The sequence below is a fragment of the Cibotium barometz genome, chromosome 35 (assembly GCF_041138505.1).
Source record: "Cibotium barometz isolate CiBa-2024 chromosome 35, ASM4113850v1, whole genome shotgun sequence".
Lineage (NCBI taxonomy): Eukaryota > Viridiplantae > Streptophyta > Polypodiopsida > Cyatheales > Cibotiaceae > Cibotium > Cibotium barometz.
This window is the reverse complement of record NC_141080.1, coordinates 20,596,560-20,668,648: the sequence shown is the minus strand read 5'-3', so window position 1 is coordinate 20,668,648 and position 72,089 is coordinate 20,596,560. Positions and strand designations below refer to the sequence as shown.

The 72,089-nt window shown below is 42.3% G+C and overlaps 1 protein-coding gene across 2 annotated transcripts; it reads right to left on the bottom strand.

The window, feature by feature from the left end:
• Positions 1 to 34,762: 34,762 nt before the first annotated feature.
• Positions 34,763 to 65,995, bottom strand: LOC147618212 (uncharacterized). Of its 2 annotated transcripts, none has more exons than XR_015262075.1 (7): positions 65,471 to 65,863; positions 38,012 to 38,067; positions 37,860 to 37,931; positions 37,605 to 37,730; positions 35,663 to 37,403; positions 35,385 to 35,468; positions 34,763 to 35,295 (listed from the first exon to the last, which is right to left on the bottom strand). XR_015262075.1 is itself a non-coding variant. In XM_086774653.1 (7 exons), exons 1-7 carry the CDS (start codon positions 65,757 to 65,759, stop codon positions 35,236 to 35,238), a joined length of 2,340 nt encoding a protein of 779 aa, XP_086630779.1. In that variant the 5' UTR covers positions 65,760 to 65,995; the 3' UTR covers positions 34,763 to 35,235. The 2 variants fall into 2 exon arrangements, 1 of the variants encoding a protein (XP_086630779.1); XM_086774653.1 differs by having other exon boundaries at positions 35,751 to 37,403; positions 65,471 to 65,995.
• Positions 65,996 to 72,089: the final 6,094 nt, after the last annotated feature.

The window sequence follows — 72,089 nt, the reverse complement described above, 5'->3', positions numbered from 1 at the left end:
CTTCTCTCAACCCATCTTCCGGCTTCCTCTCTTAGCACTGTGGCCTCATATTCAAACCACTCTCTGGTTGCATCCGCTAGCAATAAATTGACCATCTTCAGCTTGTAAGAATCCTCATCCTTGTTGTTCCTCAAAGCCACCAACCCAATTCCCCTCAAAAACTAAGTGACATTCTCACCTTTCTGACCTCGGAACACATCATATCCAATTCTAGCCATGGGTCCTGAGTTGATCACAGCAAGTGGACTTCAACCTGTTGACTAAAGACCTAAATAAGAACCTTATGATCCTCAATGGGGGCACCAAAGCATGTGTGGTGGTGGCTGGGTGATGGCCTTTATAACAACACCAATAGACACACAAGAAGAAGAAAAAAAGGGGATCAGAACAAGGGGACACTAAAATCCTAGCTCCAAGGGCACCAATATGCTATATTGTTGTCCTCATCCCTCCAATTGACTCCGTTGAACACCAAAACACCCTCCAATCTCTCTAATATGATCCAACTAACTCCTTTATCTATCCTCTCAGGTCAACACTAACCTCTACTACCTCTGATCATCCACTTATAAGCCTCAGCAACCTCAACTAACATCTAGCTGATCAAAATCCATCCCAACTAACATCTAGCTGATCAAAATCCATCCCAACTGACACTAAACTATTATGATTCTGTAAAACTACTTCCAATCCTGACGCATACTCCAGTCCGAAATGAGTCCTCCAGGATCCTCTACAATCCTCCAGCATTAGCTAGCCTTATAGCCACAACCTTAGGAATTTCTTAGACCCCTAATGTCTACTCTCTGACTAAAAATTGACTTAGCAATCTGACACGGAACCGAGTGATTCAGCTGACTCCACTGAACAAAATCTCTCCCACGTGTCCTCTAACTCTCTACAACCCTCAGGCTGCTCTAAACTCAACTAGATATCACCATAAAGGCTCTCTTCTAACACTACAGCTGACATACAACTGCCTCCAACCTGATTGTCCTCTCAAAGCTTGCACAACTAACTCAATTGATTCAGGCTTCCTCTCCTCTGTGTCAGCTGTGCTGACACTTCTAGATTCTCAAAGCACTCTATCCAAACTAGGATCCATCTCTAGGGACACACAACTGATAGCAGCTCTGACACTGAAACATTCATCAGATCACTAACTCACCCGACTATTGACAGCTGACCTCTAAAACTGACTTTTGATAATCATCTATGACTCACGATCACTTCCCTTCAACTCAGAAAAACCAAAGAAAGGACCCTATACCTTCAGCTGATTGTTCTGACACTCAGCTATCATTGAACTATCTTTGTACCTTCACACTGATGCTGATTGAGTTAGTTTTGACACAGTAACAACTCTCTACTGGTCAGGCTGACTCACATAGGAGCTCAATCTCCATAAAACTCAATTAAAAAAACACATACATCAACACAAAACATCAAGGCAACATACTCCAGCCTGTGAACTTCAATAAAAAACAACAAGTCAACATACTCCAGCCTGCGAACTTCAAATAAAAAACAATAGAACTATCCCGCACAGCAAGAGACACACTCCACTGCAGTCTCTCTCCCTTCTGGTGGTCTCTCTTGCCTCTCATCAAAGAACCACCCTTGATTAACCGTAATTCTCCTTCTTCTACCCTGTCCACTGCCTTGCTTCCTTCTAGAAGGTTTCACACCTGCTTCGTCTATTCTACCACGTTGTTTCTATTCTCATTTGTGCACTTGCATTTATCCACTTGTCTATGTGTCACCTTTCGCCACCTTGGATTCATTTCATACCTTCCCATATACATTGCATTTATCTACACATCATAGCTAGGATGGGCTTGAGATTCTCCTCAGAATGTCTAATGATACATGAGGGTGAAGATAATCAACCAATCCAACCTGGGACATCAAGGGCTGCTATTGAGAGATTAAGGAAGCTAGCTAGGACTGTCGTCAAGGTGAGTAGAGGTACTGGACCAAGAAAAATACAGATGTTGGTGGCACGACAACTTTTGATGGACACTCTCACTATCAATCATGTGGAAAATATAGGGGATATAGAGCTAAACAACTTTCTTGAAGAGTTGATACCTTTAGTACAAACTCAAAAGTTGTAGCTCTCCTCTCATTTTAATGCATTTCATTCATCAAGTCAAATATGCTCTATGAATATTGATAATTTTATCATATACAGGTTTAAGAACATTGTCGCATGTGAGAAAAAGAAGGCGTCTACAGTTATAGGGGATTGTTATGACAACATCCTATAGCTCAAAAAGAGGTGTATGTTCCCTTTTTTCATGGCAATCCATTTTTGGGCAAGGAAAAGCCTTGAACAAGTGCTTTCTCTTCAAAATGTCTACCAATGTGTGGGTTCTAGAGTGGATCTTGTGAATCACATGCATCAAACTGGCAGTGGTGACTTGCACGATTCTTGGGTGCATTTTGACCACAATCATAGAATAGATGGTTGGGCCACAATGTTATGTTCCGTCTATGACCCAAGCTTTGCAATTAGATGTTTCATCTTGTTTGTTTAGTGTCTACTCTAATTTTTAAGGATATGTTTGTTCTTGCAATTTGATGGGATTGATGGTAATATCCATATGTGAAACAAAGGAGGAAGATGTGGAATCACAAATTCTATTTTGGGAGAATCTAAATAATGTGATGATTGAACAAGGATTCCCAATAGGCAGCTAGCTTTGTAGGATTTATGGTAGACGAGGCTATGCTAATTGGATTACGATACAAACTGTATTCAATTGGAGGCCCCAATAAAAGGTAGGGAGCATTCTTTTCTATTTCATTGGGAGAAAAGTCTACAAAAACACACCAAAAATTTGGTGCCAACAGAACATAGAAGAACACATCTTCACATGTGCGAATCATAGAGGCTTTCTCAAATGCCTGAGGCTGTAGCTTTGCAAGCCTCCCTAATTGAGAATTGGCAGGTTGAGGGTAAGCAATTTTCATGGTGGTGCCAGAGAATTTCTCATTGGGGAAGTCTACATGAGGTTAGTGAAACCACACTTATGTCATTTTTTTTCTAAACTTAAAAAGTAGAAATATTTATTTACATGTGTAAGTTTCACTTTGGATGGCACAAGCTACCATGAGCCCATGGGAAAGAGCAAAAATCCCTAGCACAAATTTCTCAAAGAGTGTGCATGCTAGTTAGCTGGTTGGAGAAGGAGGCACTAGAACAATATCCCTATTCGATGCTTGTGTAACCGATGCGATAAATTCTTACATACAATGTGCAAAGTATCTTGGTTTTGAGATTGGATGATACATTGGGACAGGGACCCATATGGAGACATTTCTACATCATGTCAGTGAGGAGAACTCCAACATGCCTGATATGTTTACTCAAGTTATCCATTCAACAATTATAGGGACACCTATGTATGAAGAGCCTAGCCTGCATGGAGATAAAGAGGTGGTTCCCCGAAAGAAGAGGGGGAGTATTGTAGCTAGCTCGCATAAGCCATCAGGCTATGTGATGGAGTCAAGACACCTATGTATGAAGAGCCTAGCCTGCATGGAGCCTAGCCTGCATGGAGATAAAGAGGTGGTTCCCCGAAAGAAGAGGGGGAGTATTGTAGCTAGCTCGCATAAGCCAGCAGGCTATGTGATGGAGTCAAGACAACATAAACTCTAAGGAAGGCTAAGGAAAATCAGTTTTGAAGGCAAGCGAGCACACTTTGGAGAGGAGGATGTGCATGAAAGGGAAGAGACTGCACATAGTAAAGGACAATAAAGGACATGGCAAGTCTGTAAAAATTAACATGGCAATTGATATGGAGGAGAAAAGGGTAATTGAAGAGAATATACACATAACAATGTGGCCCATCAAAAGAATGCCAATCCATTACAAACATAAGTGTTTTGGAGTTGTGAGCAAGAAAAAGTGCCCTGCCTACGCATCACTCTCGTGCATTGAAAAAGCTCTATTTTTTGGTTTGTTTGTGGAAAAAGCTCTAAATGAGAAGCTCCTCAAATTATAATCCTCTATATATTATAGTAGGAGAGTACTTTCCCTTATAGTATGTACTCTCATCTCTTAGTTTATAAGAGAAGAAAATTTAACCATCCCTTATAGTATGTACTCTTATCTCTTAGTTTATGGTTTGAAGTTGATTCAAGATTGTAAGCGCATTGAAGATAAGAATGCCGTAAAGATCAGATCTTTGAACTATCTATGGAGGGAGAAAAGGTACAAGGACCTATATGGAAATAAGGTATAATTTGCACCTACATGGAAATAAGGTGGTACAAGGGGATTTGGGAAGCACAAGGCATCCTAAACTACAAACAAAGTTGATAAAGAAAGAAATTTCCACAAAGATATAATTTTTTTCTTAGAAACAAGGTACAAGGACCTATATGGAAACATGGTATAATTGTTCTTAGACCTACATGGAAACAAGGTGGTACAAGGGGATTGGGAAATACATGGCATCCTAAACTATAATTGGTAAAGGGATGGAAGATGTTGAAGAAGGGGCTTAGAAAAATGTAGGCAATCTATATGGTGAAGCTCAACCATGTGTATAAGGAGCCAAAGGTAGGCAAACTTGAATGGTTAAGTGAGTATGCCGATGTATTCCTTGAGGAAATTAGTGAGCTTCCGCCATAGTCAGAGAAGTTAACCATGAGATAGAACTCATTCTTGGAGTTGATCCAACAACCAAAGGATCCTACAAGATGTCACTACCAGAAGTCATTGACGGAGCAACTTAAGCAGCTTCTAAAGCAAAATTTCTTCCAACTAAGTGTATCTATATGGGGTACACTTGTACTTTTTCAAAAGAATAAGGGTGGGAACTTGAGACTTTATATTGAATATAGAGGTCTCAACTAGCTGATGATTAAGAATAAGTATCCTATTCCAAGGATTGGTAAACTATTAAACCACTTATATGGTGCCCACTTGTTTACAAAAATTGATCTTAAGTGTGGATATCATTAGATTTGGATAAAAGAGAAAGATATACTAAGATGGTGTTTAACTCAAGGTATGTGCACTGTGAGTTCACAATTATGCCTTTTGGGTTAACAAACAAACGCTCACTCCAGATGTTCAAAAAATAGTTAGTTGGATGGCTATGTTCTAGTCTTCTTTGATGATATATTGGTCTATTCAAAGAATACAACTGACCATGAAAAGAATATTCAAGAATTACTTGAGCTCTTAAGGAGGCAAAACCTCTTCGCCAAAAAGAGTAAATTCGCCTTCTTCACATGTTGAGAGAATGTAAGCTTCGGTGTTGTGTGTATGTGGGAGTGCACATCAAAGGTGCATGATATTTTGTGGTGTGTGAGTGTTGACCAAAAGAGTGGAAAAGGGAGTGCCACATGGATGATGATGTGTAAAGTGGGATAAGGCTAGAAGGCCTATATCATTGTATGGTTCATTAGATATATGCAATAGAATTGATTGTTGAGTGCTCTCTCTCTCTCTCTCTCTCTCTCTCTCTCTCTCTCTCTCTCACACACACACACACACACACACACACAATCAATCCCATATTAGGATTGTCAACTTGGTATCAGAGCTAGGATGGGCTCTTGATCATGGTGCATATTTATGTATAGTTTTCTTGTTTGTGAGAGTTCATTGATTAAGAATTTCATTATGTGTTTTGCATTTTAATTAAGGAAAAAATTATGCACACTCTTATCATTATAACATTTGCATTTGAGAGAGATTATGGAGCCGCCTCTCATGGAGATTAGAGTGATGATTTGCAACATTGGAGGTTGCAAGTTGCTGCCAAAGAAGTTTTGCATCAAGGGAGGATGCAATGGGGTCGCCATCATCATCAAGGAACTGCCTATTGAGGATGCAAGCAAAGGTCTTGTGTCATGAAGTGCCGTCAAGAAGGCAACCAACGAGAGAAGATTGGTTTTGTGTTATTGCCTCGATTTTGGTGTTGAGCATTAGAGAAATGATCAAGAAGTCTACGTTAGCTGCAACTCTCGCTTCCGCTTCCCTCTCTTTCTGGGCCAACTCTTTGTTCTTCTTTCGCCTCGTAGAACGATTAAGTTTTGGTTCATCCGTGAGTGACATCAATTTTGGTTATTGGACATCCCGACTTGTGCCATAGGTCTTTGGGCTCTTTCATGTTTAATGATCCTATGTATGCAATCGTAGATGCCCTGCAATCGCATTAGGTGAAATATGGACTCTCAATTTTTCCCCTTAAGGATTTCCACACCTCCTCTCTCTAAGGATTTCCACACCTCCTCTCTCTAGAAAAATGGACTCATGGTGAAATTTTTGTAAATCAAATCAAAAGTTGGCGGAGATTGCATATTTGGAATCTACTCATCGAGACCTTTCTAATGATATATAGCATGATGTGAAATTTTGATTATTCAAGAAGTCCCGAAATTTGTGATGACGTGTATGTTACAAAATTTGGGGGCTTCTTGAATAATCAAAATTTTCCATCATGCTATAAATCATTGGAAAGGTCTCGAAATGAGTAGATTCCAAATGTGCAATCTCTGCCACTTTTGATTTGATGTGCAAAAATTTCACCCATGAGCCCATTTTTCTAGAGAGAGAAGGTGTGAAAATCCTTAAGGGCAAAAATGAGAATCCATTTTTTGCCTAATGTTCCTCCTCTATTGTGGCCCCAGATATTGATTGGACAATGCCTTCCCAACTAACACCATAAGCTTGGGCTATAGCAAAATCCACAAGAGTCTTTGTTGATGTGTCATATTCCTGATCATTTGTGAGAAGACATTGATTCAAGTTTTGCAAGCGTAACTCTTTGCTTGAGGTAGACGTAATGTTATTGCCTGGGTGTCAAGATTGTCGGGCACTACTTGTGTAGTCCTATCTTAGGACTCGTTTTTTGGGCATATTGAGGTGTTTGGGCTACTAATCGTTGCTATACCAATTGCAAAGTTTTTTCTTCCTTTTCTCTAGCAGCCTGGATTAGTGTCTCTACTTCCTGCACTTCTTCTAATGTTCTACTGTCAGGCATAAGCACTTGTGTGTGGGGGGTGCTTTGATGGTCACAATTGCAGTAGCAGCAGGCAGGTGCAATTGGAGTTGTATAGATGGGGATATCAATGTGAACACTCCTTGCTTGTAACAATGAGACTACACCAAGTGCCTCTCTGGGGTTTACCTCAACTCCTTCCTCGTCTGGTTTGTATATGTAGTAAGGTTTGGTTTAGAGGTTGAGGTTGAGGCCAAACCTTTGAGGTAGCTAGCTGTATGGTCGAAAAGATTGGTAGTAAGGTTTACCTCAACTCCTTCCTCGTGTGGTTGGTATATGTAGTAAGGTTTGGTTTAGAGGTTGAGGCCAAACCTTTGAGGTAGCTAGCTGTATGGTCGAAAAGACTGGTAGTTGACTAGATTGGTGAGGCCTGGTTAGGGTTGTCACTTCTTGGGATTTTGGATCCTTCCATTGACTTGAAGTCAGATGAAGTATCACTGGCCCCTATTTGCAAGTCCTTGTACATGCTAAACTAGGTTTTAATCGTCGTAGATCTTGAGCCTAGTGTAGGTTGGTACACACCTTTGGTACACACCTAGCTCGAGACGAACTATCATTTAAATATGCCTCTAATACATATCCAAAATGTACTTGCATATGACTTAAGGATAGTCAAGGACAAAGGAACTGAATGGCCAAAATATTTTAAATTAATTATTTATTTATTTTTGGTGTTAGAGAAACTTATTCAAAGTGGGTTTCAGATAGTTCTAACACTTTGGAAAGGGTTGTGCATGTCCTTTTTTCGGGCTGACTAGAGGGTTTCCTATATTTGGATTACAGAGATGGCCCAAATTACAGGTGGATTAAGTTAGATTAATCTGCATAATTTGCACTAATTCAAAAACATAAAAAACTTGCAAAACACAAAAATAAATCTAGTATGCTAATCCTACTCCAAATCATTGTTTCTAACCCAATTTCTCCATAAAACACAAAAAAACTACAAACACAGAAATTAATTTGGTTTGCTAATTCTACCCAAATCGTTGTTTCTAATCCAATTTTTATGTATAAGGAGTCCAAATTGGGATCACTATGTCCCAAAACCAATTTCAAGGTCTATTTTCACCTAATTCCTTAAATGTCAAGCCCAATTTATTATTATTCTTGTGCAAAATTAAAAACTATAGAAAATAAAATTTATAAAAATTGAACAAGAAACTTGAATTGCTGAATTCAAAGAACACACAATTTCAAGACCACATGAAAAACTGAACACATAATGTAATAAAAACAAAAAGAATGTAGCAAAAGTGAATGTAGCAAAAGCGAAGTTGTTTGCAGATTTTCTATCTACTCTTCTCTTGCAAAAAGTTGATCAATTTTACCATTAACTAGCTCCTAAAATATATCGGTGCTATGTGGTAGGGCTATTCCTCGGCAGAGCGATGCTACTTATAGGAAGCCTTTGCGCCATAGAAAGAATGTAGGAAACACCCAATGTCATACGGCTTTGCCCAACCACACTCAGGAGCACGAATAGCTCAACTGAGAAACCAAATTACTATGAACTAGCACACAAATGCACAGTTGGGGCATGTCACTCACCTCGTGAAAGCTGGTTGCCTAGGACTCTCGTAGAGGAGACAATGTTTCCCGCAAAGCCACACCCGAAAGCTCCACTCTGCCCCGCCCTCCAAATGAAGCTCCACTCTGCCCCGCCCTCCAAATGAAGCTCGACCCTCCTTATAGCTTAATCTCTCACACTTATTCTCTCACATGCAAGCAAGCAAACAATAGCATATGATAATAGATAGTGAAGAAGAGCACTCTATTGAATTAACATCAAAGAATGAGTTGTGAGAGTAAAATTTTGTCTCTTATGTGTGGGTGCTAAGCTTTACACTCTTGGGCGGCCAAAGTTAAAATTAGGTCCTAGGGCTTATTCGGCCACTCTAGCTTGTGTAACACCTAATCCTCAAATAGTACTCTCTACCTAAAATCCCGTGGTGCACCATTAATAGACAAGTAGCGAGCACACACATAAAATATATAATACATGATTTTCAAGTGAATTCCACACATTCTGGTGCCTGTGGCCCAAAGGTAGTGAAGATGATACAATAGCTGGCACCGACGCCAAATGGCCCACCCCCGAGCTCTCCGTCTTGGTACATAACTCAAGAGACTCGTCTAGTCTCTTTGGACTAGAACTCCCTTTTCTTCTTAAAGAATTGCTCTGGATTAGACACTTCTCTATAACAAGGAAGGCATGGTTGCTGGCAAGTGCATGTGCCAAACCTCTGAATAAGATGGATCATGCTCACACCCAAATCACATAGTGAATCCAAGAACTTGTTCTTGAATATGGTGAAGCTTAGCTCATTCACACCATTGGCATGTGGCTTAGCACAGCCGCTCTACTACTGCGTTGAATTTACCTCTTTGATAATGAAGTTGAAGGTCAAACTCTTGTAGGATCTCCACCCACCTAGCTTTCCTACCTTTCAACTCATTTTGACTTGAAAGCTATTTCAAGCTTTCATGGTCTATGCGGACCTCAAAAGTAGCACCATATAAATAATGTCGCCACTTTTTAAGAGCATGAACCACTGCAAGTAACTCTTGCTCATAAGCCGAGTAGTTATGCTCAGGGCACGATAAAACTTCTTGCTTTCAAATATAAATGGGCATATCCCTTGCATTAAACCACCCTAATGGCTTCCCCACTAGCCTTTTTTTATGTGACAAACGGCTTGTTAGGGTTCAGTACACTTATGGTAGGAGCATGTGTGACTGCAACCTTGAGTTTCTCAAAACTACTTTGTTTGCGGATTCTCCCAATGTATAGTTTTTCCTTTAGTTCTCAGCTGATTTGTTAATAGGACTATGATCTTCACATAGTTCTTTACATACTATCGTCGGTAAAACCCGATAAACCTAGAAAAGGTTGTAGTTCTTCTATGTTTTTTGGCTCATGCCATTTGAGAATATCATCCACTTTCTTAGGAACCATCCACGTTCCCTTAATGGATATAATATGGCCTCGATAATGAATTTTCTTAGCAAAGAACTCGCATTTGCTTTCCTTCGCACAAATAACCTATTCTTTCTAAGTAATTTAAACACTAACTGTAAATGCTCAACATGTTCCTTTCTCGACTTATTGTAAACAAGAATGTTATCTAGGAAAACTACTACGAATTTTCCTAAGGATGTAAAACATTGTCCATTAGCGTCATAAATGTTGTTGGCACATTAGTCAAACCAAACGACATGAATATAAACTCATAATGCCCAAATCAAGTTCTATATGTGGTCTTGGGAACATCATATTCCCTTATCCTAACCTGGTGGTAGTCTGACCTAACGTTAATTTTAGAAAAATAACATGCACCATTGAGTTGGTCAAATAACTCAACGATGCTGCAGGGCATTGGATACTTGTTCTTAATCGTAATCTGATTAAAAGCACGATAATCTATGCATATACGCATAGAACCATCCTTCTCTTTTACCAAAAGAATGGGCAAAGTCCATAGCAAAGAACTAGGTTTTATGAAACCTTTTCTCGCATAATCGAAAAATTTCTGCTCCACCTCCCATGCTTCGGAGTGGCTAAGTCTATAAGTAGGCCTGCTTAGGCTTAGAACCTGGTAGGACATCAATGGAAGGCTCCTTTGCTTTGGAGTGGGTAAGTCTATAAAAAGTAGGCTTGCTTATAGGCTTGGAACCTGGTAGGACATCAATGGAATTCTCTACCGCCCTAGAAAATCTTTGAGAAAAACATCCTAATACTCTCACAAAATAAAGAATTTAAAGTATCTATATACCATTTTTTACCGTCTCGTTTTTAGCCTTAGATTTTTTTCAACTATTTCTCACATGTAGACAAAATAGGGTTAAAAAAATAGGGGTCTCATCCCAGGCTATTTAAATTTATTGTTTCATCTATGAAAACATTATTCACTTCTGTTTCATCTATGGAAACAAAATTATTTAAAAGGTTATAAATGAATACCTGGTCGATATCAAAGGTGTAGCTATCACATCATGCTCACCATGCAAAATAATGTGTGTACCCTGATGCATGTACTCTAGGCTATTATCGTGGTAACTATGACACATAGTAGGGCCCAGGTTATACAACCACTAAACATATACCCTAGCTAAATGCATGACCTGAAAGCATATCCTCATAGCCCTACATAGCAAGTGGCACTCCCAAAACCATCGTATCCCAAACGGTTTTGTCATAACCATTAGCCAACGAAATTGTGTACTTATGGTCACTCTTGGTCTCAGGTAGCTTCAACATTTTGCCTAAAGAGTAGTTAAGAAAGTCGTGTGTGGCTCCATCATCGATCATAATGGTGACGCTATGGCCACCAATCCTACCATGTAGATAAACCAAATCGTGTGACCGGAAAGATAGCCTGTGAAACATAATAAGCATGGGTGCTATCTGTATGGCATACTGTCATCTCTCTAAACTTTACGGATCAAAGAGGTAACACTTACAATGTATGAGCTTGCTGAGAGGATTTACCATCCTTCTTGGCATTGCTAGAAACTACCTCTAGCTCCAACACCTAGCTTGGGATAAGCCATCTTGCTATGCTCTACCTTAAAGTAGTGAAAGCACATATTTTTTTTCTTTGTTTTCTCCTACTGCTACTATTTTTGGAGTTTCGTATTGCCTCGTCGAAATCCTTAGGCTGTACATAACTCTCATAATCTAGGCCAAGACCTTGCATGAACACGTGAAGAGTTTGGAACGCCTTGATTCCCTCTTTAACTTCAGCACTATTTCTCAATAGTTTGAGATATTTCTAGGTGAGTGAAATGCCAGGTATAGGGCATTTATCGCACACGCACCAAGATCTCTGAAGCTCATAAACAATAAAAACTCTCTATGGAATGCAGTCTTAAATTCTACCCAAGTACAAGGGTGGCTGGTGCTATCGACCAAACTCATCCACCATTTATATGCTTTGGCCATCAAGGACAAGCTTGCCTCGATGGGCCTCACATCCTTTACCTAAGGTTTTGTAAGTCTCACCACTTTTGTAAGAAAATGTTGACTACGTCTTTGTTGCGTTCCTTTTCCTCTCCCCCAAAGCTCAACTCTTTGAGATCCTTAAAGATCCCAGTAGATGCTATGGGTTGCTTGGTAGACTCTATGGACTGTCACCCTGATGGAAGTCTCAATATCCTGTTGAGAAGAAGTAAACTGCACTTTTCTGTGCACAGGGCGGAAGTGACGCAACACTAACAATAGGAGTGGTTGGACATGAGTCTAAACATTGGTGCAAACTCCTAAGGATGGTCAAAATTCCATTCTGATTTTGTTCTAAGGATTGGGTCCTAGCAAAAAATGCAAAATGGACTCGCGTCTCGTGAGACCTTCAGCTCCAAGACGTCAACCTCGAATCGAGCATCGAGATCTGCATCACCAAACTCATCCTTGTTAAGGAGGTTGTCATCTGTGCTGCCCGAGTCCAACAATGTATCACCAGTCTCTACAGACTAGTCGACTAATAATGGGGTGTATTCAATCTCTGTGGAAAAAACTATGGGGTTGTTATGGATAAAGACGGGGTCAGGGACGTGCCTCCTACACCACTCGACTCTTGCACACTAAGTCGTGAGGTGGACGGAGGACAAACATCCTCCGTCGGCATGTAAGGATCACTTGCCACTTGTGAGCAAGCTCAGAATGTGTAAGGCCAGAAATGAGCAAAACACTCGAGAAATACCCCCAAACCCCCTAAGATAGGTACGCTACCCTCGCTCGAAGCTATTTTTTGTATAAATAAAAATTGTAAAAACTATACAAATTTTAAATTCAACACTAAATGCAAACTTTATGGAATGAACAAATGGAACCAACTACCTGATATATCCCAAAGCGTGTCGGTGATGGGAAGGTTGAAGCTAGTGGCACACTGCATCGCTATTGCCTAGCAAAATGTCATTGATGTCACTCCAAACTTCACCAGAATCATCACGAGCTCACTCGTTCCCCTTGGATGCCTATAGGCACACACAAGGGGTCGACTTTCTTGTAAGATCCCTCCTACTTTTGTCCAAAGAGAATGTTAAATGAAAGAAAAATTGACTCAAAAGCTATAAAATTCTTATAAAAACCTCTTCCCCTAAGCTAGAAATCCACAAATTTTTATGTGTACTTCTAGGTTTTCATAATCCCCATTTACTCTTTTTACAGCGTGTACTACCTATTCTACTTAGTCTAGGTACTTTTACCTTGAATTCTAGGCATTTATTACACTTGTGAAAGCTTGTGTGGACACAAAAAGTGAGGGAGTAAAATTCATGGCTTTTTGGGGAGTTGGAGACTTCCTACAACTCATACATGACATCAAAATCAGGTCAAAGCATATTGCTAGTAGGTGATTTATCCCTTAAGTCATTTTTTTTGGGATTTCTCAAGTACATGTGTACCCATGATGTAATTAAGCCTTTTTTATAAATGAGTAAAAGCCTTTAAGTTGACCATACTGTAGATTATTTTTTAGTCTTTATTAGATAGGTAACTTATTGATCTAGTGTCCCTTCTAATTAAGGAGGTGAGCTTAATGATAAAGGTAGAATTACATAGGAAAGATCTTGAATTTAGAAAAGTCTAGAATAAAGAAGAGACCCAAAATTCTACAAGATTCTAGAAAGAGGTAGTGAAACTTTAAAAATAGAAAGTGTGGAAATTAAGAATTAGAACAAAATCACGATCAAAAATAAAAAAGGATTTAAGGCCTTGATGGAAGGATAGGGACTAATACAAATGCCTAATGTTAAGGCCCTAGAGAGAAATCTAGAATAAATTTTTAAAGCTTGTTTATAAGTTAACCCGATGCTATCATCTTATAAATGAGGAGACTTTATCTAGATGGATACTCTTCTAGATTTGAGGAATAAATAATAAGAACCCCAGACTCCACTGAATGCAAATTCATACCTTTAGGAATTTATGCGATGGAATTCTTGGAATGGATTGGCTGACTCAGAATCAAGTAGATATGCACTACCATAAGGGAACTAATTCTTTTTTGGATCTTCATCAAAATAAGGTAAAAGGTATTGGAGTCATTGGATCTCCAAAGTTATAGTTGGTAAAAACATCCAAAATGATGAAGGGGCTTAGGAATAAAGAAGCAATTTATCTCATTAAGCTTAACTCCACCAAAAAAGACCCAAGTTTGTTTAAACCTGAATGGTTGAGTAAATATGTAGATGTATTTGGGAAGTAGCATGATAAACTGGCTATTGTAGAGGGCAGTTTGGACAGAAGTGGAACATTTTTAAGCTTCCCAAATCCGTGTCTGGGGTATCTTGGGCAAGTTAAAAGTACCAATCACACATTGCCAAGCTGATGGTCACATATCTCGCTCGAGATATGTGGTGGCCATGTAGGTCGATGAAGAATTGCCATGCAATATCTCGGGCGAGATACATGGCATCATGACCGAGAAATCTAGTCAGCCTCTCAATGTATCTCAGGCACGATTGGTGGACTTGGTGACTAGATTGCCATGTCATGGTGCCATGGCAACTCAGTATGTATATTTATATCTTGGGTGAGATATGGTAATTGAGAAAATGTTTCTCAAGCTAGATATGGTAATTAACAAAATGTTTCTCAGTTGAGATACATAAATTTATTTAATATATCTCGAGTGAGTTACCGAAAATGAAATTGAATTAATATATCCGTGAAATTGAATTACTATATCATGGACAAGATATGGTAAATAAGAAAATGTTTCTCGGGCAAGATACAGAAATCGATTTAATATATCTTAGGCAAGACACCAAAAATGAAATTGAATTAATATTTCTTGGAAAAAAATGAGTGTGAAATTGAATTAGTATATCTCAGGCGAGATACTTATATTAATGAGTTTATCTTGGGTGAGATAATTATATTGTTGAGTTTATCTTGGGCGAGATACTTATATTAATGAGTTTATGTTGGGAAAATTATTAATATAAGAATATCAGTGTTTGTGGCCATGTATCTCGTCTGAGATATCAATGCCCTAAAATTCCCAAATATTTCACATCTTTTGTTATATGTGTATCTCGCTCGAGTCTGAGTTTATTCCTTTTTCTCGTTCGAGTCGATTTGTTGTCGCCTTGGATTGAGCTGATGTTGCTTCGATCAAGTTGTTGTTGCCTTCGATCAAGCTATTTTAGTGACCTCGATTGAGTAGTTGTCACCTTCAATGATCTCGATTGAGCTGCTGTCGCGCGCGCCTGGAGCATTCCTAGTGCCTAGGTAATCCTCGCCTCTTTTTTGATCTTTTTCTATTTCCATGCTTTCAGGAATAAAAGGAAATCATTAAAAGGAGGTGTGAGCAACTGTACTCTCATGATGGTCACCTCATGAATTACATGTGCATATACACTCATCAATTCATGAATGTTGATGGTACATTAAAGACCCTTCATGAATCGAAGTGTCTGGCTTAGAATCTTGCCTTTTATTGTTGGCTGGAGGTTTCACACTTATTCTATTGGCTACATGTGCATATGTGCATGTCTGTAGATGCTCATCCTATAGACTACATGCATGTGTGTGCATCTATGCATCCTGCAGGCTACATGTGCATGTGTTCATGTGTGCATCTATGCATCTTGCAGGCTACATGTGCATGTGTTCATGTGTGCACGTCTGTGGATTCTCACAATCTATGTGTGCATGCAACTTCTTTACTCCAAGGATTTCCATGGGTTTATCATAGATGTTCCTACTAAACTGACCTTTGCTTGCTTGTGACTGCAAAATGGCTCGATGATGAATGCATCATCACAACTTGTGTGCAGCACCTACCCAATGTTCCGTGCATGCGAAAAAAAGTGGGGGTTCTCTATATGATGCATGTTTCCTCTTACCCAAAATGATGCATGTTTCCTCTTACCCAAAATGCACCCCCTCACATACATGTTTGATAGGGCCTCAAGGTTTGGTAACTCTGACACTATCTCTTGCCTTTTAAGGTGTAACAAACTGTCAAAATTCAAGTGACCAAAGTGGGCAAGTGACCAAAGTGGGCATGCCATAGATTTGCATCATTCATAACACATGTGGTAGTAATGGAGCAAGCATTATGTGCTAATCTCTTATACCTCAAATGGTAGAGAGTGTAGAGTGCGGAAATGTTACCAAGAATGTAGAAAAATCAATGATTTAGTTGACGATAATGTTGATGCGATGTCAAAGTTGATGACAACCCTATGTGCACACCAAATGTTGCTACAATGTAAGAAACCCAAAATTAATCAAAGACAATTCGAACACTCCCTTGGGATGTCTCTAAAAATTTTATACCATGCAAACAAGCCCTAAAATGCATTCAAAACACCCCGAAATGTACAAAACTTTGTTAACATAGTTAACTTCACACTATAGAGTACCCTCACCTAAGAGGATAGCTCAATCAGAGATAATCAAAGATGACAAGGGGATGAGAGCTGAGAGATCCTCCTCTATACCAATTGTTGGGGGAGTGGAGATTAAGGTAGCAACACACATAGTTGCATAGAAGCACACAACACATTCCTTTTTCATGCTCTCTTGTCTAAGAAAACCCAACCCACTCATCATAAGAACCAATCTTAGTTTAAGTTTTTCTTTTCCTCATCAATAAACTCTCTTTCCTTTTTCAAAATTGGGATCAACACACACATTTTTTTTCCAGATGGAGTGCTTCAAAGCTAAATCATATGTGAGGGAGAGCTTCCATGTTTGATGTTTTGTTGGAAATTTACCATGGTTTTTTTATGGTTGCATTGAGCTTCAATGAAGATGATGGTTTTCATGCTTTCTATGCCAAGATTGTGCACTTGTGGATATTTGGAGGGATGTTTTGTTCTTTTCAAGTCAAAGTGGAAAAATCTTTATGAGGTGTTGGTGATGATGAAGAGGAAGAAGTTGAAGATGAGGTGTGAAGTGTAGAAGTGTGTATTAGAGTTTTTGGATGGGTACCGATTGTTGGGATGGTCCAATGTGAAGAGAAGAGAAGTCATAAAGTGTTTGTGGTTTCTTTATCAATATGTTCAACGTTCTTATTCCAAGGAAAATATTCTTTTTCAAAATGTTTGTGAGGAAGCTTCACAATTAAGTGGAGGAGGAATGACAACCCCATTTTGTGCATTTTGTGGCACAAATTTATGGTCTACATCAACAAATTTTTAGCAATTTGGCTATAAGAACATCTTATTTTATGTGCTTTGCAATCTAAAATCAATAGCGAGTCCACATAACGTTTAAAAGCCATGGCCAAATAATATGTGTGTGTGAGTTTTCAACTTTTGGAAGGTTGTGGGATACTTTTTAGTTCTTTATATTGCAAAAAAAATGAAAGGTCTCATGAACCTTAGGCCAAAGATGTACTCAATGTTTAATAATATCAAGAAAAGTAGTGGGAGTTGAGGAAGTTATGCACGACTCCTTATGTGCATGCTTCTTCCACTTTTCTTTCTCTCTCAATTTGGCACAACTCTTGCTTTCTCTCTTCTTGTTCTTGCATTATGGAAGAAAAAGGAGATGGTGAGGAAGATGATATTTTCTGTGTGCCTTTGTTCTTGTGAGTGAGTGGTGGGCTATTTTTCTTGATAAGAGAGGGTAATTTACAGGCTTCATGGTGAGGGGCTAAGCCATAAGCATATACTTTTCTGCCTTGGTACCCTCGTTTTGTGTCATTTGTGAGTAGGGTGAGAGCTTGATCACTCCATCTTAGTTTAGATCGAATTTGGTCTAACCTTAAATTACCCTTGTCTTAACTAGAAAAATTTGACTAGTCACAATAATATTTTGTCTCACTAATTTATTAGGTATTTGCATTATGCTTAAATTTATATTATTTTCCATAAGAACACCTTATTGGTTATACCATGTTACCTTGCATACCTTACAAGGCCTCCAACATTTTCAACGCCAACATGCATCCAGCATATAGTCTCAATGTATCTTCATCAACATATTTCGAGGACAGAATCTACATCAAGAAGGGAGGTATATTAACCCTTGCTAAAGACTTCTATGGCATCGATGCCAGTCATTGTATCATCTTCACTATCTTTGGGCCATAGGCACCAAAATGTGCGAAATTCACTTGAAAACCATGCATTGTATATTTTATGTGTGTGCTCGTCTCGCTTGTCTATTAAAGGCGCACCACAGGATTTGAGGTAGAGAGTACTTTTTGTGGATTAGGTGTAACACAAGCTAGAGTGGCCTAATGAGCCCTAGGACCTAATTTTAACTTTGTCCATCCAAGAGTGTAAACCCTAGCAGCCACACATAAGAGGCAAAATGTAACTCTCGCAACTCATTCTTTGATGCTAATTCAATATAGTGATCTTCTTCTCTATCTATTATCTTATGCTATTGCTTGCTTTCTTACTTGCTTGCTTAAGCTCCTATGTGTGCTTTCTTGCTTGCGTGTGAGAGAGTGAATGTGAGAGATTAAGCTGTGGAGGGTCAAGCTTCCTTTGGAGGGTCGTGGCGGCGGTGGCGGCGGTAGAGTGGAGCTTTCAAGTGCGGATGTGCTGTAAGATCATCTCCTACAAGAATCCCAGGTAACAAGCTTTCAGGAGGTGAGTGACACACCCCGACTGTGCATTTGTGTGATACGCCATAGTAATTTGGTTTCTCGGTTGAGCTTTTTGTGCTCCCAAGTGTGGTTGGGCAAAACCCCATGACATTGGATATTCCCTGTGTTCTTTCTATGTTGCAAGGGCTTCCCATAAGTGGTGCCACTCTGTTGGGGAATAGCCCCACCACATAGCATCAATGCATTTTGAGAGCTAGTGAATGGTAAAATTGACCAATTTATGGTTTTTTTTTGCATTCTTTTTGTCATTGTTTCCCGCTGTTCACAACCTCTTGACGTTGTTTCAAATAGGGGTAATAAAGATCGTCGGGGAAAAAGGTTTAGGAACTTCTCTACAATGATGGGTACTTGCTTTACAAAGGTAGAGCTTGTGTACCAATTATTGGTGACTTTCAGTGCCAAAGTCTTATTAAAAGTCATGATATTCCAAGTGCTAAATATCTTGGGGCACAAAAGACCTATAAACTAATTAAAAGACATTTCTACTAGCCTAGTTTGTTCAAGCAGGTCCAAGACTTTGAGCTGAAATGTAAGAAGTGTCAGGTTAATAAGCATAAGCTTCTCAAATTAGCAGAGAGGCCTACTCCACCCATTGGATATTCCCAACGAGAAATGGGATAGTATTTCCATGGATTTTATCACGGGGTTACCTAAAATGAGTCGAGGATATGATTTGGTTTGGGTGGTGGTAGATAGGTGGTTGACTAAAATGAGTCAAGGATATGATTTGATAGGTGGTTGACTAAAATGGCCAAGTTTATTCCTACTAGAAAGGAGGTAAAAGCTCTTAAGCTAGTTAAATTGTTTATCGAACATCTCTACAAGCTATATGGCTTGCTCGCCATAGATATAGTTTGTGATAGAGATAGGAAGTTTGATAGCCACTTTTGGATGAAACCCTTCAAAAAGTTGGATACTACTCTGAGTATGGTCAGGAAAAAAGAGTCAACCAAGTGTTACAAGACATGCTTCGAGCATATGTCAAGTTGGGAGGAGTACCTTCCACTTTTAGAATTTTCTTATAATAGCTCAAATTGGCACGAACGACTAGATTTAGCCCATTCCAAGATCGCATGTAGCTGTAGGGCTAGAGAAGAGAAAATTCAGTCTGTCACATCAACGATTTCTTTGAGGACATGCAAGATATGCCAAAAGCAGCAAGAGATAGCATTCGTAGTGCACAAGGTCGTGTAAAAACATATGTTGATAAGAGCCGCAGAGAAGTGACCTTTGAAGAGGGTGACTATTTTCTTGAAATTCCCTGTAAAGTTGGAGACTCTTAAGACAGGACAGTGTTAAAAGCTTTCTCCTAGATATTGCGGTCCATTTAAAATCCTTAAGAAGATTGGTAGTGTAGCATACAAACTTGAGTTGCTAGAGAGCTCTCAAGTACATCTTGTTTTTCATGTCAGTAGAATATGAACAATAGTGGATCATCGGAATAACATAGTTACTCATGACGTTTTTGTGGAACTTATTGAACCGCCATCTCTTCCACATGAACTCAAGAGGATTCTTAGATTTAGGGATCAGAACACGAGGCATACTGTGTACCAAGAGGCACTTGTCAAGTGGAAGGACAGAGACGAGGAAGTGTCCACTTGGGAACGCTTGAGTACACTTACCAAAAACTATCCTGGGTTTGTTTTCATGGATGAAAACTCTTCTTAAGGGGGAGGTAATGTCACGTAGCTTGTAACTGGCTACGTAAGGCTCGATTGGACATAGAACCTGATACGTCTGAGTGTGATCGGTAAGGTGTCCGAGGTTCAGGGGTGAGGCACACACGTCAGAGGATCACGGGGGTGATCGGGCAAGTGTGGGTAGGCAAGCCACTACATAAGCCCGACAATGTGGATGCTTATTCACACTCCTCTAAATTTGGGTGGTGAAAAAGATCCCTCCTCACCCCCTCATCTTAGGGCTATGGTAGTGGCTTCCTATGGGCAATGTCACACCACATCTCAAGGATGATGTCCAAATTTGATGGAACTGGAGATCCCATTCAGTATCTAAAGAAGTTTGGTCAAATTTGGGAGGTCATGGGAAGGATTGATATCCCACCAAGATCTGTTCATTTGACTGCCTTGAAGCCAAAGCAATCTAGTGGTTTAGGTCTCTAAACCTACATATGAAAAGGCTAACTATGAGGTCTTAAGACACGCCTCCGTTGTGGGATTCTCACCTAGTGGAGCTAGATGGAGCCCCATCGTATAGATCTATAACCTCAAGTAATAGGAGAGTGAAATAATGGGAGATTATATTGCTAGAACCAAGCATCTCCACATGAGATGTACCCCTCCCCCCCCCCTCGAGAGACTAGATAACTTATTGCTCATTGATTGATTTATGATGTCTAAAGAGAAAGAAGAATGACCATCTCTACAAGTCTAAACACTACATCTTTAATGAGTGTTACCCAGGTGCCCAACCAACACTAGATAGATTCCTAGTCTATGAGATATGCATGGACAAAAAATGTGCTCTCAACAATTAAGGCCAACAATGCTATTAAGGCTAGCCCCAAGGGTAAGGCCATCCCCAGCAAATTCATCAAGCAAGACACCCACATTTATTTCCATGGAGAGATATGTTGAGGCCTAGATAGTAACAATTTTTTGCTCATTACCAGTGCCATGGGAACCATGATACAACTCATCGTTGGTACCATGGAAACTAGCACCACAACCTATGCTCATTATCGATGCCATAGGAACCATGATACAACTCATTATCGATGCCATAGGAACCATGATACAACTCATTGGTGGTACCATGGAAACCCGAAACCACAACCTATGCTCCCAATGCCAAAGTAACCACTAGCCCTACTATCCATATAAAATGCTTCTCAATCTCAGCACATAATCCAATGTCCATTTATTAAAACCCTATACCGAGAGGGGTATATATAGACTACCACTAATGTCATACCCACCTCTGGGATTACCACCCCAAAGGATTCTTCTTGGAATAGCACTAATGCAACAGTACTCGCTCACTTTGCAAACTCAAAACAAGAGAGCTATGAGTCATATGAGCATATGATTCATGTGGATATCCATATCAAACACCATCATTGACTATACCTCCTTGTTCAAACCTATGATGAAATAAAGGGCAAGAGACTTCAATCACACGTCACCACATAAGCCACCTCTTTAATGTTTCCATTGTAAGGACCTTCAGATTGAGATTTCTTCATAGATTCGTCGCACCAAAGTGCACCAACTCCATCCTCGAATCTAGTGCCAAATCAAAATGTCATTCCATATGAGGCACATGTAATAAGTATGGATTCAAACATACTTTCAAGGATTGTCTCCACAGAGTGAAAATCAACCTAGTTTTCCACGTGTCAAAAAATATATATATCCCCTTGAGCTAGGGTTTCCATAGAAAGACCACCCAGCTACATTCCATGCCTTAGCTAACACTGGTGCTAGGCACAATGTGTTGTCTTGGGAGATGTGGACCTCATTAGGCCACCCACCCCTCGCACCATTCACAGAGCAACCACTACCATGGTAAACAATTTCCAATCTATGATCGTTGGTTTATTTGAAGCTAAATTTTATATTGGAACTAAACATGCATCTTGCAAGTCTTGTATGACCCCTGTAGGTATAATTAAAGAGAGCGTCATCCTTTGGAGATCATCCTTAGGAGATAATGGATTGGAGGCCCACTGATTGTGTAGTCAGTTGGTGGAAAAGAACCATAACACTCGAGTTTTCCCATGGAATGATGGTTACTGTACCCTTAGTGGATGAGGGCACCCCACAACTACTATCAACATCCCAAGCCTCATCTCCACTTATGCGACTCCTCTTGTCTCACATGTCGACCACCCCCTCAAACCGTTATGAAGATCTAAAACCTCATCGGCAAAGATGAAGACCCTCCCCTAAACCTCAACCTCCTCAACAAGAAGGTCATGAAGAAGGAGTGGGTACCCATGAGTATCCTGGCTAACCAAGGAGAGTAAAGTCCCCAAGAGAAGACCTGATAGCCACCATTTAGCCAAAACCTAGTCTCATGAGCAAAGATTTTCCAAGCCGGAGCCCCATGTGAAAGAGTTTTACCCAACCGCCAAGCCCTATTGGATGCACGTTAAGATGTTAGATTACAGTAACCCTTCCATTTGTCCCAAAAGCTTTTATGGATCACACCCCAATATCCAAAGCTAAAGAGAGCCATCGTCTCGCCAGTCCCACCAAAGTTGGGCTGGTAGAAGTGTAAAGCTTTTAAGAAGGCAACTCCTACATTAAGATTCTGAAGAAGTTAAAAAAAATCCACACCACAAGACACTACAACCATGCCATCAATCCTCACGATTACCCAAGGGATGGGTATCCAAAGTCGGCCAGCTAAGGTACTATAGGTGTTATTATAGTGTGGATATCATTCATAAATAAATTCATTTTCTCCCGCAATGCATGCATTTGTTGGCGAAGAGGGACAAATTTCGATGATTGTGGGGCACAATGATCGGTTCCATTTTTAACCAACAATATGCAACAAGCACCAAACGACGAAAAATAAATGAGAAGGGATAAGTGAGGCCCTTGGTCGTATGGATGTCGAAGCCGATGAAAACGAAAGTAGTATAGAGCTATTGCTTCGTACATCGGGCCAAGTGCTTCAAGAAACAAACCACCGAGCAGAGTCTTTTGCCGAGGTGCACCACGGATGAACTGCCCCTTAGAACCTTAGAGTAGAGAATTTTAGGGTTTGATTTTTTCTCATTTTTTGATAAGAAATCGTGGGGTTTTTTTTTTCTCTATGCTGTTGACTACCGACGGCGATGGCGTGGGTGGCTTGCACTGTAGGGTCATGAGAAAGAGAGAGGCAAAGGCTTGTGTTAAGTAACACAAAGACCACCAGAAGAGGATTGTGGCTTAACCACACCCTAGCGCTGTGGTGACAGCCGGCAAATAGGCAGGTCAACGACGGACAGCAGCAGCAACAAAACGACTGTGGGGACGGAACGGCCGCGACGACAGAATTCCGACAGCAACGACGAACGGATTTTTAAAAAAACAGACTGTTGCAGTAAGAATCTCCACGCCTTTGCAAGCTCAAGGTTGTTGCAAACCTTCCCCCATACCAAATGTCAGGCCTTCATGCAAGGCAACCTAGATCTCTAGATCTCTGAATCAAGTCTAGTATCTGAAGAAGATGAACTCAAGAATAGCAAAAACAAACTTAGCTTGGCAAACCATGTTTAACTATCCAACCATTATATATACCAATGATCCCGGGCATCCACTGTGTACCTTTTTAACCACACACCATACTCACATGCCCCGTGTCCCCCGTTGGAACGCCCACGCTACACATCAGTGGGTCTTTAACCTACAACCATCACCCACAAACGTTACCTGTTCACACTTATTATTATAAGCAATGATGTGCAATACTATGCCGCCATTGGTTTTCTCACGCAACATCCACGTGTCCCACGCATTACTAGCATGTAAATCCCGCATATTAGTCTATACCCATCCCATGTGTTGCCACGTGTAAGGGTCATAAACAACTATGGGCAAAAAGTAGCTACCATGCATCAACAATCTAATGATTGACTCTCCAAGAAAGGATGTTGAGAAAATGTCAAAGAAAGTAAGAGAGTCAAAGAGAAAACTTGAGTTAGATAAATCTTTAAGCTAGAGGAGTACACATACAAGGGCACACCTTTCGCCCATTGCCCATGCACGTCACCTGCATATTTCACTATGGACATCATTTTTTTTTAAATCTCGCATCTCACGATATGCAGGCACACATGCACCTACAACTAACTTAGATGTGATGGAGCTTCATTGGAAGGGTCATTTTTAGAGGGATTCAAAAAATCAAGCAATGGAGACCTGGTGGCCATTGTACATGTGTACACGGCGGCACGAGACATACATCTTTGTGAACAAACTTGATTTCCATACAACTGTAAGTATCATAGGGAAGGAAGGAGGCATGTGATATTACGATAGCTACATCTTTCATGTTTAATGCTCTTATTTTTGGGTTGTAGATATTTTTCCTTCCAACTTGGTAGAGGAGCAACCATTACCAAGCCTTACCATAACATTTCAAGCACTCCATGTACACATTGGTGAGGCACTATTTTCTTGTAAAACCAGTGCTGCAGACCTTCTTAAGGAAAAGATCTTCTTTTACCGGTACTCCTATGTGGTGCCAATGCATGATGGTGGGTTTGGTAAGCTAGAGATCATCACATCTCCTCTCCTCTCTTCTGTTGAATGGTCAACTCCTAATGCTTGGACGGTTTACAGTCATGAAATCAAAGATGCTTTGTGATATACAAGGATCTTTGAAGTTTGCAAAGCCATCTCGATCTGTCGGTCTCAATTTATTTTCTCACAAACACTTGAATAATATTAATAGCTCTTGCACAAACACTCCACATCCAAAACTCGTGAGATCCAAGAGTCTGTCAAATTAAGAAAATTTCTCAAATTTAAGAACCAAGAACTATAGAAAATAAGTTAAAAAATTAAGTAAAGATTTACTGCAAAAATAGTGGGTTTTTAACTTAACCTACACTGCTATCAATCTCGATATATTTAGACAAAAGATATTTCCACACATTGGCAATAACATGCCATCCACATGAGGTAGAATCTTTTTGTAAAGCCACTGGCTGATTTAGAAACTTATACTCTGCCTCCTTTTTCAAATTTGGATATTCATCTTCAATAGGCGCAATAGCTCTCTTACATGCCCTATTAAAAATTAAATTTGAATATAAGGAAAAATAAAGTATGAAGCTTAGAAGGAAGATCAATATTCAAGTTATTAAGGAGAACTACTTACAATTTAATCTGCCTATGCATGCCAGTTAGGCTATTCATGAAAATAACACTCCTTGTTAGAAGATTAATAACACCAGCACTCTAGTGTCCACTGGAAAAAAGTAAAAGAAATATTTAAGAAAGCGAATATTATATGTCAAATATTTAAACACATAGGAATCATCAGTTAGAGACAAACCTCTCTACATATGGCAAAACAACAAAACAAATGTTCTTATTTTTCATTGGCTTGAAATAGGATGCCAACTCGAAAGTCTTCTTCTTCATATCAATCAATGCAGGCGACACTAAGGGATCACAAATGAATATTTTGTTGACTTGATTTGGAAGCAATTCCTTCATAAGTGCCTTGAAAGAGATTATAAAGGAAAAATAAACAAAATAGAAATATTCTTACATTATTAACATATGTGAAAAATATAGTCATACCTAAACACATGAGAATAACACTGTCATTGATCGCCCTATCCGTCTCTACAAGCATGTAAATGTCCCCAGGTGCAATATAGAGATAGTCTTCCTCCACTGTGCCAACATTGCAGATTAGTTGCCCTAGTACTTAGGCAAGCCTCTGAAAATTGGCCTTCTCCAACTACACAAGGGTCTCTAAGCTATCATGCACATGTGAGACATTTCCTTCACCTCCTCCTCCTTTTCCTTCACCTCCTCCTCCTCCCCAGAACTCTTATCATCTGGCTAAGATTTCCTAACCAACTTTCTTTTCTTCTTGGGAGGGGAAGTAACTTCTTCAACTTTTATATTATAAACCTTTGATTTCCTTTTCAATGCTGGGGAAATTGCAAGGATCTCAAAGGCTTTCTTATCCCTCATTGGTAAGGGATGAAGAAATTTGTCAAATCTGTACCTCACCCTGCTAACAAGTGTCATGTCTCTGTCCATCAAAGTGACTCTTCTTGCATGGGCAGCACAAATGAAGCTATCATTCATGAAGTCTATAAGAAATTCTTCACAAGTTTCTTAAAGACATGCCACTACACTACTCTGCCATCTATAATGTCCTTGCCCTTTGATATTGTCACTTACTGTTCTTACAATTCTCAGGAATGGTGCCATAGGGATGAGAAGATGTGTAGACTCTTGTTCTTGCCTTATCTTAGCAAACAATTTCTTTTCTCTGAAGGAAAGTTCTTGCCTTAGATATATTGGTTCTGCCCTTTATTGGTTTCTTCTCTAATGGTTGCTTATAAGTTGTTGTCTCTGGCTCTGGCTCTGAATCTTCTTGTTTAGGAAGGGAGGGATCTAGGAAAACCATCCTCACAGTTTGCTTTGTACGAGCCATACTTCCAAGAAGTGATGAAGCAAGAATCAGTCCAGGGAGCGATGAAGCAAATCCAACCCTTTGAGAAGAGCTAGATTCGTGCCGTGGAAGGAATCTGGCGACAAGGCAGGGGACGAGCCGGAGCGCTGTCCACAGAGAGCGATAAGGTAAATTTAAGCCTAACAGGAAGACTACACTCATGCTGTGGAAGAAATCGAGCGAGAAGGTGGGCGACGAGATAGCGCTGTCCACGGAGCAATAAAGCCGGATCCAAGCCTCACGGAAGTGTGCAGTCGCGCTGACGGAATCAGGCGGGGTGAAGAAAATGTTGTGTTCCGCCCCCACGAAGTGATAAGCCGAATCTGTTGTTGACAAAAATCAAAATTGCACATAGAGGGAGGGCCAATGCTACAAAAAAGTTTGAAAATAATGACGTAAAAAGTTCTCATGCCGTCAATGGTACCCGACAAAACAAAAAAAAACTCCTTTTTATAAAATACGATATCATCATTTGAGGATGATATAAGCCCTAAACGTGGCTCCCCGATGATGATGTAAGCCCTACACGTGGCTAGAGGGTGATGATGTTATCCCTACACGTGGCACAACGGCACACTTCGATGACATCAGCCCTTCACTTCCGTCGTACATGTATGACATCAGCCCTAATAATATGTATATATAGTCATGCCTTGTTTAAATTTTAATTTTTTTTAATTTCGGTCCCCCTTCCTCACATCATAGAGATTGGTTTCAGTCCTCCTTCACTTGCGCCTTCAGTTCACCATGCGATAAGCAAATTTGTTTCTGTGGTCAATTCTTCGTTCTCGCGCGCCGTGGCGGCTTGGCTTCCGTCCCACTTCACTCGCACCTTCAGTTCACCGTGCGATTGGCAATTTCAATCCTTGTTAGTCGTTCTTCCTCGCGTTGTGGCCAGCAATTCGAGCATGGAGCAGGTGTTTCACTGCTATGATCCTTTGGAAGATGTAGAGATACTTGAAGAGGTAACAGATGAGCCTAGTGCCAATGAAAACCTGTTCAATTTGTTAAGGACAGCTGGGCATGATGAACGTCTTCCAGATGTTGAGCCTATATTCAATGTGCCCTTTAATTTAGAACAAATTGTTAAGGACATGGCAAGCTCTATGTTAGGGGAAGAGTGGGAGGCATATAGTAATTTGGTTAGTACATAAATTATAAATGAGGGATCATCACAATATGTTCACATGTCTAGCTTTGCCCTATCCTCATCTGAAAAAAAGAGCATGTCAGGAAGGTGGGATGCTTATTCAGAAGATAAGAGGATAAAAATTTATCTTGACAACTGCCCTATGCACAAGAAAAAGTGCAAAGTTCTTGAGTACTACTTTGGATTTGTTGCTTATCTATTTCTTCACAGACAAAGAGGACTACACAAAGGCTGAACTAGAAGTTCAGAAGGGTCAAAAGGTTTCACAAGCTTCATTTGTCACAGAGATTGAATCTGATGATGGGGTTATGTACCTAGTTTCTGGTGATGAGGAGTGCCTCCTCCAAGCACAGGGTTTGATGTGGCAGAGTTTAAGGCATCCACTGTTATTGATGAGGGATCATCTGTGCATGGAGAACACTTGAAATCAAACTTCAACATCCTTGGACTGCCCTCCTTTCTTATAAATGGCAAGAATTTTATTCTACTCCAAAAGCTTTATAATTTAAGGGAGGATTATTGCCTCACAATTATAGCAGATCGTTGTGAAGCTGCCAGGGGTATACTCGATGTGGAAAATGAACATAAAGAGGAGTTTCTAAGGTTGGACACTGAGGTGATAGAGAACTTCATTGAAGCCCCTAGAGCCATGTCATTGTGCTTTGACAAAGCCAAGGAGACTGAATCTTCTCTTCCCACAAAACTAGAATTTCAAAGTCTTCAAGAGGAGTTAGGAATTCGTAAAATGGGAAGAGAGCCCTTGCCCGCCCTTGATCAAGGAAATGAAGAAGGCTCCATCAACCTTTGGGATGCATCCAAGTTAGAAGAGGATGAGAACCATAAGGTAATTTATCTATTCTTGAGTGAGTGAATTTATGTGAGTTATGGTATTGAGTGAATTTATGTGAAAGCCAAATTATTTGTTTAATGTAGATTAAGCTTGATGATGCCGATTGTTTCCTTGGACGTGGAGGTGCTGCCCGTGCAAGAGTTGGCCAAGATGCTGCTCTTGCACACTACATCCCATCTATTGACAAAGAATATTTATTGTCTGCCACAGCAAATATTCTAGTGATGCTGAAATTCCACTTCTCACACTCAAGGCACTATCTAGATATACGGGCTATTCTTTTATCCCTTACAATATGCATAAGGTCATGCTGATAGAGAAGTGTGTTGCTATTCGTATCTTTGGATACGGTATAGGATTTTGGCCTTCCAGAACCGGATACTTCCTCTGTTATGCTAGCTATGCTGCTCTAGGTGCCAAACTAGAAGATGTAAATGCACTCAAGGGTTATAGTCGCAAGAAGGTTTTGTGTTATAGAGGAAAAATGCCTAGTGAAGAGGAAGAGCAAGTAGAGAAGAGACTCGAGAGAGCAATTAATTATCTTGTCATTGTAAATATTTTGTTATATCTTTTATGTAATGAAATGATGCGATTAAGTTTTAATTACAAGTCTGTATTAAGCAAAAATGTTTACAACACTTCAAAATGTTATAAATTTCGCACACAAAATTTCGTTACACTAAATTCAAACTCTTCCTTCTCGTCTTCTTGAGATGATCTCCATGCCACATGTGTGTTGGTCTTGTGCCAGCTTTCCACTTCAGTGATCTCCTCATTTTGGCTTGATTTCGTGCTGCCTTTGCTAAATCACTCGTACAGGCCTTTTCCATTGATAGTTTTCACCCAAAAGTATATCTGTAGAACCATTTGAACATTTCTTTGAGGTAATTTGTACAAGTCGTTCCTCCTCCATATGTCGGGTGTTTTTGAAATATACTCCTCTAGCTCAGTAGTGAGATTTTTCCATTCCTTGGGTGCTCCACATATCAATAGAACCATATTCATTCATGAAGTATGCACCATGTGCATACAAAATGTGATGCAGAAGAAAACATGACAATTCAGAAGCTATACTTCATAATCATTTCAAATTGATGAGTAGAAAGAAACTCATGTTTACATGTAGTAATGCGTAATGTTGGTATCACCCCATGTATCGACCATGGCTTTTGTAAAATTTTGAAGCTCTTCTTGAAATTTTTGGCACTCCTCTATAATCATCCTGCTTTTGCTCATTAATTTAACCATCTTATTGAAGTCTGACCAAACCTTCTCACATAGAACTACAAGGCTTAGATTAGTGCAGTCAAACGTTGTACATTTACACAAATCCTTCCACAAGTCCCAAGACTTTGAGTTCTTTACTTTTTCTGGCCTCTCTAGATAATGTCTTGCCTTATATCCACTCATTGACACTTGCTGGGCCACTTCATGATTTATGCCAGAGGTCTTTTTGTTAACAGAAATCTGCACATTGCTGCCATGGCACCCAATTGAGTTGAGTAGTTCCTCTACTTTTTGAAGAGCTTCATGTTGTCTTTCCTTTCCTTGCATAGTAAATGCATAATCAACGTGACACTTGAGCAGACGATCAAACACACGCATGAATGCATGCAAAGTACAAAAGTGGACATTCTTGAGTTCAAATAGAATTACAGGATTCCATTCGGGGTCTCTAATATGCCTGTTTGGCTCAGCTAGCATGTTAGCAGCAGACAAGACACTACCAACCCAATTGCCAGCATTATCATCCACTGTGTCATTCTCATCATCTTGATTCTCTAGCTTCCTCTTCCTTCTTGCATTCTTCTATTTCTTTTCTCTCACCATTCTCATGCACCATAGACGAGGATTTGGGGTGTTAGCACCTTGTGGACACCCAAGAAGGCACTTTATCATCTTCAAGTCTAAATGCCAGTCTATTGTATAAGTGTCCTTACCCTCCACTTCTAGTTTTTTCCCCTGAATCTGTGCTTTAATGACATTGGTAATCCATGGTATCACTTCATGTGTCTCCTTCGGTACTTCAAACACCCCAAGCCACCATATCTCTCTCTCGGATTGGACACTAAAAGAGGGAAAACTTGACTTGCAAACCCTCTCCCTATTGCTCGTCTGATTGTCTGGGTTTTCATTAGAACCTTCTAGAGGTAACTCAGTCTCCTTAGTCATGTTGATCTCACTCTTTGCATATGCCATTGCCACATTCATAGATGTGATACTCATTCCTTCTAACCTCTTTCCTTTCACAATCTGACACTCATCCACTTTCAACACAAAACTTACCTTGTCACCTTGCATGACAAACAAAAGAAGATAAGTTTTAATACTTAAAAGAATTTTCTATTAGCTCGCTGTAAAAAATTACTTACATTGTTTAGGCAGTCCATAGAATTAGATCATAGCTCTCTGAAGACGTTGTAGATCAACAAATATATTGTTGAACTCATTGTAAGGATCCATAATCTTACCATTTGTGCCTCACTTTTTTCCCCAAGCTCCAATGGTTAATGTATCATTGATGCAATAGTATTCTCCAATTTTGCGTTTGCAGCACATCATTGCATGTCCTTTTTGCTAATCTTATCTTTCTAGAGACAGGAAAAATATTCCTTGTGATGCCTTGTTTGCGGAGTGTATCTTTTAGCAATTGATGGAGGGCTTGATATCCTTCTGTGCTAATGCCCACCTCATCGCATGCATTCTAAACCTCCTCAATACTTAGAAGATTGGTAATGTCATCCATTATCTCATTTGCGAGTACCTGACGTATCTTCTTGTGACGTGGTCCTCGAATGATGGAAAGAATGTCATGCCTCCTCACACAACTACGTAATATTTCTCCAAAATCTTGAGGACCATTATCACCACATGCTTCTTTCAAAAAGTTCCTATCACAAACCAATAAATATTACTAAAAACACCTTAATCTATTGATTATAACAACCACAATAACCAAAAATACCTTAATCAAAATTACTTGCAATAATAATAGTCAAAGAACAAAAAATAAACCTTGCTACATGGATTCTTCGCTTGCGAGCACCACCACCAACTATGAGTTTTTGAATGTTATTGATTGTTCTCTTTCGCTCTCTTGGTCCCACGGGGGTGCTCTTCATGCGAGAGATTGTGTTTTGTAGCTTCATAACATTAGCCTCTTTCTCTTTGGCTCTTTTCTCTAGCTTTACAATATTATTTTGTGCATCTTGTAGTGCATGTTGCGCACTACTCTCAAAGTGCTTTGTAAGCTTTGTGTTTGTGAGTGAAGGAATTGGACTCTCCATGCATCGCTCATGCTTAACCTTCTACAATACCCAAGCAGCCCATTCTCACCTTCTCTCCAATAAACTGAATAAATAAAGGAAGATTAGTGAAGGGTGGAGGACAATGCGAAGAAGAATCATTAGGATATACATATCCATCAACCCAAAGATCCACATTAGTCCGACCATGTTATCTTCTTGCATGCTTCTCATGTGCATTCAAACGTTCTTTCTTGATTGGTGTATATTCATTCAATATGCGAATATGCAAGTCCACCTTCCGCACTCTTGTTGAATCTGAAATTTCTGCCATTCAAAAAATGGAAGAAACTATTCTGAAGTGACTCAATGATTGAAAGAAACAGAATGTGGGGAGAATTTCAAATATGACTATTAAAGTGGAGTAAATAAGATTGAAAGCGTAGATATCAGTGATCTTGGTAAGGGGTTTTAATAGCTAGAAAGAGAATCCTAGAGAGAATCCTAGTTCAAAAATTAGAGAGACCCCCTACTTTTAGGCCCAAAAGTAGGCGTCATTATGAGCTTTGTCTCCTTAAGCCTCAATAAAATTAGTCTTAATTCCTTAAAATTAGGGGATCCTTACAGGGCCCTTTTTATGCTCAAATGTCCCCTAATGATCTAAGCATTCTTCTTAAAACTCCCCTACAAACTTGAAGCTCTCATCCTTAGTCTTGTAGTAAAGATCTCAAGAGTTTTCTCTTTTAAATAAATCTGGTGTGAATATGTCTTCACACCACAAAAATTGAATTCCAAATGTTAACAATATAAAAACTATAGCAAGAGTTACATTTTAAAGCTAGCTACCATTTGTAAGTTATGACCATTTTTTGGTGTCTCCCAAACCTATTTATTCCAACAAAAATACATATGTAGAGTATATTTGACATCATGGTTACATACAACATGAAAAAATGAGCATCTTTGCTCTTTACGTCTCCTCAATCTAAGCTTTTGTTTGCCAATTATGACCATTTTTTGGGTGCCTCCCTACCTATTTTCCCCAACAAAAATACATAGTGGAGAGTGGATTTGACATTATGAGTATCTTTCCTTGAACTCCTTAATCTAAGCTCCCATTTGCAAGTTATGACCTTGTTTTGGTGCCTCCCAAGCAAGGGTAGATTTGACATCACGGTTAAAAATAGCATCATTGCTTTTCATAGCTCCTAATCTGAGCTACCGTTTGCAAGTTATGATCGTTTATCTTTTCCCAACAAAAATATCTAAGTTGGGGGAAAGAGGGTTGTGGCCGGGGGGGAGCCTGAAAATTTCAAAATCTTTGCATTTTATAGCTCCTCAGCAATCATCTAAGCTTCCATTTGCAAGCTATGACCATTTTTGGTGCCTCCCAACCAATTTTCCCCATCAAAAATACCTAGTGGGGGTGGATTTGAGATCGTGTCGAATTTATGTTTCAAAAGTGTTATATGCTACATTGACAATGGACATGGTGCATTCTAGCCATGTTTCTTTGAAAAATGGTTATTTCTTTTGCATTGGCTTTGTTTAAAGAAGGCTTTGTTTAAAGAAAGCTTTATTTTGAGCCTCTTATATAGAGAAAACAAGCTTGGAGCTCGAAGGTTTTAGCTCTGAAATTGGTAGCCCCCCTACAAAATTACAGGTTTATAGACAACATCTCTAACATGTTTCGAAGGATGGTTTCATTGAAGGGGCCACATACTAACAAGGGCATATATACACATTGCCAACTTAGAATTTCCTACAAATTAAAGTTGGCAAAGCAGAGGGCATGGGCATTCTACATGGGTCTGCATGATTTGCATGGCTAGAGAGGTTAAGAGCTAGGGGCACTATTTTGTGTTTGGGAGGATATATATATATATATATATACTCACGCACACAAACCCACGCCGCGTAGCCATGGGGGCATCAAACTCAGGTCCCCTCATAGGAACCCAACCGTTCTACCAACTCAGCGATACGCCCATTGGCTTTCGATCCTCATCCTATTGTGAGATCCGAGGGGAGATTTCATTGCAAGTTTCAAGATTGTTTCAAACCTCTCAAGTCATGCAGGGCATGTATCTACTGGAGCTCCAAAGGGCAGCACAACCAAAGCCGAGGTCATAGTTGGGATGCCTCCACACATCACAGACTTATCTCATTTTTCAATTGTAAGGACTAAAAATAATAGCTGCTTGCATCAAAATGAGCATGCTTCTTTCAGATTCATTATTTCTCCCTTTCAAACCATGTAGCCAACCAATGAGTCGGTGCATTTTTTTGGGGGATGTAACATTATTGTCAATTGAATATTTGATTGATGGAAGCCTTAGATTTTGACTTGCAGCAAGCTAGCACAGTTTGAGCTGGCATACCAAGAAGTCTTTTAAGCTTGCAAGCCCATGAGCCTGCAAGTGAGGTGCAAGCCAATAGGTGCAACACCTCACTTATATATGCTTTTAAGCTTGCAAGCCCACATTCTTGTGAGCTAACCGGCTTCCATTGCAAGAAGTCTAACCAGTTACGTATTATTGATAAGTTAATTACAAGCTGGGAAGTCCGTATGCTTTTGCGACTAACCAGCCTCATTGATTAAGGACCACGTGGTTAGTTTCTCCAGTGTGAATCAGACCAGACACAACTTACCCCCCTTCTCTCTCTCTCTCTCTCTCACTCAATAGAAACCGGCCAACCTTTTGCCACCCATCGTGAAGCCGCTTGGTTGGCTCCTCAAACTGGCCACGAACTCACCCGAATTCGTCAGATAAGCCATTAATTAATTGCCTTCTTGAGATAAATAAAAGTTAATACGACGTTAAATAAAAGTTCCTCTCTTCATCTCCCTTGGCATTTTCCAATGTTTTTTTTACATCCCAGATAACTCATGGTATCAATCATAGACGTCAATGCAATTCCTTCTCCTTTCTCCAGACACTATATTGTAGTGACGGAAGCAGTTACTGGCTCATTCACATGCTAAAAGCCATTCATATAACAAGTGTGAAATTGCCCTTTTTGTGCTGGTCACTTCGGACATGAGAGGACGAGGCACGCAAACGCCACTCTGCATCCTCATGTAACCACCACCAAAACTTGCAAGGCTTTTCTTCAGTTAATAGTCACCATTATAATATGTGAACGCCCCCCGAGCACTCCTGCATCTCCATCATGCCTCGATGTTAGAGAAACCAAAACTGCATCCTCGGCATATCTGCTGTAGCTCATTAGTTCATGGAGATCGTACTGCAGCCTCAGCACCTGTCTGTCTCCTTCTAGCATCCTCCAAGCTCTGTTAAGTGCACCAGAAAATGAATTCAAAACTATGCACAGTACCTCGATTCATCCTTTGTTTATCAATGACTCAGTGCAAATCCGTACCTCCTGCATATCTGAGAGTTCGACTTCAATGCTGCTGATCTCTGATGATGACCGAGCAGCATCTGTTGCCTTTGCTGCTTTGATCTATCACACCACAAATAAGGCCGTGTAAGATATGGCAACTCATATACAAGGGTAGTATACTGCTTCGGGAGAGGTCCTCCAAACACATTGACAAGGATACACACCCGCGTGCGCATGAATGCATGCTCCATTGCGCAGCAGGCATCAATGCACGCACCCACACAAATGATGAGAGTTCACACATTCCACAAGACCTTGGTAAGTTTGTAACATGATACTGGTTTACCACAGCAATTCCAAACTTCATGCAGGTTCGCTGTAGCATTTCATTAGAGTGGCTACCTCCGGAATGTGTTGTACTCTTGTCTTGGCCTGCTTCGTCGATGCTCTTTCTCTAAATGTTGCTTGCTTCTTGAAGCGAAGCATTTCCCCTTTGGTAGAAGCTATCTCTCCTTCAAGCTTCTTAGTTCGATGGGCAGCAGTTTCTGTCTCTTTGGTTAGCTTTCCCAAGACCCCATCAGCCTCATTCACCTTTTCCTTCAAGCTGCTCAACAGTCTTCTCTCATCATGCAAGGCTTCACACAAAGAGACCTTCTCGATTTCTAAGCCAGTAACGCTCGCATTGGCAATTTCCAGCTTCTTCTGAAGACCGGTAATGTCCTTAGTTAGATTCTCTCGCTCTAATTTGGCACTCTCCACATTCTGCCGTAGAAGTTTGAGATTCTCCTTTGCTTCGGCCATAGCCCTACGAGCCAACTCCAACTGTTTCTTGCTTGCAGCAGCAACTTCCTTCTCTTTCTCCAGAGCAAGGCCTGTGGCCTGGAGGGTATCTTCAGACACCGCAAACGCTCTCGTGAGCTGTTCATGGGAATCCTCGAACTTTCTCAACTGCTCATTAAGTGAAGCAGCTTCACCCTTTGAATGATCTAAAGCCTCCTTAACCTTCTTCAACTCTTCACTTAATGTGCTAGAAATTTTCTGTTCCTGATGCAAAGCGTGTTTAAGAGACGTCAGATTCGACTCCCCCTCCAGCTGAAATTCAGAAAATTGTTTGTCGAGTCTTGTGTTGAGTTCTTTTATACCTTTACACTCCTGAGACAAAGAATCAATCTGGCCCTTGGCTGCTTTGATGTCCTGTGAACTCGAGTTGAGATCCTGCTTTAGACGCTTGATGGCCATATCCCCTTCATGAACCCTCTGCTTTAAGCCACTTATCTCCGCATGCAGATTACCTACAGTTTTCTTGTTTTTCTCTGTGTCTATTGATGCAACGGCAAGTTTTTTAGTTAAATCTTCAAGTTCTCCAGCCTTAGAGTTGAGCTTTGCTTGCATTGCTTGCAATTCCTCTGCAGACGACTGCTTCAGGCCATCCAGGTCTTTGTTCGCCAAGGCCACATCTTTCTCCATTTCTTCACCTTGAGCAATAGCTGTGGCTAGCTTACCCCTTAAATCTTGTACAGCACTTTCACTTGTAGTTCGGTTCTCATTTGCTGCATATAAATCCTTTTCCACCTCCGCAATCTTGTGTTGTGCCTCTGAAAGAGCTTCAATTTTTTCACTTACTTGAGAAGAAAGCTTTGTTGAAGCCTGGTCCTTGTCTTTCAGGATTACACGTAGCCTGTTAATCTCCAACTCCTTTCTTTGCACCTCTGACTTGAGTGTCATGATCTTCTCTTCCAAACTCGTCCCCTTATTCTGCTCTTCAAGAAGCTTCTTTTCTAGAGTTGCCTTCTGTTGTTCACCCTCTTGTATAGCCGCTTGCAAAGCTTTTATTTGCTTTTGTAAATCTTGCACCTGAGTGCTTTTGTCGTCCATCTCCTTCCATAAGTCATTAGAGAGCCTTGTGGCCGATGCAAGCTCATTAGACAGAGTTTCCTGCTCTTCTCTGAACTTTTGAAACTGGCATGAAGTGTGCTGTTCTTCTTCAAATAGTTTAGCCTGCTTCTGCCTCAAAGAAACCATAGCATCTTCTTTGGCCTTCAGCTTGGATGTCAACTGATATTCCACAAAAAAACAAAAAATTAATGCATGAAGTCTTTGCCAGTACTCCAAGTTCCAATGCAGCTTAGGGAGACTGCAAATTCAATCTCAGCCATGGGATCTTCAAGATGCCCTCCTAACCACTGGATCAAAGAATTAGCTCTTTTCTAACTATAAAAGCTATGATTTACCCTGTGAGTAAAAGAAAAAACTCACATCTTGTAAAGTAGAGTCAGAGGACAACTTCGCCTGACGCTCAAACCAGAACAGACTGCCCAGCACACCGGATGCAAGGTAACCAAGGGTGTTGAGATAAAAGAGTATATGACTATCACCTTCCTCCTGTGAAGGTTGCATCTCACGACAACACAAATGCATATCAGTAAACAGGATCCAAGTATTGCCTCCACTGAGGCAAGTGCAATCTCAACCATAAATAATGGAGCCAAGAAATCTTGCATTTACTTGTACCTTCTGATCACCTTCTTCTTCATTGAATAGTTTGCCAGCAGAAGTAGCAATATCAATCAACGGTGCAGATGGCTGTGCAACCGGTATCTAGTATTAGAACTACCAAAGACATTGACAGTGTCAGCTAACCCAGCATTTGAAACTAAACTCACCAATCTTGCCTTCAGCTTCTGCATCATGTCCCACCTGAATTGTTCAGATTCTGTATCTGTTTCACATTCAATAACTGTGTTAAAATCCGATATCTCAGACTGAGTCATACAGTTGCAAAGCTGCCAAAGAGGCCAACACCAAACATTGAAAGGGGCATACTCACTGGAGCTCTAAGACCCAGTTTGGCATGTAGAAACACTTCACATGTGAAATGGTTAGTCCAAGAGGGGTTTGGCTAGCTTATCAACCAGTCACAAGTCCACTGAAGAGCACCCCCAGGGCTGTCAGATCCCTCAGAAATGTGTGAAGAGTACGGGTTTCGATGTCAGAATGCGCAGCGGAAGACTAACGCACGTAGGAGACGCATCACCATCGAGCTCCACGAACACCCCCAACAACGGGCACTACAACATCCCTCCACCAGGCTCCCATCTCCCAGTGAGCTGCCTCCCAAAACACCGACCGGAGGAGATGACTATGACAAGGTGCCACCACCAAGGTAGGATCAAAACGTACGTACGGATCCAATCCATACCGTACATCCGTACCGTACGGGGATCCGTAAGTACGGATCGATCCGTACGTTTTTTTTTTCTGGCTTTTGCGGCGTGCCTGCGTCTTGTCTCTGCGTCTTGTGTCTGGACTCTGGAGGCCGTATGACCTTAACCTTCCGGTAAGGGCCAGCCGCCATGCTCTCTCCTCTACAGTCGCACACTCTCTGTTCGCTACTGTCGCCGCCGCCTTCTCCCTGGGCCGCCCCCCTTGCTCACCGCCGCCTCAGTTCGCCTCTGCCCTCACCGCCCCTGTTCGCTTCGCGCCTCTGTGCGTAGCCGCCCTCTCTGTTCGCCACTGGCGCCCAGTACGGCTAGCAATATGCTGGCCCGGCCATTTTTCCCGACCCACCCTTGCCCAGGCCCCAAGGTAGCAACATAACTCTCTCTCTCTCTCTCTCTCTCTCTCTCTCTCTCTCTCTCTCTCTCTCAGAGCCTTAGCCCACCATCTGTGGACGACTCACTTGTGACAATGTGACTTGTCTTAAGTAATAAGTATTAAGTACGATTAACTTATTAAGTATGATTGACGACTTGTGATTCTAATTTCTCACTTTTGAATTAGTAGGTTTGTGACCTTGTTGTGTCTCTATTTCGAAAGTTTTATATGTCAATGTGGACATGGACTGAAATTTTATGTACGTGGCTGAAATTTCTGAGATTTTATATATTTTTACCAATGGTACGTATTTTTACGAACCTTAAATTTTTTTCCGTACCAAACAACGTACAGTACGTACGGATCCGTACAGTACATAACGTTTGGTACCACCTTGGCCACCACACCCTATATATGGCGCTTCAACTTCCCATGCTTCCACTTATGGGATAATCCAAGGCACGCTCTAGCCATAGATCACAAGCTCGAAATCGCCAACCTTCCAATACCCTCCCTCGATTCGAGCTCCGCAAGCCACCGAGGCACGAGGGGGTCGCCCAGGACCACACACGCCTGAGCCGCCCAGGGCCACACACGCCGGACTCTGATACCATGTCAGAATGCGCAGCTGAAGACTAACGCACGTAGGAGACGCATCACCATCAAGCTCCACGAACACCCCCAACGGGCACTGCACCATCCCTCCACCGGGCTCCCATCTCCCAGTGAGCTGCCTCCCAAAACACCGACCGGAGGAGATGACTATGACAAGGTGCCACCACACCCTATATATGGCGCTTCAACTTCCCATGCTTCCACTTATGGGATAATCCAAGGCATGCTCTAGCCATAGATCACAAGCTCGAAATCGCCAACCTTCCACCCCAAAGAAGAGGTACTTTACGCCTGTACAAATATACGCTATACAAAGGGGAGGTACTATATGCCTATGTATGTATACGTGTATACTCTCTTTTTTTTGTAATGCGTTATATTACTAGTGCAAAACCTCTAAGTGGAGGAGAAACCCCACAATCAAAATACAAAAAACATGAGGTAAGTTACAAGCCCAACTATCCAACTTTGAGACAACTAAAATTCAAAATCAATCAAAGAACACTTGTACCTAGTGCAAGGGAAGATCTCCAAGGTCAAAAGAATCTCAAAGAGATAAAAGAAGGGATCTCCTGAAGAAAGCAAAGCAGGGAATATCTTGCGTGGAAAAGATCAACTGATTTCTTGCTTGATAAATGGAGTCTGGACCATAGGGCCCAAAATCTAGTCCATGCAATGATTCTCACAAAGTGGGGGGAATGCTGCCAAATGATGGCTCAAATGAAATGGTCTGGTAGACCGCCTGATCAAGGCAACTCCCTTCATAGATTGAGCATTCATTGGAGTCGTGCATTTCAACAGCCTCTTGCTCCTTTACAGCCGAGAAAAGCTTATTTCCTTTCTACCAAAGCAGTCAGATATGTTGAGAATGTGGTGAATGATAGGGGCTATGTACTTTCTTTTCCACAAGCTAGGACACTTTACAATCTAGGTCTACATCACAAACCGATATCGTGAACCATAACTTCTTTACTACACGATTTTCAGCATGTACCTTCTCTAGTTCACCATGTACCTCCTCTAGAAGTGACAGTTATTTTTTGGCCGAAAGGCGTACTGCTCCTGCATCTTGTAGAAGGTGTTCACATCCACGTGACACAATCTGTCATCTTCTATGGTCTTGCCCCTATTCTCGTGCTCTTCGTTGGAAAATACATCATCTCCAGATTGTCTACATGTACCTTAGCATGCTTGAGCTGGTTTCTGTGAGGCCTTGCATTGCATAACTAGCAGACATCATATAGGATTTTTTCTACCATTTTATGAGTCTTTTTTAGGCAATTTATGGCATATTTGTGCCTAAGGACAGCTATCGGCCTACTACAGCTGGCCAACCAGCTCATATGGGACATATATAAGGGTTCACACCCTTCTCATCATTTCCCATCTCATTCTTGCATATTTGTTGGAGGTCATTTGCTGTTGCAACAGTCTCTCATGCTTGTAAGCACTGACGGGCTTCCCTCGTGCTCATTTTCAGCAATAATAAACTGTCTACAACCTTCTACAGTTTGTGTTTTTGCCTACAACCTGTGTTTTCTCTTTCTTTCATGGTATCAAAGCCAAACGCTGACCTATAGGTAGGAAAGTGCTGCATTTTTCTCATTGGAGTAGAGCCTTCCTCAACTTTGCTGCGTTTTCTGCATCTGTACCCTAGGACTACTGTGTTTTTGCTGTTAGAGGCTAAGGCCCTCTTCTAGGTGCTTAGGACAAGGTTCCTGAGAGATTTGCTTTCTCTTTCTGTCTCCCACCTTCCTCCCTTTCTTCTCTCTCCTCTTGATGTGCACAGCTTGAGAGGAGGCTATTTGCTGTTTTTTTACAGCCCTCTTGCTTCAGAGAAGGTTTCTTGTCAGAGGACATGGCTTCAAGAGATTTCTCTCCTACTGCTCCTTCTCCAGTTGATACTCTAGCACCTTCACTACCTCGATCCCCTGCTCCCGCTCCCTAGGTGGTTCCTCTTCCCAATCTTTCTTCTCTAAGTTTCTCTCCTCCAGTTCATGCTCCCACCTCTACCCATATACCGTCCTACAATCCTCCCCAAGTCAGTGACTCCATGAAGATTACAACAACCAACTACCACACTTGGTCTTTCTACACTCAGTTATTGCTAGAAGGAGCCAATGTGTGGATGTCCATCTCCACACCTCACTTGGTGGACCCTGCTTTGAGAATTGGATGTTCAGGATTCACTCCTCATGATCACAGAGATGACTTCCCCAGACGAGGTCAATGACACACCTGAAGCGGTTGAATGGGTTGGTGGTAGTGGTGCTTCTGCCCACATGACCAATCAAGCCCATATCCTGGAGAACTACCAAACTCTCTCTTCTTCAATTCGCACTAGCGACAACTCCTCGCTTCCTATCACCAATGTTGGTAATGTTTTTCTTTGGGTTCCTCTGCCACCTTACATGATGTTTTATATGTACCACAGATTTCCAAAAATCTGTTTTCAGTGTACAAAGCTTTTCAGAAGGGACTTGTTGTGTACTTTGATGATGAGGTCATTGAAGTGATCGACAAGAAGACTCTCTCGGTTGTTGCCAATGGAGTCCATGATGGGGGTCTCTACAAGATCACCAACTTTACTTCCCATCTCACTTACACCGACTCCCATATTCTCACAGCGTACGACAAATATCATCCTGAATGGAACTAATATTGTACAATGTTGCACTAATGATAATGAGCCACCTTGTCACCATGCACTACAGTGCAGAGTGCATGTGACAACCGAGACCCCCATTGTAATCCTCAGTCCAAGATAAGTCAGGCACAAGCTACGTAGGTCATTCTCAGCCATAGCAAGTCAGTCAGTCAGTCAGTCTAAGTCCCTTAACCCACTTAAAGACATGCATTCATACATATACAGTCAATAGAAACCTTAGGGTTTGCATTAGAAAGCATTCTGCATATTGCACATCATTCATACATTGCATCTAGACCATGGCAAACACCCTAGATATCATCTAGTATTTATCAAGATATTTACTAGGAATTTTTTGGTATTTTTTCCATCATTTTCAGAATTTTATACATATTTATGCATTTAATGTGGACATGAGCAGTCGGCCAGCTCTGTAGCCAGCCGACTGGCTCTTGTGGTCCGTATAAATAGAGCCCTAGCATATTCAGCCATTCATTCAATCATATTTCAACATAAGCGTTCGAGCGCTTGGCATCTTCAGCACAAGGAGTATAAGCGATTGCAGTTTCAGCCACCATCCCTCAGCGTTTGTCTCCTACAACCCTAGGTGCCTCAAACGCATGTGCATTCAGCACTTCTACATCAGCAAAACGCATCAGTTCAGCATTCCGCCAGCAGCTCACCTTGCGTTTTCTGCATCCATACAGATTTCAGCATTCATCATCTCACCGTTTTGCTCCAGCCACTTGGTGAAGGTAAAATGCAGCATTCATACTCAGTATAGAACAGTCCCAAGCAGCCCCTCTCTCAGCCTCAACTTTGCATCCCCTTCTCATTCCATTGGGAAGAGTGCATAGGCTCGAGATTGGATATCTTTGGTGCTTTTACAACAGTGTACAGTTCAGCCCAACACTTGGTCTTTAGAGGTCTTGCGTCTGGCTTATCGTCAGTCACACCATCAGTCTCTTTAAAGGATGTAGACAGAGAGAGAGAGAGAGAGAGAGAGGGAGAGAGAGAGAGAAGCTGTACACCGTATGGGGTCCCGAATTACCCACTGAAGGGCCCCCTATCCCGTTACCGAGATAGTATTTGCTTTATTATTCTTTAAAGTTTGAAATCTTAAAGTGGATTGCTAAACTCGCGAAACTCAGGATACAGAAGACGGTGTGAGCATTTGTGTGACAAGATCCTCCAATACGAATACTTCCGCTGCATGTTACATCCTCCTCCTCCTACTACTGCAACTCTGGTGCCAGTTGCTGCTACTTTACAACCACCAGTTCCTGTTGCACCAGCTTCTACAACTCTCAATCCTTCTATGAGTCCTGTTTTGACTCTGGGATTACCCCCACCAATGCTTACTTCATCACCTCTCCCAGCAGCATTGGATGAGTCCTCTACTGTAGCTAGATCTTCTTCACGCTTTGAGAGGAAAGCTGCCTACCTCTGTGGGTTCAGCAACTCTTTAGAGATTCTAGTCTCACTGATGCACAGCTCCATATGACTAATCTTGGCCTTCTTCATTATTTTCTTGGGCTGGAGGTTTGGCAAAAAGATGATTGTATCTTCATTTCTCAAGAGAAATATGTGAAGATTTATGGATTGTTAGATTGTACACCTCTCTCTTTGTCAGAATACGCAGCGGAGATGATGACCAGATCTAGGAACACGAGCAAAACGCAATGCAGAAAATCGCAGCACGAGAGATAGAGAGAGAGATTGAGGCGTGTAACTCTGCTCTATATACACAAAAGAATCCCGGAATGGGTACCCACCACTTGCAAACAGCAGTCGGCTAGCATAGAAGGTCCACGACCTGTCCAGTCCAGTCGGCCAGCTCCAATATGAGAACACAAACATGCTGATGCAGTCGGCCAGCAACTGGGTCCTCCTGCCTTTCAGGGCAGCCACCCATGCCAAGAAAAATAGGAAAAAATACGGAGAGTGTCAAATCCCGTGGCGGATCTCCTCGTGATCGTTCTTGGTTCGAGACTCGAAACCTGCAAACAAACGAACAAACAAACAACAAGGGGGTGCAGGCCTGACTCACCTCCCAACCATGACAGCCGTGGACAAGCCCACAATCTTGGCTGCATAGTCACAAGGGAACGGGAACGTTTTGGGGAACGGATGACTGTTTGGAACGGGAACGAAAAGCTTGAATAAAAGGGAACGGAATCGGGAACGCCACATCATTGCATAAATGTGTTTATAAATTTACTTTATATATCTGTAAATGCTTTGGAAAGAGGCATAGTAAAGAAAGAACCTCAAACCATCTCAGTAGTGGCCATGATAATGCATAGATGTGTTCTACATGATACATAGTTCACTTATATTTCTTACATGGTCTGCGGTGCCATTTTGGAACGGGAACGGGAACGGCTATCTCTATGGAACGCGTTCCCCCGTTCCAAGAGCTTGGAACGACGTTCCCTTGTGACTATGCTTGGCTGTCCCCACCGAGCCACGAGCTGAGCTAACTAGGTTGACGTACCGACCAATCTCCTCCTCGCGACGTCCCATACCGCCACGAAGCTGCCCTCGCGGGCCTCGAGATTGCTGCCGGCCTCGGCTGCGTAAAGCAAGTGCACGTCTGCACTAGATCCAGGCTCCAAGACCATAGAGCTCTCACAAACTCGCGAGACTCTCTATATCCCAATAACTAACCTTGGCCACCCTTTTATAGGCTCTTGGCCGGTCATCGGGCGTCCACACTTGGGCGCCTGCCCGTCCATACTTGGGTGCCCGCCCGTTAGTATATCCCTAACTCAGCTCGTCAATCAGCCTGCCTAGTCCCAAGCTTCCCTAAGCCAGAAACTAGTCTTGCGTGCGTGTAGCACACGGTAGATACATACTGTGCACATGACATACTCCCCTTCCTCTAAGAGCTCACTCCTGAGCTCACTAAAAAGCCAGGGTAATCTCTCTGAAGAGTAGTCAATGTCTCCCATGTAGCGTCCTCCTCAACACGATCCTTCCACTTGATCTTGTATTCCGTGATAAGCGTATTACGCAATCTTCTTTCACGAAATCCAAGAATCTCTTCAGGTTCGTGCGGAACAAATGTCATATCCTCGACATCTATAATTTCTTGAGGAGTAACTAACTGATCTGCTCCATCCAGTACTTCCTTAAGTCTACTGACATGAAATACGGGATAAACTTTCACATGAGAAGGCAAATCTAATTCATATGCAACTGAACCAATCCGTCATGTAACACGAAATGGTCCACAGTATCTAGGGGATAATTTCGGAGATCTACCTGTCCGTAAAGTCTCGAAATCTTTCGGAAGTCGCAAATACACCATCGTTCCTTCAGAGAACTCTCTGGGTGAACGATGTCTATTAGAATAAAACCGGTCTCGGTCTTGAGCACTTCTAATAGATTCCTTCGCAACTTGTAACATTTCCTGCATATCTTGCAAAAAATTACGTGCTGCATCATGCTGAAGTCCTGAGAATCCTACTGTAACAGGTGATCTAGGTTGAAAACCATACATAAGCATGAAAGAACTAAACCCTGTACTCGTATGCTTAGTACTGTTATATGCAAATTCTAACATAGGAAGATAATCCTCCCATGAACTCTGTCTTTTGGATACATATGCTCGAAGCATATGCTCCAAAATCTGATTCACTCTTTCAGTCTGGCCATCAGATTGAGGATGATCTGAGGAACTCAAATTCAAAGTTGTTTCCAACTTCTCAAAAACAAGTTTCCACATACCCTTTCAACTTTGGCCAATAAAAAGTGTGTTTCACTAACGATAGTGTCCTGTGTACCCCAGGGTGTCCAGCAGAAGGGGCGTCGTGACACTCCTTAAGAATCTTGGACCTAATGTCCGGGATCTGTGGTACACAAATTTTGTCATTACGGAATAGTAAACCATTCCGAATCATCCACTGGCCTCCTACAGCCTGAATAGTTGACTGCTCAGTCACCGAGTCTTGGTCAATTAATGAGCTCCCGTCCTGGATCTTCTGCCAAAATGGACCAAAATAACTATCAGTCCTGCAAAGCCCTCTCAATGACTGAAATAAGTCAGTAGAAATTTTGGTGAACGACAAAGTATTCACCTCTCTAATCCGACTAAGCGCATTTGCAATACTATTCATGGACCCTTTCCGATAACGGATCTCAAAATCAAAATCTTGCATTAACTCTGCCCAACGAGCTTTCCTGCCTCTCAAATCATCCGCATCACACACATACTTGATTGACTGATGATCAGTCAATACCACAAACTTGGAGCCATATAAATAATGTCTCCAAACCTTGAGAGCATGAATCACAGCATAAAGCTCCTTCTCAAGGGTTGGCCAACGAGATTGAGTGTCGTCTAGCTTTTTACTTTCAAAAGCAACCGGTCTACCATCTTAAAATAAAGCAGCCCCGATAGCATAGTCACTGGCATCAGTTTCAAGAACATAAGGCCGACTAGGATCAGGTAATGCTAAGATAGGTGCTTCCTTGACTTTATCTTTCAAAAGTCTGAAGGCCATATCCAAATCGTTATTCCAAGTGATAGGCTGATTTGACTTACGTCCACGACCTTTCAATAAGTCGGTCATCGGTAGTGTGAGCTGAGAGTACTTCCGTACAGATTTCCGAAGAAAAACAAAAAAACCGAGAAAAGAACGAAGTTGTTTCACTGTTCGCGGTATAGGCCAGTCCAAAACCTTCTGAACTCGGTCATAGTCAATGCTCAATCCATCTCTAGTGATCTTGTGTCCCAAGTAAATGATGTCGGTCATAAAGAATTCACATTTACTTAACTTAGCATATAGTCGATTCTGTCTTAAAATAGATAAGACAATCATAAGGTGTCTGACATGATCCTCAAGAGTACGACTATAAATCAAAATATCATCCAGGAACACCGCCACAAATTTCCCCAAATGTTCACGAAAAAGATCGTTCATCATTTGCTGGAAAGTGGCTGGAGCATTGGTTAACCCAAAAGGTAATACGAGAAACTCGTAATGGCCATACCTAGTCCGAAAGGCGGTTCTTTCGACATGCCTTTCATGAATACGTATCTGGTGATAGCCAGTACGTAAATCTATCTTTGTGAAATATTTCGCTCCTGCTAACCGGTCAATCATGTCATCTGATCTAGGGAGAGGATAACGGTTCTTAATGGTCAGCTTGTTCAATCTCTTGTAATCTATACACATCCTCCAGGTATTGTCCTTCTTTCTCCTAAGCAACACAGGTGCACCCCGAGGTGATTTACTTGGACGGGCTCATCCTGTAAGGTGGAATACTGACAGGATGAGCACCAGGGATCAAGTCAATACGATGATCTACTACCCGTTCAGGTGGTAAATGAAGGAGCTTAAGAAGCTCAGCTGAAACAGTTAGGGTTTCATGTGGGAGACACACACAGAGAAGAAGGGAGAGAGAGAGAGACATGTGGGGATAAGTCAACTCACAAAGTATGAGTGTGTGACTCCCCTATCACACATGTATATTTGCTCTAGTGCACATAGTGCACTTAGTACATTAAAAGTACTAAGTGTACTATGTACAATAAAACTTATGGGCTTGTACACACTATAAGGGTGGGCATAATGCCTTTACCCCAACAACCTCCCACTTAAAGGCAATGTGCCCTTAAGTGAAGGAAAAAAAAAATTAGCATGTACATGATAATATACAAGGCCATATAAAGGCTGAAACTGGCCTCATCCAATGCCCATCAAGTGTCTGCAATGAGCAAACCGCTCTGAAGGCAAACTCTTTGTCAACAGATTAGCCGGGTTGTCATCCGTATGAATCTTGACAAGCTGAATCAGCTTGTCCTCTATCACCTCTCTGATGAAGTGATACTTCACATCCACATGCTTCGTCTTTGCATGAAAGACAAGGTTCTTTGCCATCTGGATGGCACTCTAACTGTCACAATGCAACAATGGAATATCCCCTGTATAACCCAAATCAACCACTAAACGAGATAGCCATAACGCCTCCTTGCAAGCCTCTGTGGCTGCAATATACTCAGCCTCTGTAGTAGATAAGGCAGTGCACTTCTGCATCCTGGATATCCATGACACAACACCTCCTGTGAATGTAAACACATAAGCGGTAGTAGACTTCCGGTTATCTGGATGACCGGCATAATCCGAATCCGTGTAACCATGCACTAATGCATCCTGTTTGCCAAAGCAGATGCACATATCTTGTGTGCCCTTCAGGTATCTCATGACACCTTTCACTGCTTCCCAATGCTTCTTGCCAGGGTTGGCCATGTATCTAGTAACCACTCCCACTGCAAATGCAATGTCCGGCCTGGTAGCAACCATGGCATACATGAGACTGCCACAAGCTGAAGCATACGGAATCTTGGCCATATCAGCCCTATCACTATCCGACTGTGGGCTGTCCATAGCACTGAGTTTCACATATGGAGACAAAGGAGTACTAGTCTTCTTCCCCCCCTCCATATTAAACCTCTGCAAAACTTTGCCAATGTATTCCTTCTGAGACAAATACAACACATGCTGATTTCTGTCCCGAAGTATCCGCATACCCAAAATGTGATTTGCATCACCCAAATCCTTCATATCAAAGGTCTGATGCAGCCTCTTCTTCAAGGCATCCATCTCTTTACGAGATTTCCCAGCAATCAACATATCATCAACATACAAGATGAGGATTAATAGACTGCCATCCAAAGCTTTCTTGGTGTATAAGCAGTGATCTATGTCACTCCTCTTGAAATCCTGGGATTTCATGAATGTATCAAATTTATGATACCATTCCCTTGGTGCCTGTTTGAGCCCATAAAGACTCTTTTTCAGCTTGCATACAAGCTTCTCCTTTCCATTCACTGCATAACCCTCTGGCTGTTGCATATATATCTCCTCATGGAGATCACCGTGAAGAAAAGCAGTCTTCACATCCATCTGAATCAAATCCAGATCATCATGAGCAACCAAAGCTAATACAGCTCTAAGTGTGGTCATTTTGACCACTGGAGAGAAGATCTCATCAAAGTCCACACCATATTCCTGCTTGAAGCCCTTAGCCACTAACCTGGCTTTGTATCTTGGCTTTGCATCAGGTGCAACTTTGAGCCTGTAAACCCACTTGCATGGCAAAACCTTCTTGCCTGTAGGCAAATGCACCAACTCCCATGTTCCATTTTTGTGTAGAGAATCCATCTCTGACTTCATAGCACGCTCCCAAAGAGCCTTGTCTGCCCTCTGTAAAGCCTCCTTATAACAAGAGGGCTCCCCACAGTCAGTGAGCATCAAGTAGTCAACCCCTGGAACAAACCTGTCAGGGGGTCTGGAGGGTCTTGTGGACCTCCGTACCCAATGATCATCATTTGCAGGTTGCTGTCCAGCCTCCATATCACCTATTGGTGGCTCCTGTTCCATGCCATAAGGTTGAAAGATCATGCCCGGTATCTCCTCTAACTGTGGGATATCCATAGGGATATCTTCTGCCATCTCTGGCTGTCCATTTGGACCATTTCCAGCACCATTTAAGGGCTGGTTTTGTTGCTGTAATGGCTGATTTACAGCCCTTGGTTGTCCATCATCATCAAAGATGACTCTGCCAGGCTCCTGTTGCCTTGCAGGCTCCTTATACATGCATGTTTCATCAAAAATGACATCATTGCTGCGTATAATCTTTCTATTCACTGGATCCCAAAGTCTATACCCCATTTCACCTCTGTCACCATATCCTAGGAATATGCATTTGTGAGACTTAGGATCAAGTTTGGTGCGTATTTCCCTGCGTATGTGCACGCACGCAACGCAACCAAACACTCTCAAGTGCTTGTAGGACGGAGGCTTCCCTGTCCATACTTCCTCTGGCACTTTCCCACCAAGCCTCGTGTTAGGTGACCTGTTTATAAGATGAACGGCTGTCATAACAGCTTCAGCCCAAAAACCATGAGGTAACGCAGCATGTGACAACATAGAACGGACCTTCTCCTGAATGGTCCTGTTCATCCTCTCTGTTGTCCCATTTTGTGGAGGATCATAAGGAGCAGAGAGGTCCCTCTTGATGCCTTTAGCATCACAAAAGTCCTGAAACTGTTTGGATATATACTCTCCACCATTGTCGGAACGCAAAGCCTTCAATGTTTTGCCAGTTTGATTCTCAACATGAGCAACAAACTTCTCAAACACTGAGAATGTATCACTCTTCAAACGAAGAGGATAAACCCACACCTTGCGTGTGGCATCATCAATAAAAGACACAAAATATTTTGCCCCTCCCAAAGAAAGCTGAGGCATCTCACATACATCTGTATGCACAAGCTCTAACTGAGCATCTTTCTGTCCAAGAGCTTTCTTGTGGGGGCACTGGAGTTGCCTGCCATATATACAATGCTCACAAAACTGAAAACTTGAGAACTTTAGAGAAGGCAAGTAACCAAAACGAGACAATTGCTCCATTCCTTTGACACTCATGTGTCCCAACTAGCTATGCCACATAGAGATTTCCGGCAGCTCGGTTGCATTTACATTAGTATGGTGACAAACACCAGCATGCATGAAGTAAAGAGTGTCCACCTTAGAACCTCTGGCAACAACCAGTGAGCCCTTACTAATCTTCCACTTTCCACTACCAAATGTGGTAACATAACCAGCATCATCAAGCTGTCCAGTAGAAAACAGGTTCTTCTTGATCTCAGGCACAAGCCTGACATCATGGAGCATAAGCTGTGAGCCATCTGAAAACACAAGCCTCATATCACCTCTGCCAAGAATCTGGCATGCACGGTTGTCACCCAAATAAGCTACTCCTTCATTGCCAGCAGTATATCTGACAAACAAGTCTCTGCAACCTGTGACATGAAAGGAGGCACCTGAATCAATGATCCATGAGTGCATACCATGACCATCTCCTGCATGGAGTGAATGGGCATCAAGTGAAGACATGAATAGGACTTCATCCTCACTGTCACCTGCATGTGACACATTGACTTCTTCAATCTTGACTCCACTTTTGCCCTTTGGCTTTGCATCTTTGGCTTCATCTTTGTCTTTGTCTTTTCCTTGGCCCTTTTCCTTTTGATCATTCTTCCATTTGTAGCATTGCTTTTTGAAATGTCCCTTCTTGCCACAATAATGGCATTCCAAGTCCTTTTTGGAGCGGGACTTGCTCCTTCCCCGTTCTTGGCTTTTACCCCTTTGCTGGGATCTCCCACGTGCATTCATTGCATTGGACTTTCCAACAGAGTTGTTCTTCATGTTCATCTTCTCTTGAAGGAGAGCACCCTCCACATCTGCATATGAAAGCACAGCATTTGAATTGCTAGTGGCTGTCCTGAATGCGTCCCAACTCTCTGGCAAAGTGCATAAGAGAAAGGTGGCTTTGAACTCATCGTCCATTGCCAACTTTTGATTGATGACCTAGCTGACAACACCATTAAACTCATTTAGATGGGCTGTCGTAGACGCCCCTTCCTTCATTTGAAGACCTATGAGTTTCTTCAACCAATACACTTTGCTTGAGGCACTTTGCTGGGCATACAAGTCCTGCAATCTTTGCCACATTCCCCAAGCTGTCTTCTCTTCACGTATGCTGAAAAGTAAAGAGTCTGACACAGAAACATGATGGTGGATCTTGCCAGCTCATCCATATCTTCCCATTCTTCAGCAGTAAGAGAAGCGGGCATTACACCTCTTTCTTTGATAGGCTTGTGCTGCTTCTTCTGGAGCAACACATTATAGCACTGGGTTTGCCAAATGTCATAATTATGTGAGCCTTCAAGCTTCTTGATGTGAAGCAATGAAGAGCTCTCACCTGTGGTTGCCATAGCAATATGCAACCTTTGACACAGTCAATGCCTGACTCCCTGCAAGATGTGCAAACACTGCACTAAAGCACACAAAGTGCTCACAGTTGTTCTCCCAAAGTTTATCTCCCACTGCGGAAGCACGAATGCAACTCTCCTCCCACTGAATGTGATAAAATCACCAAAATCTGGTTGCTGCAGATTTATGACAGCACCTTAGATGTGCTCTGTTCCCCTTCCAAAATACTGTACAACAGTACTAAGTGCTCACCAATGATGTACCAAATCTGTACCGGCAAGTACAACAGCTGAAAAAAGAGCCTTTTCTTCACTCAAATCAATGTACAACCATGCCAAAACTTATACAAAGTTGTACCAAATCTGTACCAGCAAGTACAGTAGCAATAAATGCTCTCCTGGCTGTCCAAATGAGTGAAAATCAGACCTTGACAGTCCCCACCACTGCATACAACAGTCCCGGACAGAAATTGGGCAAAAGCCCCTTGACTGCAAGTGGATTTCTGAGGGTTCAAGGCATAAAAGTCTTCCCTGCTACTTTGCCAAGCTCAACAAGCACAAAATCTTGAAAGGCCCCTTGATTCAAGATCAATTTCTGATCATGAATGGTACATTAATGCACATGAAGGCATCCAGAGTCTTCACAATGCTTCCCCTTGGCCACATATACATCCAATACATAAAAGCCCCTTGATTTGCTGGCACATTGAGTGCTTGACAGGCATCAACACATTGCCCAAAGCATCAAATGCCAGTGCCTGCATGCAAATCAACCCAATTGGCACAAAAGCCCTTTGATTTGCACTCCAATTTCCTGCAATTTAGCCCCGAATGTGAGATTGCTCACATCATACAGCATGTATGAATGCCCAATGGCACAATTACATCAAAAGCCCCAAATGTTAACACCCAATTTCCTGCCAATTGACCCGGAATGTGACCAATGTCACCCAATGTTGCCAATTGTGCTCAAATCTGAGCCATTAGCACCTCAATTGATGATAATGGACATGCAAATCCCAAAATTTAAGCAAATACCTCTGAAATTCCTAATTTCTTGCGATTTGCAGACTGCATTTCTTGATTTCTGTTGCAGGAAGGGGGGGGGGTCGTATCTGCTGACTCGTGTGCTGCCTGCTGCTGCTGTGCAGGTACGGATGCTGCTGTGTGCTGTACGGCTGTTGAAGGGAGCTGCTGCTGGACTTGCTCGCTTCTCAGCGTACAATATATTCGTGCAGGTGGGCGATAGCGGAGGAGCTCTTCAACAATCACGCCATGGCGGACCTCAAGAACTGTACTGTGCGCACGCGTAAGTTCATGACCAATCGCCTTCTCTCCCGCAAGCAATTTGTTGTGGATGTACTGCATCCTGGTCGGGCTAATGTCTCCAAGGCTGAGCCTTGGATGGGCGGTTACACAGAGGAGCAGCGTGGTGAAGGTGAGGGCAGGTAAGACGGCCCTGGGATGCACCAACAGGTCCAGATCACGGAAGTCGCTAGCCCGGACATCAGGTTTCCGTGTACTGCATCCTGGGAATGTGCTCAAAAAAGGAGGCGGGCCAAAGGCAGAAAGGTCCTCTGCCCTTGCAGCAACCCTAGCAGTGGCAAGCGGGCTTAAGTTCATGCATGCCTATGGCATACCCTGCACAAGCGCTTACCCTAGAAGATGCTCTGATACCAGTTGAAGGAGCTTAAGAAGCTCAGATGAAACAATTAGGGTTTCATGTGGGAGACACACAGAGAAGACGGGAGAGAGAGAGAGAGACATGTAGGGATAAGTCAACTCACAAAGTATGAGTGTGTGACTCCCCTATCACACATGTATATTTGCTCTAGTGCACATAGTGCACTTAGTACATTAAAAGTACTAAGTGTACTATGTACTATAAAACTTATGGGCTTGTACACACTATAAGGGTGGGCATAATGCCTTTACCCCAACAGTAAACCTGATGGCAATTCCTTAGGAAATACATCTTGAAACGAATCAAGTATCTTCTGTAATTCTTTGCTTTCAAACACACTTAATTCATTTACATCCAAGGAAGGGATGAGAAAGGAAGAAAGTGGAATCAATACACGATGGAAAGCGGTATACAAAGAAGAATCCATTATATTTCCAAAATCAATTGTATTTACAAGAGGGATGAATACAATCACCTAAAATACTATACTTGGTGTCCCTGTGCTGAAAAGAAAAAATATGACTAGACCAATCTATCTGGACTTCAAGAGTCTTAAACCACTCAATCCCTAATAACAAGTCTACATTTTCTAGATGCATTACATAGCATTCCAGAGTATCTTTGTAGTCCTGAATCTGGATTGAAAGCATCTCCACCTTGCGATCCCAAACTTGCCTTCCCGCAGGTAGGCGTACCTCATAGGTATGGTCGCTGAGTGTCGTATCAAGACTCAATTTTTGCACAAGTTTGTAGTTAACAAAGTTGTGTGAGCTACCAGGGTCTAAAAGAATGTGAATCTTATGGCCATTCACTTCTCCATAAACTCGGAGAAGATCATGCAAGCCAAATACTTTAGAATTGAACAGACAATCAGAACAAGTACTAGGGCGAGAAAGTTCAGTAATTGACGTACCTGTCAAAGACAACTGGTTAGCTGCCTTTGACTTGGGTCCTGCGTTTGTCTTGGTACCCTTTTGCTTTGGACACTCGTTACGCATGTGTCCTTTTTCTTCGCAGATAAAACAACGTCCTTCCTTCTTGAGCTTTAAAGCCCTAAGGAGTCGTTTCTTCTTCGCTGGTGTCGAACTGGAACTCTTCGAAGGTTGGTCCGAAGACTTGTCTTCAGTCATGTTAGCCATAGGTGCGGAGAACTTTCTTTTATGCTTGTTCCCCTACTCGGGAACGGGTTTCGACTTGGAAGAGACCATCGTATCATCATAGATATGAACTGAATGAATGGCCTCGTCCAATGTTTTACATTTATTATTTTTAACCTGTAATCGGTACGAGTCTGGTAAACCAACTACGAAAAACCCCAAAAGAGTAGTGGGATCCATCGTTGTAGCTTTCATCTGCAAGTCACGAAACTTCTGGAGGTAGACCTCATAAGTGAGGTGCTGCGAGGTCATGGTCAAAGCTGAAAACCGGGCAACAACATCATAATCATCCTCTTTCTTGAGGAATTCTTTCTTGAAAATATTTTCGAATTGTGCCCAAGTCGTTGGCTTAGGGTTGAGTTCCTTCCACCAAAGCAAAGCTTTGCCGGACAGGAAACCTGCTGCTAATTGTATCTTCTTTCCGTCATCATATGGATGAAACTGAAAGTGAACTCGCCACTTATGTAGCCACGTGTCCACGATCTCCTTGGTGCGCTACTTTTGCTCGCCCCTGAACGGTTCCGGAGTAATATTGGGGCCTAAAGCTGAAGCCAAGGTATCCATCCCCGAGAAAGTAGAGAGAGTAGTGGTCAATAGAGCGATGGAGTTCTGCAAAGCTTGCATCTGGGCTGCGATTTGTGCCTGACGTTCCGTTCGAAGAAGCTTCGAGAGCTACTTTAAACTCTTGGAAATCTGATTTTGACACAAAATCGTCAAAAAGATCGGCATCGGTACCTTCCGTAGCCGGCAAGCCTTCGCGTTCCACAAGGGGCTCCAACTCCGATTCTTGGGTCGACATCGTGAAGAGAGTATGTGGAGAGAAAATTCAATCTTTGCACAAGGAAAGTGCAAGGGAAATTGAGAGCTTGAGAGCTTGAAAACTTGAGAGATGTGTGGCAAGAAGCCCACTTGAGGGGGTTTATAAAGGTTTCCCAAAAAAACTAAAAGCCCCCAAAAGCTAAAAATCTCCAAAAGCTAGGCTTAGCTTTTGCTTTTTTTTTGTGTTTATATATATATATATATATATATATATATATATATATATATATATATATATATATATTCTAGGTTCTTTAAAAAAAACACCTTTGAAACCTTGGAGGAGTTTTTAAACCTTTAAAAAAAAAAATTTAAACTCAGAAAAAAACGAAAGCCCCAAAAAAAACGTAGGCTTTCCTTGTTTTTTTTTCTCCTCCTGGTTTAGCCGCCGATGTGCTGTTGCCGTCTGCTGACGTCAACTTGCTGCCGTCGCCAACCACTTCCGGCACCTGATGTGCTATCGGCGCCTGTGTGCAGCCTGCGCCAGCCCGCGTGGGCCTGAGCTTCATGGCAGCGTGACCTTGGGCGCCTGCCGGCCTGGCCTGGCCTGGGCGCTCGCTTGGCTTGGCCTGGGCGCTGCCTGGGCTGGCTGCGCAAGCCTGGCTACCTGGCTTGGCAGGCCTGGCCGCCTGGCTACGCAGGCCTAGGCGCCTGCCAGCCGACTGGCCCTGGCCGCCCATGCACTGGCGCCCTCAACCACCCGCAGCACCCGGCCAACCGCACGTGTCCGCAGCACTCCACCAACCAACGCGAATCTGCAATCCAGCACTTCTCTCGCTCTCTCTCTCTTACGCCAAAAGCAACGAACATGCTCTTTTTTTTCTGTTTTCTCTCTACGGTCATGCGACTATCTTTCCTCTTCTTTGCAACGCAAACGACCCTTCCTAAACTACCACCTCCCATCAACATGGGTTTCTTTGATGAAGAAAAACACATACTGAAACTGAAAACAGCAGTATGCACACAAAGAACAGCAAGCTTTTCTAACACGTACCTTTCTTCGACCTCATCTTCTCTACCTACCGACTTGCTCGTTCACGAGGTATGCTGTGATACCACTGTCAAATCCCCACGGATCTCCTCGTGATCGTTCTTGGTTCGCCTGCAAACAAACGAACAAACAAACAACAAGGGGGTGCAGGCCTGACTCACCTCCCAACCATGACAGCCGTGGGCAAGCCCACAATCTTGGCTGTCCCCACCGAGCCATGAGCTGAGCTAACTAGGTTGACGTACCGACCAATCTCCTCCTCGCGACGTCCCATACCGCCACGAAGCTGCCCTCGCAGGCCTCGAGATTGCTGCCGGCCTCGACTGCGTAAAGCAGGTGCACGTCTGCACTAGATACAGGCTCCAAGACCATAGAGCTCTCACAAACTCGCGAGACTCTCTATATCCCAATAACTAACCTTGGCCACCCTTTTATAGGCTCTTGGCCGGTCATCGGGCGTCCCCACTTGGGCGCCCGCCCGTTAGTATATCCCTAACTCAGCTCGTCAATCAGCCTGCCTAGTTCCAAGCTTCCCCAAGCCTCGAAACTAGTCTTGCGTGCGTGTAGCACACGGTAGATACATACTGTGCACATGACAGAGAGTGGGAAAAAATGAGAAAACACCTGATAAGGGCGGGCACAGCCACAACAAAGGCCCTGGTGTATAGATATAGACAGGAGATGACTTCTAACACTCTTGTCCCATGGATCCCAATGCCAAGTTATCCAAGGAGGATGATACACCCTTGGTGGATTCCACAGAGTACCAACAGACTGTTGGCTCATTGCTTTACCTTGCCAACACCCGTCCAGATATATCCTATGCTATGAGTGTTCTCAGCCAGTTCTCATCAGCCGCTTGAAGGTCTCATTGACAAGCAGCCTTGAGAGTTCTTCGTTATCTTCGAGGTACTTCAGATTATGGCATCATCTATTCTAGTGGTGCTAATTTGGTTGGTTTCACAGATTCTGATTGGGCAGGTTGCATTGATACTCGGAGGTCTACATCTGGCTATTGCTTCATGCTTGATACAGGATTGGTTTCTTGGAAGTCTCAGAAGCAGAGGATTGTTGATGCTTCTTTCACCAAGACTGAGTACAAATCCTTACTTCTCTCCTCCATCGAGGCACTTTATATTCATCAAATTTTGGAACATTTGTGCTGTGGCAACACTTGCTCGGTTACCATCCTCTCGGATTCTCAGAGTGCTATTGCTCTAGCTCAGAATCCTGTGATACGAGGACGATCCAAGCATATTGAGGTGCATTATCATTTTGTATGCGACTGGATCAAGCTTGCACTTCTTCGGCTGGCCTACTGTTCTACCAAGAACAATGTGGCTGATCTCTTCACCAAACCACTTCCGAGAGCTACTTTGGAGGTGTTGGTATTGGACCACCCCTCTCGCGCTGACGAGGAGGTGTTGGAAAATATATCATCTCTAGATGGTCTACATGTACATTAGCATGCTTGTACTGGTCATTTGTATGAGGCCCTACATTGCATAACTAGCAGACATCATATAGGATTTTTTCTACCATTTTATGAGTCTTTTTTAGGCTATTTACGGCATATTTATGCCTCAAGACTGCTGTCGGCATGCTACAGCTTGGGTGTTTGTGAGAAAAACTAACCATGTACATGGAAATCTTGTATCAAGAATCTTGAAGATAAATATAGCTTGGACATCTTGTCTGACTTAGTACGGCAGGCTTCATGAGTTCTTATTCCGGGGGAACCCATGAATGGACATGCTTCCATCCCTAAGCGGGGAAGTATGATTGGACATGCTTCCATTCCTGAGAGGGGAAGTATAATTGGCTATGGACATACTTCCATCCGTAAGTGGGGAAGTGTGATTAGACATGCTTTATAAAGCATGATGGATTAGTTTAAGGGAGAGAGTATAGATGGATACAAAGTGTATTGAACGGATGGTATTCACCTTAGACACATACACATTAAGTTGCTTGATAAACTTGCATTGAATACTGTTTTGGAAATGCATGAACATGTAGGCATTCATCCTTAAAGGATCAAATGCCTACATGTTACTGGTTGTTGATCTAGTTGCTTGTATTTTGCAGGAGGTTAAGTATTCTTATCACCTAAATTTCAACAAATTTTAAAGATATACTAACTTTTTAGGATCGAAATTTGATTTAAGGGATTTCCCTTCATCTTTTGGAAAAACAGAGGTCGGAATCAGAATCAAAACGGTTGAAAACCCCCAAAAGGAGGGGAAAAAATGGTGACGTGGCATCTGCTCGCCCGTGCCAGCTCAGCAACTTTTCCTTCAGCTGAACATGCAAACTCGTTTTAGAAGTTTAGTTATCAGCATCTCTTTCTATTTCTTGAAGGGGGAAAGTTACTATTTTAAAAAAGAAGAGTAGACTATCTCTTTCTATTTTGAGGAGAGAATTATTAAGAAAGTTTCTCATGCACACTCATTCTTTCTATTTTCAAAAAGGAGATGCACATTTAGAAACCATCTCTTTCTATTTTCAAGAGGGAGATGCACTATTTATCTCTTTCTGTTTTTGAAAAGGGGAAAAGAACTTCACTATAAAAAGAGGCTAGCTACCCTCATTATAGATGTGAGAGGAGAGGCAAGAACTTCATAATCATTTTGTGAGAGAGAGAGAGAGAGAGACAACACTTAGAGCTTGAGAGCAAGAAGACAAGGAGGCTAAAGCTACCCTATCAAGTGTGGAGATTCTTTTGCAAAAGATAAGACCAACACTTAGTAGCGGAGGTGCTGCCCAAGTGTACACGGGAAAGTGTTTCAAAGCCCTTGAAGAAAAGCTAGCCGAATTCTTCTTCGAAGGACTACACTCTTGTGTGCATCCAAAACACAAGAGAAGACAGGTTGTGTGACCCATTGGAAGGTCACTGGGGTGGCACACAGACGGGTGAGTTTCTCCAACTCTGATAAGGGTCGTACCATAAGCCTCACCTCATTTGACACGAGTTTCGAATCAACTATGAGCACCCCTCAACCTTGAGGTTAGAGCACCACCACATGACGACTCCTCACCCAAAGTCCTAGAGTCAAAACCCACCTCTCACATCTTAGCCTTGATGTTACATAAGCCTTGTGGAAGTAAATTAAATGGCATAATTATGACAAAGTTACGATTGCATGGAAACTTGAATGATCACATAGCGTTGCTAGCCAGCCCTTTGCAAGCCCTTAAAAAGGGTGATAAAAGTCACTCATACTAGACTTAAAGTGCCCAAGCCAAGGTCCCTTGGCTAAACTCGTTTACACATGCTTACGCTACCCAAAACTGGTCTAAAATTGCCCCGAACCTGTCTCCTTTGTAATGATTTGCTACTGATTTTTACCTAGACCAAGCGTTCCGCATTCGTTGCCCTTCCACTGCTTCATAATTCTCATAGGCATGTGCCTCAAACATTGCATGAACCCTTATAGATGTGCACTTAGTCTATCCTATGGTAACCGTAACCTAATCTCTCAAAACACTCGTGATTCAATGACCCTATCCCTTTGATTGGGGGGTCACAATGGCCTTTTTACCTTGATCCTCCTATTTCTTCCCTGTACGCTATAGTCCCCATGAAACCCTGGCACATTCATCTGAAGATGGATGCATGCAACACTTGAGTCAAACATAGACCTGTACCAAGTCTTGACTTCCTTGATGGTACCCATTAGGACAATATAAGAATAGGGAGGAACCTTCTCGTGACACAAGAAAAAGATAGCTTTTCAAGATCTTCAAAGCATAGGTGTTCTTTTAAAAGCTCTCCAAGCCTTGTGGTGAGTTCTTTTAAAAACTCTCCCTTAGGGAAGCTCTTGGTGGTATGGGATGCCAAGGCTAACTAGTGTGAGTCTATATAGACAGAAGCCTTGACCACTACGCCCGGGGGTAATCAAATGTATTGGAACTATGGTTGAGAGTGAGCTCAAGCCTATGGAATCTAATTTGGATTAGCATTGCTTTTGTCTTGTATCTAGGGGATCTTAGAGAGCGGTTGGTCGCGACAAACCCCTTGACAATGTCCTCAAGAAGGATACCAAAAATTATGTTAACATAGTCAAAGTTCAAACACCAACGCATTACTTGGTTGGTATATATTTCCAGGCGCAAGAAGCCGGAGGCTCTAAGCGTGCACAACCGCTTTAGAACTGCTGAATACTGATTTGATGAATGATGATTTTGGCTGAGAACTGAGCGCTTGCTTATATATGGACTGATATTTGCTACTGCTGCTGTCGGCCAGTTTATTGGACAAATAAACTGCTATTTAATAGCATTAAATGCTGCGCCTGTAGTATATGTTTTTTCCTTTCTAACTGACCGCATGTTTGCAAGCCCTTTATGCTGGCCGACTACTGAACAGGATGCCGACAGGGGGTGCTTCTAAGCTTATGCAAGCTGCCAACATGATTTCCATGCTATTCATGTTGCATAGATGGTGACCGACCTGCTGAATAGGACAGCTATGATGGCTGACCTGCTCATGTGAGTGGGCATAGGGTTCTTAGACCCATATGCAAGGCAGCCCCCATGATGTGCCTTATGGCCTGGCCCATGTGCATATGCTTACTGATGCAATACCTATGTGAAGGTTGACTTCTACATGAACCTATTTGATGAATTCTCCAAGTGGGTAAGAGGACTGACACATGCAGACTCTCTATGGTTGTGGAGATTGACCTACATAGCTCCCGCCTGACATGTCCTAAACTGGGGCTCACAACAGGGTTGCGGCATACGACAAATATTCACTGATGTAGAGCCAATATATCACATAGCACTCCAGTGCAGGGTGGATGTGACAAAAATGTAATGGTGTCATGTGCACATAATATTAGATAAAATATTGTTAAGGATAGTGCACACGTGCACATAAATAAGTGCTAGGGGCACATTAGATGTTAGGATTAAATGAATGGTTGTAGACCTTAGTCTAGCACATAGCACCTTTGTTAGTATAGGCACAATCCTCTTGTACGACAAGTGAGGCTGATTTCTCTGTGTATGTACAGGACGAAGAGTGGTATCAGAGCTGCCCAAAACTAGCCACAAAGCCATCTGCCGCTACCACTGTCTCAGAGCTGATCGCCGCCAGTTCACAGCTCCGAACCGCCAAATCTACCCCCTTTCACCCACCAGTTTGGACGGCACTAATGCAAAGCCTCAACTCATTTGAGTGGCAAGCCGATTTTGCAAGGCAATAGCTGCCGTTTAAGGGGGTAAAGCTGCTGACTGCTGCTGTGTTTTGAGTCGCACCGGCACATGTTCTTCCATCAGTACCACCTGCACCTACTCATGGCCATCCAATGGTTTGATCGTGGCCATCAAGTGGCTTGATTTGTCCAGCAGAGTGGTCTTTTGCCGCCTACAAAGCCACAAGGTGTTCATTGTTTAAAACCTTCAGTACCTTTGTGATTTTGTGGGGAGCATAAAGAAGAGAGAAGACACAGATTAATACACACCAGCATCGTGTTTAGAAAGGTAACTCATCTGAGGTTTCTTTGACCTGCATACATCATTTTTGGTAAGATCAAAAGACTTGCCAATTGTGTTTTTGGGGATTCTTGTTCATAAGGGGAAAGTCGGTGAAGTGGGAGCATCACAGGCATCCCGGAACATCTCTTGTTTACTTCCCAGAGTTTCGCTCATTCAAATATACATCTTGTTCTTGGTGTATTTCGGCAGTTGCATCTGACTTCAGTTCTAATCCCAGTGTTCTTTACACATTCTCGTGAATCTCGTATTCTCTTACCATCATTTGGGGGTACTTAGAGTTCTTTGGTCAAGGGGGGAGCTCTCTAGGTTTTTTTTTGCCCAAGGTGTGAGAGATCAAGTTGTGTGGGGATTACGGCACTGTCACGTGCACCAATGCACAGTGACACGCTGGCATCATTAGAGCATCATTAGCAAGCATGGAGCATCTTTAGTAGACATGTGGCAACATTCAAGGCATGTTTTCAGGGGCCAAAAGGCATCAGTTTCAGCCGGCAATTTATATTTGGAATGCCCAGCACATGAAGAATTTTATGCATATTTTTGGACATTTATTGGACAACTTCAGATTTTGTCCTCTTTTGAGCTGGCCAAGCAGCAGCCTAAGAGCCTATTTATATTCAGCCCTTTGCCTCATTCAGCAAGCATTGATTGTGGTGGTTTTCTCCTCAGCCTGAAGCGCTCCAAGCCCACAGCTCCTGTGCGTTTTCAGCACCAAACGTAGCATCATCTGGAGGGCTCAGCTGTGCATTTTCTATCAGGAGGATCCGCTGCAGTAGATCATCAGCAGCAGCATCAAGGCAGCATTTACAGCACGTAAGCATGGCCTTCAGTCAGCAGCATCAGCATTGATCTTCAGATACGCATCTCCATCACGTGGCAGATAGTCCACATCAGCAGCATCATCATTAACAGCAGGCATATTAGATTTGTGCATAGATCTCATTGAGATCTCAGTTGTACTTTTGCATTCATTTAATATAGCTGCATTGCATCTATATCTCTCTTTGTGTCACATCTACTTATCTCATCTCTCTACTCCCTCCTCTCTTGTTATCTATCTTGTGAGTAATTGAGTATTAAGTGCAATCATTAAATACGTTAATCTATGGTTACTACGGTCTATAATCCCTTACATGTAACACTGGTATCAGAGCACTCAGGGTAGCCCAATTTAGTGTCATTCATCCTTAGAGAAGTCAGCCATCATGTCAATATTTGCTTCCGCTCAGTTAAACCCAATTTTGAAAATTCTAAGAGTCAGTAGGGGCTTTTTCTTATACTTGCATTAACCCTACATGAGCATATAGGGTTGCATCTGTTAGAAGTCATCTCCTATCTTTATGTTGACACCAGGGCCTTTGTTGCGGGTGTGCCCGCCCTTGTAGGTGTTTTCTCATTTTTCCTCACTCCCCGTATTTTTTTCCCCATTTTTCCCTATTTTTCTGTGGCTTGGGTGTGGCAGCCCTATGGTGGGAGGAGGACCTCTGAAGCTGGCCGACTGCATTTGGACATGCTGCTTCTGCTGGCTGATTATGTTGCTTCAGGTCCACGACCTCCCACATGAGCTGGCCGACACCCTGCTGCTGGCCGACTGGTGCTCATGGCTGGGTTCAAGCCCTGTCGGCTGCCCTACAACAGGCAGACTGCTGTTTGGGGGCCATATAAAATGGCCCCACAGCCCCTTGCCACTGTTGTATCATTCCGGGATCTTCTTTGTGTATATAGAGCAGAGTTACACGCTCTATCTCTCTCTCTCTCTTGTGCTGTTGTTTTCTGCATTGCGTTTGCTCGTGTTCCCAAATCTGGTCATCATCTCCACTGCGTATTCTTACATGGTATCAGAGCCATAGGCTCTTGATAGCTCTTGGGATTTGTGTGAGCAAGAGGGGGACTATTGTGTTGCTGCTTGGTGGACTGTACGGGACTGTTTGGGAAGAGGAGAAGCAAGAGGACGGCGGGCTGATTTGCTAGACAGCCACTTGCAAGGTTCAGGCCCTGTCGGCTGCCCTACAGCAGGCCGACTGCTGTTTGGGGGCCATATAAAATGGCCCCACAGCCCCTTGCCACTGTTGTATCATTCCGGGATCTTCTTTGTTTATATAGAGCAGAGTTACACGCCTCTATCTCTCTCTCTCTTGTGCTGTTGTTTTCTGCATTGCGTTTGCTCGTGTTCCCGGATCTGGTCATCATCTCCGCAGCGTATTCTGACAGCATCAGCATCTTTAAATTTAGCCCTCATCAAAGTCTAGAAGTCAGCCATGCATAAGCATCAATTATCAAGCATTTGCATTTTGCTCTTGCAACAACAAGCAAACATGACCAACAACGATATGTCTGAAGAAGGCTGACATCCATCGTCAAAGGGGAAGTGGAGTTTTGTGCTTTCCGTGGCAATAGGGAGTTCTCTTCAACATTCGCCATCAATAAGTATATGGCATAGGAAGTGGCTCCGCATCCGCCCCTGAGGGTGCAGAGATTCACGATTCCCAGAGATGGTGTGTGACGGTTTTCGTCAGGCAGACTCATTGGAAGTTGAGGTTGTAAGCGGTTTCGAGGCAATTTTTGCCAAAGGATTCCCATAATACCCGCAGTCTTGGCTCAGGAATTATTATCCTCAGTGCTCTTGCACATCTCCATTTGTACCAACTTGTGGTGCAAATGATTTGTGGTGTAACTTTGACAAGATGAGCATCCATCTGGATGCATCTCTTACAAGAACTATTCTTAAAGAACTTTTTAGACTCACCATGGCAAACAACATGCTCACATCTACCCTAAATGGACTCTAGAGATTCAAAATTGAACTTCATGACGACCTAGGATATCATACAAAAACGGAGATTTTAAGGCCCGTTACACATACCCCACCACCCATGTATGGGCGGGGGAGATTGCCTACCCATGAATTATGGGCGGTGCATACCCCCACCACATCAGCATGGGCAGGCAGGGGTATGGCGATGTGTAATGGGCCTAATAGTGAATGTTCTGAATTATAATTACAAAGGTTCCTTTTACATTCTCCTATTGATTAGTGGGGCAAAGTGATCAATTATTAAGGGTTCCAACTTAGTCAAGTTTCCCTCTTCATGAGTGGGGGATTCCCTACTTACAGGACTGGCAGCATTAATTTGAAACCCCAGCAGTTAGTTTAGATGCGTGAGGTCTATCATTACACTACCATTTAGAAACGAATGATCAAAGCATCTGCAGCAACCTAATGCGGCAGTATGACTCATACCAATAACCATTGTACATTGTACTACTAATGTTCTGTATGCCTCAAAAACATCATAGATGGCGTGTAAAAGACAAAGGAGTCGTACCGTGTGACGGTCTCTCGTTTGCTCGAGACAGAGAGATTAGAGAAGGGTGGATGAAGATGCCCACAAGTGCCACTAGAGCCCTTCTTCCCATGGCCTTTTTCTTCTGCGCTGGCTGTACCTCATCCCGCCCGCTTGCTGCAGGACCTGAGCACACCACCATCACACCCGCACCTCTTCGTCGCCATGGCTTCGCTTGCAAATGCGGCTGACAAAGAGCTGGATGAGAAAATTCTCCCACACAGAACACATTCTTTTGGAACGAGGTGCTCGGGCATCCGGAGACAACCATGAGGGCAGCACAATAGGAATGGAGGAGAGTCTCCGAAAGAGGCGAATGTATGTTTCCAACCTTACACTTTCTTATCCATTGGCTTTAGTAAAAATGCTATTGTAGCATTAAGTACATCTCTTTATGCCGAGGAAGCCTCAAGTTAGCTCTAACTCTTTTACCCTCTTGCAAGCATCATTGGGGTGACACCATTGGATGCAAGGTTCAGGACCCTAGCCGGTTGTCTTCTCCAAGATAGCTAAGATTAAGACCCTTGCATTTCTTCCCCTTGTCGATGTCGTGCGTCGGAAGTAATGTTAACCAAAAGTGATTTAATAGCAAAACATATGTGTATCAAATATGTTGCCAAACAAGTTCACATTTGTCAAATTGATTGTGTTAGAATTTAATGCTCCATCCTCAATGTATGACCAACTTCCAATCAGCTTATATTTATAAGGCTCCCATTACGCGACGGATGGTTATGGTTGATGATGCATCTCCTATCGAGACAAATTTACTTTTTAAAATCTTAAGAAGGATGGACACACCAGCAAATAGGCTATATACTTATTTGGGACTAATATTCCCCTCATTGATCTATGCATATCATCCAAGGAGATTCTCCAAGGACAACATGTACTCACATTGCAAGGCCCAAAGGAGCATCCACACAATTTAGATGGATCTAAAGTTGTGCCAACATTGTAAGTGTCTCATAATTATATATTTCTCAAACAATGTACTAAGTCATTATGTGCCACACTCGATCTCATTATGAAGGAATAGTTTTGCTAGGAAGTTGGCCTCTTGTACTTAAAGCTTGCTTCGCACTTTTCAAATTTTTTAGTTTTATGGTGAGGAGTTAGTTTGTGTTTATTATTTAAGTTTAAGCTTATGTTGTTAATTAAGTTTAATTTATATTTATTAGTATTAAGTATAATTAAATAAATTATGAATATTATGTTTGTTAATGTTTAGTATAATTAAATAAATTATGAATATATACATGGGTATTATGTTTATTAATGTTTGGTTTAATTAAATAAATTATGGATATATACATGGATATTATGTTTATTTTAAGTATTTTATAATTTTCTCATTTCAAGTAATTCTTCTTTAAAAATTAAATATCTTTTTTAATTTATAATAAGTATGTCATTTTAAATTTAATATCTTTGGTTAGAAAATATGTCACTGAATGTTTAAGTCAAGAGCTTACATTAGCCTTGTCGAAGCATGTGTCCTTGGGTGTTGCCTTCGAGCCACAATGCAACTTCCCATGTGGGTGTGCAAGCCATCTACATATTAATAATACCATCAATAATTTGCTCTTTAAAAAACTCACACTAATATAAATATTGGTTCTATCTCTAATTCACTCTCTTTCAATCTCACTTAATCCTCTCTGTACACAATTGATCTTTATCTCCATATAGGAATGCTATGAAGATGAATGTTGAAGCCTACCACACTCAAAAACTAGTACTAATCCACTCTACACTTACATTGTTTAAGGTTATTTTATGTCTACGTCTAAGCTTAAAGAAAACTAACACTAGTCTCTAAAGAAAGATTATAACTTTAAAGGTCATATAATTAGCAATTCTGTATGGGTCATAAGATCAATCAAAATCTCTCTCATATGCACTCTTTCACTCTTGAACATTTTGATTAACACAGGCTGTAATGCATGTGACCTACGGCAGACCGGATGGCCAGATAGGGCTTTAGCGTCAACGCCTCGGTCGGAGCACCGAGGACGTGGCCATCCGGGGTTCAGTGGGAGAGGACGCCCATACGGAGTCATGGGCGGCCAGGCTAATGTGGACGGCAGGCCACACACTATATAGCCTGGGGGATGAGGGGCAACCCTCATTCTTCCTCTGCGGCGGTTGGGTGGTGAGCCAGAGGCCATCCCCTCCTGTGGTGGTAGCACCCGTAGCGGCACTACAGAGATCTAGCATTGGTATCAGAGCTTGGCGTCGGGATCGCGAGTGGCGTGCGAAGCGGGCCCAGCCGTTTAATGATTGGCTTTCAATCAAAATTGGGGGGATAACCTTATCCCAAAGATCTTCATCATCTTCCACAGCAAGAAGTAGTACACAGAACAAGAAGTTGGCCATAGCTGGAAGGAAGGGTTTCCTCTCTCTCTCTCTCTCTCTCTCTCTCTCTCTCTCTCTCTCTCTCTCTCTCTCTCTCTCTCTCTCTCTCTCTCTCCCTTGCACACACCCAAGCTCTCCATTGCAGGTAAGCAATTTTTGTGTTTTTTGCTTTGGAGCTTGTCTGTGGGAGAAGAGGTCGACTGTGCATTCACAACGGGAGAAGACGTCGACTGTGTGTGTGGGAATCTGAAGAGGTCGACTCTGTGTGTGGGAACCTTGTAAGAGCGGCCTGCCTGCTGGCCGCAGTCAGCGGCCTGCCTGGTGCTGCCGACGGGGCCAGAGCCCACAGGCGGCCAACCAGGCTAGCGCAGGCGGCCAGCCAGGCCAGCGCCGGCAGCCAGCCCCCAAGCGGCCAGCCAGGCTAGCGCCGGTGGCCAGCCCAGTCGGATGCATGGAAAAAAAATGATGATAATAATAAATTAAAATTAACATTAAAATCCAACACCAGGGTGGTTCCCACACATCTCATTAACCGGCAAAGCGTACAAGTGGTGGATGAGTTTGACAACTCATCCTGCCACTTGGACGGAGTTTGAAACAATGTTTCAAAAAGAGTTTTTGCCTGTTAATGAGGCGGAGAGAAGCTGGGAGTTATGGGACAAGTGCTCGATGGAGAACAAATCCCTGACTCAATACATCTCAGACTATAGGGAGATAGTACTCAAGCTAAAGGGGATCGATGCATTCCAGTCATTGCGAGGCTTTAAAAGAGGCCTCAAAGATGATTACCTTGAGTACGTAGAGCCCTTACAGCCTAAAGACTTAGCAGAGGCAATTAAGTATGCGCAGATATTTGATGACATAAAGCACCGTAGTGCGTGTGGTGGTTCGAGCAGGGGCCAAGGGTGAGAAGAGGAGGTCAGGCCTTAAAAGAAAAGGGTTCCGCAGTGATAAGTAGGGGGATAGGATGGACCAGGAAAGACAGAATGGTCATTGGTCTAAAAAACCGCGACCGTCCAAAAAGAAAAGAGACAGCGAAGTCCAAAAGAAAGAGCAGTATATTAAAGCGTGAAAGGAAAATCGCTACTTTAATTGTAAGATGTAGGACACACGAAGGCCGAATGTCCAAAGCTTAAAGCCAGCACGAGCGACAACGAGCCCAAAAGAGATGGTAAATACTCTAGGCAGTTGCATACAGTGTAGAGAATCCCTCTCAATTCCGTAGAGTTCAGAGAGGTGATAGTGTGTCATTGTCATGAGCATCACGCTTGTTCGGTGACACTAACGATGTGGTAGCCTACTGTAGGTCCGCATGACATGGTGCGCATGTATGTCACCATAGGTGGCCGTAGAGTCACAGTTTTTATCGATGATGGAGCTAGCCACAACTTCTTGAACTACTCGTTAGTCAAGAAGTTGGGGTTGATTGAGACGACCCAGAGCAATCATGAGTATACTGTTGGCCTAGCCAACGGGTATGACAAAACGGTATGGAATACCGTAGTATTGGGGGTCCCATTATCTATGCAGGACTACGAGGCTCCGCTTGACTTTCAGGTCATGCACTTAGCTAGAGCAGACGTATATCTAGGCAGGGAGTGGCTGTATGGCTTGGGCCCTAGTCTAGCTCCGAGTTACCTACATAATACGCTATGTTTTGAGTATGGAGGTAGAGTCATTACCCTACAGGGCGACCGTACTGTCCCCGCCACACCACTTATTTCCTCCATGGAGCTATGGACAACGGTCCGCAGAGGCCAGATAGCAGAGGTATATGCTTGTTACCATCTTTTAAATTCTATTTCCGTAGATGAAACTGTAGATGATGTTTGTGTAGACAAACAAGGAAAGCAAAATAGCCTTGGATGAGACCCACTGTTTGAAAACCCTGTTTGGCATGCATGCGATTCAAACAAGAAAAAATCCAAGGCGAAAGAGACATTAAAGAAAAAGTACATAGATACTTTAATGAATTTATTAGAGGAATTTCAGGATGGTTTTCTTGATGATTTGCCAGATGGCTTACCACCATCTAGAGAAGTAGACCATGGCATCAAAGTTATGCCAGGATCAAAACCTATAAGCAAATCTGCTTATAGATTAAGCAACTCCGAGGCACAGGAGGTGGAAAAACAATTGAAGGAATATTTGAACAAAGGCTTTATTCGGCCTAGTTCAAGTCCATGGGCATCGCCTATTCTTCTGGTAAAGAAGAAAGACGGATCTATGCGGATGTGCAGACTATAGGGCTCTTAATCAGATAACGATTAAGAACAAGTATCCGATGCCACGCATGGAACCCTTTTCTTTTAAGGCCTTTGGAATGTGGTCAGTGGTAGTGAAACTTGTCCTGTTTTACAACTACCAGTGTAACCAGGTGCTGCAGGTACATCTGAAGTAGAATCTGATACAGATGTGGCTCCTCCACATGCACCACTAATACCTCCCATTGTTTCTCAAATGAGATGGGATGGAAGACATACACAGGCACATGCATTGCTTGCACTTTTTGTGAAGCGAAGCATTATTCCTCATATTCGGTCATGTAAGACTTCAAAACAGGCAAGGGATGCACTTGTGCTACATTATACTAAGTGCACAATGAAGCACGTGTTGCATATCTGTACAAACAATTGAATGAGGGAGACTCAAGAGACAACTTCTTGATCAAGATCAAAGATTTTAAGGAGCAGCTCACTAGTGTGGATGAGATATATCCTGATAGTACATTGGTACCCATAGTTCCCAATGCAATGCTAGATTCTTATCAGAGTTTTGCCACTACCCTTAGGGAAATCCAAATGTCCTTACATTTGATGAGCTGGTTTCAGTACTCTTGCAAAGAAGAGCAGTCTAGGCAAAATAGATCTCTTATGCGAGTTGGTGTGACAAGCTTTTGTTGCCAATCAGAAAGGCAAAGGTAAAGCTTCTTCGCATGGTGGCTATAAGCCAAAATCAGAATCCTTAGGTAAGGATGCAGAGAAAGAAGGTGATAAGACTAAAAAGAAAGGCAAGTGTCACTATTGTAGGAAACCAGGGCACTACATAAATGAGTGCAAGAAAAGGCTAGAGAGAAGGAGAAAAAGAAAGAATCTGGCATGGTTATGGCTGATGCATCTGCACCAAGTGTAGAGAAGAAAGAATCTGCAAGTTTTGCTCAAGATGATTGGGCATGGACTGTACATTGTAGTTATGACCCTTTTGTTTATGTGTATGCATGTCAGTGGGCAGAATCAGATGCTTGGTACTTTGACAGTGGTGCTAGTAAGCACATTACTTCACAAAATCGTCACATGTGCCCTGTCAAAGGAGTTGGTAGATTTGTGCTCACTGCTCTCTATGAATGGGGGCGCAATAACACTTTCTAACGTTTTACATGTGTGAGGCATATCAGCCTTTTGATGAGGCAATTATTGGGGATGTAGTGGATGAGGAGAGAGCAGCCATAGAAGAATCATGCCAAAATGGCTTATGCTGCAGACATTGAGGGATAGCAAGTTGGTAGCTCCTTTACCTAACAGAACTCGTGCAGGTTCTCATCATGCAGATTATTCTCATGTGGATCATGTTCTCTTTTCTACTTTATGTAATGAGGAGGAGCATGTTTCCTTTCAGGAAGCATAGGATGATGATCATTGAATGCATGCTATGCAGGATGAGTATAATGACACCTGGTATTTGACAGATCTACCTCATGGTGGCAAGAAGGCCATTAGTATTAAGTGGGTTTACAAGTTAAAATGCAAAGCAGATGGTAGCATTGATCGCTACAAGGCTGGATTTGTTGCAAAGGGGTATGCCTAACAAAAGGGCATTGATTATGATAAGACCTTTGCACCCACATCTCGTATGACTACCATTAGGTGTCTCGTTGCTTTGGCAACACATCATGGATGGAATGTACATCAATTGGACATTAAGACTGCATTCTTGAATGGCAATTTACATGAGGAGGTGTATGTATCATAGCCTCCTGGTTTTGTTGTGAAAGGAGAAGAGTCTAAAGTATGCAGGTTGAAAAAGGCTCTTTATGGCCTTAAGTACCTAGACTCCTAGAGCATGGTATGAGAAGATTCATGCATACTTGGCTGCAAATGATTTTTGCAACAGTCCAACAGAGAGTACCCTCTATGTGAAGAGGAGTAAGGACACATTTTTGGTCATTGTTCTATACGTTGATGACATGCTGCTCACGGGACCTGATATAGAGATCAGATTTTAGCCTTTAAGGCTGATTTGCAAT

Excerpts from the sequence above, each read along its gene's own strand:
- LOC147618212 (XM_086774653.1), bottom strand. The coding sequence starts at position 65,759 with ATGGTTGTCTCCGGATGCCCGAGCACCTCGTTCCAAAAGAATGTGTTC. Across the intron at positions 38,068-65,470 it reads AAACGAGAGACCGTCACACG|ATACAGAATCTGAACAATTC; the intron begins GTACGACTCCTT and ends AATGTGAAACAG. Across the intron at positions 37,932-38,011 it reads AGAAGCTGAAGGCAAGATTG|CCATCTGCACCGTTGATTGA; the intron begins GTGAGTTTAGTT and ends CCGGTTGCACAG.